The 72,089-nt window shown below is 44.2% G+C and overlaps 1 protein-coding gene across 3 annotated transcripts; it reads left to right on the forward strand.

Moving 5' to 3' along the window:
• The first annotated feature begins 544 nt into the window (after positions 1–544).
• serpine2 (serpin peptidase inhibitor, clade E (nexin, plasminogen activator inhibitor type 1), member 2) lies at positions 545–40,369 on the forward strand. Of its 3 annotated transcripts, none has more exons than XM_085990467.1 (9): positions 545–902; positions 21,448–21,733; positions 22,752–22,979; positions 23,551–23,745; positions 25,009–25,207; positions 25,520–25,620; positions 25,705–25,791; positions 36,511–36,600; positions 39,060–40,369. In XM_085990467.1, exons 2-9 carry the CDS (start codon positions 21,478–21,480, stop codon positions 39,095–39,097), a joined length of 1,194 nt encoding a protein of 397 aa, XP_085846593.1. In that variant the 5' UTR covers positions 545–902; positions 21,448–21,477; the 3' UTR covers positions 39,098–40,369. The 3 variants fall into 3 exon arrangements, with proteins under 3 accessions (XP_085846593.1, XP_085846591.1, XP_085846594.1); XM_085990465.1 differs by lacking the exon at positions 545–902 and adding an exon at positions 919–1,068; XM_085990468.1 differs by lacking the exon at positions 545–902 and adding an exon at positions 920–1,068 and having other exon boundaries at positions 21,620–21,733.
• The last annotated feature ends 31,720 nt before the right edge of the window (positions 40,370–72,089 follow it).

Here is a 72,089-nt window from a genome sequence, read left to right on the forward strand (position 1 = left end):
ACAAGGTTGCCTCTAAATCTGTGTAGCTACAAAACCTGGATGAAAATTAAATACCAAACCAAGATCTGTATTTAATAGTGTTTCAAGGGCATGTACACATAATACCATCTTCGAAGTAAGCACCTTTTTGCCTCCAAATTATTCAGCATCACATCAGCAAAGTGACCCACTATTATGTAGTTTGGTAAGATGCAACATTGGAATCCAATTTGTGAAATACGATTCTGTAGAATTTAGATTATTAACACGCAGCTAAAATAAACAATATTACAAATATAAATTTCCATGCAAACAAGTATTGTTAGGCATGACGAATTCCGAGTTTCAATTAATATTTTATTTCAACAAAACGTATATTTCTTGGAAGAGTGAAATTATTTCAAGTCCCAATTCTTTCCCATGAATGTTATAACTTCGATGGTTGGAGCTGGTGCCATTTGTGAAGTCAGCGGTCGGATATGACGCTGGCCAAAGTTTGCAGCACATACGTGGGATGTTTCAACGGAAGAGCCAGATGAGCTGGGGCTGTTTATATTGGCGATGATCCATAAACACTCTTTCTGTGGGTCACCACACAACAGCTAACACATAAAATAGACCATAGAGCGCTACGTGTGTGTGCGACTTACGAGACATTTCCTCCCCACTTTGGATGATGAGGACCGTCTGACTGGAGGTTTCACGGCTCGCAGTCACAGACCTGCCACTCAAGCCAAGGCTGGCCAGCTGTTCGCAGCCTTGCCGGAGGGACACTGCTGACAGATTAAAATCCGGAGTGGAGTTCCAAACAGATTGGGATTGCGGCCGGAACTGTGCCGCTGGGATTCGGGCTGTGGAGCAGTTCCAGGTCTTGCGGAGCCGCCCACCTCTGCCAGTCACCGCCAGGAGGGAGGAGGCAAGCGGTAAGTCTATTAAAGTGCGATGACACGCTCAAACTGGCTAGTTGGAGAGTTAACTGCGTTTGAATGAGGGTAGTTTGTGTATATGTGAGCTGGTCTTCAAAAAACAGTTCTATTTAGTGTAACTGAACGCTTCGTGTTATCGAGAGATTTCAATCTTTGCCTCTAGGTAAGTTGATGTAGTTTTGAAAAGTTGGGCGGTGTATTAGTGACTTATCGCGTATTTGCAAGCGATATATGGGCGGGTGGGGGGTTGATAACTGGTTACTTATTTGTATTCGTTTTTTCTATATAAGTAACACCGAGTTGGAATTGGATCTGCGGGTTTGCCCTTTTTTTTTCCAAAATTGAAAAAGGAGACTCGCTGTGAAAGGTAGTTTTGTTTTGTGGAAACAAGGAGTCCTTGAAAAACGTAATTCCTTCCTGTTTACGGGATTATTCGTGGTCTTTAAAAAATCTACAAAGCATACATTGCATTTAACGAGCACTATCTACTTGTTATCACAGTAGTTAATATAAATGGTTTTCCTCTTTAGTCCAATGCAGTGGCATATCTTGCTACTGATGCTTGAAGTTTATTCATATCCGCGGCACCGTTAAACTGTTAAATTGTAAGTGGTAAACCAAATTAATTTTTATAGATGTTAGTTTTTAGAATTTTTGATGTAAATTGAAAGATAAATGTTTTTAACGCAGAGGCTGTTGCATTGTGTAGTCACTTATGGTAAGTGGCTGGTATGAGTGGAAGCAAAACTTAGTTGCTACATGTTAGTGCAATATTTGGTCTGGAGTGCATCAATATATAGAATTTGCAGATGCTATAACAATTCTGCTATCTAGTGGCATTTTAAAATGCACCTATATAAGCTTTCTTGATTATGCTTCTGTGAAGTGCTTTGTGACATTTTTCTGCGTTAAAGGTGTTGTATAAATGCAAGTTGTTATAGTTTAGCTTATTTCACTTTGTTGTGAAAAGTCATTGGTATTCGTTCCTTGGAACAATTCCAGCCTACCACAGAGATGGTCTGCACTTTGTTAATACAGAAAACTTTCATTTTGTTGCTTTGGTGAATTGGGAATGAACTTTATTTTTAAATGTCAGTTTACTAGGTCATCTAGCTTTTAACAGGTAAACTTAAAAATATGAATAAAAAACAACCAATTGCAAATGCTGAAAATCTGAAATAAAATAAATGTTGGAAATATGCAGCCGGTCAGTCCGCATCAGTGGATAAAAGATGGGTCATGGGTTCAGGCAAAGCCATTTTTCAGAATTGAAAACCGAAAGATAAACCTGCATTTTTAATACACAAGAAAGACAAGGAGTGGGAAAAACACATACTCCAAGCACAGGGAGAAAGTTGAGTGATATGTAACCTGCTTAAAAGAAAAGCAGGAGATTATATATGATATGAAAGATAATCTCTGTCAGGCAATTGAAAGAAGCAGTAAAGAAACAATGTGCCAATAGCAAAGACCATGAGAAACCCACCCAAAGAAAAAGATGAGGAAAATAGGGGAGTTGAAAGAAACACAAAGGATGTGAGTTGTCCCAATGATCTGCTCTAGCATCAATAGGAGAATCATGGAAACCCTAGAAAAATAACTTTAAAAAAGTTTATGCTGAGGTTGGTCTGAAATGAATGCAGAAAATACTGGCAAACACCAAGTTTGTCAGTTCTTACCCCCACAGACCCACTCCACACCACAACACCTTCTGCTGTAAATAAAATGGAGGGTATACCCAAGACCTGAAATTGCTAAAGTCTATGTTCAGACTAGAGGGCTGTAGAATCCCCAAGAGAATGTTCCTGAAGTTTACATTGAGTTTGGTTGGGACAATGTAGGAAGCCAAAGATAGAGTTGCAGACAGAGCAGAGGTGTTCAAAGTGATCGCCTAATCTGAGTTTGCTCTCTCCAATACACAGACCAAGAATTGTGAGCAACACACACTGCATATAGATTGGAGGAATTAGACATACATTGCTGACTTGCATGGAAGAGATTGTGGGGCCCTGGACAGTGGTGCAGCAGGGTTTGAAAGGATACATTTTGCATCTGACAGCTAGGGTGGTGGAGTGAAAACAAGGTTCTTGTGGAGAGAATGATCCCTCTGGAAAGTGGAGGGAGGAGGAAGTTGTTCTTGCAGGTGGCAGAAATGGTGGAAGATGGTCTGTTAAATGTGAAGGCTGATGAAACAAATTTGCTTTGGTTTCTCTATCCTCTGGTCAGATGTATGCTTATTGTTGAAATGTTAAAAAGTTGGTGGATGTTTGTAGAAAATAAAGCATAACTTGATTATTGAATGCACTGTATCTTGTAAAACACCACAGCTGGCTAAACATTCTATTACTAATGTATGAAATAGAATTTGCAGATTTATGTTCATCAAAATACTTTACTGGTGTAGTAAAAGATATTGCAATGTGGTGAGAAGTTTGGTCTTGCTATAATCTAAAGTAAATGTGAGTTTTATAAATGTTGCTTTTTAATGAAAATTGCTGCATATACTGGTTAATTAAAGATGAATTTGTTTGGAAACAACTAGAATGTGTTTATTAGCTTGAGATGACTAGTGCAATTCTCCCCTTTTTTATATCCAAATAAATATCATCTTCATGTGTTAGTCTGAGGTATTGCAGCTTTAAATGTTAGTGACCGGATTCCTTTCTGATCTTTTTAATCTTAAGTCAATGCTTTGAACTTATTAAAATGTAAACCAGTTACAATGGTGTATTCCAGTTGCTAAGTAGTATAAATGGATTGAACCTTAATGATCTTTGACATAATCACAATCTCTATAAGGGGGAGTTGCAGATTTGAATGCAAAATGGAAGATGAATAGTTTAAATTTAACTGCTGTACATGAGTGACTATATACAATAGATTCCCTGGGGAGGCAATGTGTGTAAGATTCTCTTCTGGCCCTGTATATTTCTATGATCCTACTAGCTCCCCAGATAACTCTGTGGATAAATGCACTGTTGTGTGTGCTACCGAGCCCCACAGAATAGGTAGGTTCTTTGTTTGATCTGTGTCAAGTTAGCTGGTTGGAACTGGGGTATTGGCAAGGATTCTGCAATTGGGCTACAGCGCTCCTGGATGGGAGTAGATGGAGAACATCAGTCTGGGTTGCTGCTCTCAATAGTTATCCAGTAACTTTTTGAAAAGTACATGTGAGGACATCGGATGAGAGAGGATTGGGATCCACTGAGATGCTAGTAATGGTCCTACAGTCTTCCAACACATTGTCATGGCTTGTGTGAAGCATGATCATTTGGGTGTGGCACTGGCAAGCAGTCAGCATCTTCAAGAGAACATTTAAAATATGTGAGTCAACAAATTGAGCTTTTAACTGAAATGTCAAACTGATTATCTGATGCTTGTGACTATACATCGTCCAAACTGGAGAAAAACAATAAAAGTAGAGATGGCTCTTTGGAAGAGAATCCTGGAGTTTAAGGTGTTGCAAATTGGTGTTGTGGGACCACTAATTTCACGGTATCGTTCACCTTATCTTAATTCATCCATCCATAAAGACACTACATTCTCACCATTCCTACATCCAATTGCTTGTTGAATAATTCCAGGGCTTTTTCCTCCACCCACACTCTGCCCCCATTATTCAGCATTGAACACTCCTATGTCAGCTATGGCCTGGATTAGAAACAGAGTAAAGTGCTTCCTGCTCCACAGTGCATCTTAACACCAGATTAGGAGGCCCACTCTTTTTAGCAATGCCTCTAACCTCGCATTTAATTTTCAACTGAAAGTGGAACCTAGTGCTAAATTCTGTGGCTATCTGAATTCCTTTCATGGAGGGTCTCTTCGGCTGTTGGAGTGAGGAAACCTTCATTTGGCTGATTCTAACTCAAATACAGAGCTAAATTTAAATAGAAATGCAGTTTTTTTTCCTGTGCCTCCAGTGCAGAAGGCGGAATAGCAGTGGCCTTTATTGCTAAAACACTCTGGCTTAATGACTATCCCTACTGAAATCAATTTTTCTCTGATATGCTTGCGTAAAGGCCCATGGATCCCAGGGATGCAGGCGGTTCGGAAGCTTCCCTGGGATCACGTGGGCTCCTCCAATCGGAAAGGAGGATTCTTCATATATGTTTATGGGAATTCCATTTACAAATGGAATCTGAACGGAATGCGCCAGCGAAAGTGATTTTTTTGGGTCAGTATGGATAATCTGTCAAGGCGAACCTTCACAGATCGCAAGTTCTGTGGTTTTGCGAATGCAGAACTTACGGAGCCTTTTGATGCTTATGACGGCGTTGTCAGCGAGAGCGCAAAATCCGGGCCATAGTGGTTGAAAATTCTCAGTTGTGTTTTCGAATGACGTCGCCAAGGGGCAGCATGTAGATGAGAAATAGGAGGGGGCTAAGGATAGATCCTTGGAGGACATCAGAGGTAGTGGTGCGGGAGCAGGAAGAGAAGCTGTTTAAGGTGATTCTCGCGCTACAATTAGATAGATAAAAATGGAACCAGGCGAGTGCAGTCCTACCCAGCTGGACGACGGTGGAGTGTCGTTGGAGGAGGATGGTGCGGTCAACCGTGTCAAAGGCTGCAGACAGGTGAAGAAAGATGAGGAGAGATAGTTTATCTTTGTCACAGAGGATGTCATTGGTGACTTTGAGAGCTGTTTTGGTACTATGCCAGGGGTGCAAACCTGATTGTAAGGATTCAAACAGAGTTCTGGAAACGATGAGCATAGATTTGGGAGGTGACGACACATTCAAGGACTTTGGCGAGGAAACAGAGATGGGGAATAAGTTTACAAGAACTGAGGGGTCAAGGGTTGGTTTTTTGAGGAGAGGGGTGTGATAGCAGATTTGAAGGAGAAGGGTACAGTACCTGAAGAGAGAATTAAGTGTCTAATGTATCTTAGTAATTATCTTTGGTAGATATGAAATGCTTCAGAAATATAAAAATACTTTGGAACCAACTTGGTGACTAATGGATAAATGCCTGCTTAAATCTTAGTTGGGATTAAAATTTTACAGTTCATCTACAAAGATGGAAAATATAAATTGGAAACTAGGCCATTTCTGTCTCCACTTCATTTTGAGTTGGAACTCAATCTAAAATCAGATGCTTTGTTAGCTGCATTTTGCATTAAAATCTTTAAGTCAGACCATAACCTCTGCACTTATTTGGTCACATGGCAGCTGTTGTTGATTCTGCATTTCCATTTACACCTCTTCTAGATCCATCTTGTTACTTTACTTGTCCCATTACCACCTCCTTTTGCCTTGCACCATCATCATACCGTTTGTCATTTCATCGCTCTGCTTTCCACCTGATCACAGAGCTTCCCTTTTTGTTCTTTACTCCCCTCCCCCTGCACTTGCTTAAAATCTGTTACATCTCTAACTTTTTCCAGTTCTGACAAAAGGTTATTGACTTGAAACGTTAACTGTTTCTCTCTCCACTGATGCTGCCTGACCTGCTGAGTATTTCCAGCATTTTCTATTTTTTTTACATATTTCCAGCATCCATAGTATTTTGCTTTAGTATTGGTGTTTAATTCACTGCCACTTCTCTTTTAGCAATGCACACCTTTTACAGGATTTCCATTGTCTCTTACTGTGTTCATCTTCATTGCTTTCTGTTTCCCTTCTCGTGTTTGATCAGGTATCTACCAAAACTCTGTCACAGCCGCAACTGTCTCCGGCTGCGACTTATTCCACCCTTCATGGTTTGGATCCACCCAAGATTACAGATATCTCCAAGATATTCAGCGTTCCTCAAACCGCTGCTCTTGCTGCATCCTGAGATCCACGCTTCATTCCATACACTGCCACATGCACGCTCTTGACCCCTCTCTTCAGCAGCACCAACTCATACATGGGATATACAACAACTTGTATTTAAATAGCACCGTTAACATAGAACCTTTTTGCTAAGGTGCTGCACAGGAGTATTTTAAGACAAATAATTCGACACCGATCCACATGAGGGTAAATTAGGGCAGGTGACCAAAGGCTTGGTCAAAGAGGTAGGTTTTAAGGAGTGTCTTAAAGGAGGAAAGAGAGGTAGTGAGGCGGACAGGTTTAGGCAGGGAATTCCAGAGCTTGGGGCCAAGGCAACAGAAGGCACGGCCACCAAAGGTTGAGCGATTTTTATAATTGGGGATGTTCGAGGGCAGAATTAGCAGAGCGCAGATATCTCTGGAGGGTTGGGGGCCTGGGCTGTGGGGCTGAAGGAGATTAGAGATAGGAAGGGGCGAGGCCATGGAGGGATTTGAAAACCAGGATGAGCATTTTGAAATCGAGGCGCTGCTTAACCAGGAGCTAATGTAGGTCAGCCAGCACAGAGGGGAATGGGATTTGGTGCGAGTTAGGACACAGGCAGCTCCGTTTTGGATGACCTCAAGTTTATGTAGGGATGTGGGAGGCCAGCCAGGAGTGTGTTGGAATAGTCAAGTCTAGAAGTAACAAAGGCATGGATGAGGGTTTCGGCAGCGGATGAGCTGAGGCAAGGGCGGAGACGGGCGATATTAGAGGTGGAAGTAGGCAGTCTTTGTTATGGTGCGGATATGTGGTCGGAAGCTCATTTCAGGGTCAACTATGACACCAAGGTTGCGAACAGTGTGGTTCAGCCTCAGACAGATGTTGGGGAGAGGGATGGAGTTAGTGGCTAGGGAACGAAGTTTGTGGCGGGGACTGAAAACAATGGCTTCGATCTTCCCAATATTTAATTGGAGAAAATTTTTGCTCATCCAGAACTGTGTGTCGGACAAGCAGTCTGACAATTAAGCGCCGTGGAGGGGTCGAGCGAAGAGGTAGAGCTGGGTGTCATCAGCATACATGTGAATACTGACTGCCTGACTGTTTTCGGATGATATCGCCAAGGGGCAACATGTAGATGAGAAATAGGAGGGGGCCAAGGATAGATCCTTTGGGGACACCAGAGGTAATGGTGCGGGAGCAGGAAGAGAAGCCGTTGCAGGTGATTCTCTGCTTACGATTAGATAGATAAGAATGGAACCAGGTGAGTGCAGTCCCACCCTGCTGGACGACGGTGGAGAGGCTTTTGAGAAGGATGGAGTGGTCAACCATGTCAAAGGCTGCAGACAAGTCGAGAAGGGATAGTTTACTTTTGTCACAAAGGATGTCATTTTGAGAGCCGTTTTGGTACTGTGGCAAGGACGGAAACCTGATTGGAGGGATTCAAACATGGAATTGTGGGGAAGATGGGCACGGATTTGAGAGGCGACAACACGTTTAAGGACTTTGGAGAGGAAAGGGAGGTTAGAGATGGGGCGGCAGTTTGCAAGGACAGAGGGATCAAGGTTTGGTTTTTTTGAGGAGAGGTGATGATGGCAGATTTGAGGGAGAGGGGGACAGTACCTGAGGAGAGAGAACCGTTGGTATCAGCTAACATGGGAATCCAAAAAGGAAGTTTGGTGGGAATAGGTTTGAGGGAGCAGGAGGTGAGTCTCCTAGACAAGATGAGCACAGAGAGGTCATGAGGGGAGATCGGAGAGAAACTGGAGAAAGATGTGAGTTCAGGGCTAGGGCAGGGGGGAACCTTAGAGGAAGTTTGGCCCCGTGGGCTAGGGGAAGGCAGGGAAGTGGCAGAGGCAGCTGAACGGATGGTCTCAATCTTAGAGACAAAAGTCCATGAGCTCCTCACACTTGTTATCGAAGGTGAGGGTGGAGGGGACAGGGGACAGGGGAGAGGGGTTTAAGAAGACGGTTGGCAGTAGAGAATAGGAGCCAGGGTTTATCTTTGCATTCCAGAATGATTCTGGAATAGTGAGCAATTTTGGCAGATGAGAGCAGGACCTGATAGTGCTTTGTGGTCTAGCCAGATCTGGCGGTGAATGGCTAAACCAGTTGTCCGCCATATCCGTTCAAGTCTGCGTCCCTTGGACTTAAGGGAGTGAAGATGAGAACCATACCCAGGGGAACGGCCAAGGGATGAGAAGGCAATTGTTTTAGTAGGGACTAGGACATCAAAGATAGTAGTGAGGGTGTGGTTGAGCAGATTGGTAGCTGCAGAAATGTTATGGTGAATGGAGGGCCAGAGGCTGGACAGTTGGGATTTCATAAGTGCAGTTCACAGAATCACAAACCCCACAGTGCAGATAGAGGCCATTTCGGCCCATCGAGCCTGCACCGACACATATCCCACCCGATCACTGTAACCCCACGTATTTAATCCCCCTAACACTAATGGTCAATTTATCATAGCCAATCAACCTAACCCACACATCTTTGGACTGTGGGAGGAAACCGGAGCACCCAGAGGAAACCCACGCAAACACTGGGAGAATGTGTGTGGAGTTTGCACAGTCACCTGAGGCTGGATTCGAACCCGGGTCCCTGGTGCTGTGAGGCAACAGTGCTAACCACTATGCCACTGTGCTGCCCCTTGTTGTAAGAGAGTTTTTTCCAGAAGGAAGCAGAGTTGGAGTGGGTGGGTGGAAGGGGGATGTGGGTGGAGAGCAATATGAGGATATGGTCAGAGATGGCCTTATCTGCAATTGACACCATGGGAGTAGCGAGGCCACGAGAGATGGCAAGGTCGAGGGGGTGGCTGTGAATATGGGTTGGGGAGTTTACATGGAGGGAGAGATTAAGGGAGGATAGGAGGCTAGTGAACTCAGGAGAGAGAGCATGATAAATTGAGATGGAGGTTGAAATCACCGAGGATGAGAAGTCGTTTGGTGCAGAGGCTGAGGGAGGAGAACAGTGACGATATCTCGGTAATAACATTTTTATGTTACTTGGGTGGGCGGTAGAAAACACATTTTAAAATGAAGTGAGGGTTTGAACAAGGTGAGATGCTCAAAGGAGGAAAAACTGCCAGAGGAATAGGGGGACAGACCAAGGTGTGATTTGGTGATGAGAGCCACACTGCCACCACGGTGGTCTGAGCAGGGCAAGTGGTGGAAGGTATAGCTGGGTGTGGAGGCTTCATTTAAGGGTAAGGTGTCATCACCCCTCAACAAAGTTTCCGTCGGGGCCATGATATCAATGCAGTCATCCACGATAAGTTTATGGATGGCAAGGGCCTTCTTCGCAGGTGAATGGACATTCTGGAGGGAGATGCGGAGGGTCGTGATGGCTGCCCCACTGCCAGCGTCCACAGGGTCAGTGCTGGGGGGTGTGAGTTGGTTGGGGAGGAGATTGGCAAGATTTGCCCACAGTGGGTGCGCTGGGCGGGAAAGTTGGCGAGAGAGTAGGATGGGACAGTTGGGGTTGCTGCTCGTAAGGCAGCAGCGATGAGTGCCTCGATGGGCCCTTTGTAGGATGCCAAGAGAGGCACAGAAGGAAGCTGTGGGCTTATCGAAGAGGGAGTCAAGCCTGGGACAGCAGCAGGAGAGTAGGAAGGTCGAAGAGTAATGAAGGATTGGGGTAGGGATTTGGAAGGGCAGTGGAGAGGAGAGATGAAAGGAGGCATGATAACAGGAGAGTGTGGTCAAGGAGGGATAGGGAGAGAAGGAAACTGGGGGGAAAAAGTGAAATGGCTCGGGTCCAGAGCGGCAGCCAAAGTGCGCACGTGTATGGACATGGGAAAAGCTCAGAAAAGCTCATACGGCACAGAAACAGGCCATTTGGCCGAACCAGTCCATGCTGGCATTTATACTCCACTCTAGCCTCCTCCTGCCTTTCCTCATCTAACTCTGTCAGCATAACCCTCTATTCCTTTCTCCCTCATATATGCTTGTCTAGCCTCCCCTTAAATGCATCTATACTATTTGCCTCAACCACTCCCTGTGGTAGTGAGTTCCACATTCTCCCCACTCTCTGGGTAAAGAAGTTTCTTCTGAAGTCCCTACTGGATTTCTTGGTGACTATCTTATATTGATGGCCTCTAGTTATGCTTGTCCCCACAAGTGCAAACATTCTCTCTCTCTATCAAAACCTTTCATAATTTTAAAGACCTCTATTAGGTCACCCCTTAGCCACCTTCTTTCAAGAGAAGAGACCCAACCTGTTCATCCTTTCCTGATATGTATATCCTCGCATTTCTGTTATCATCCTTGTAAATCTTCTCTGCACACTCTCCAGTGCCTCTCTATCCTTTTTATAATATGGCAACCAGAACTGTATGCAGTACTGAAAGTGTGGTCTAACCAAGGTTCAATACAAGTTTAGCATAACTTCCCTACTTTTCAATTCTCTCCTTCTAGAAATAAACTCGTGCTTAGTTTGCTTTTTTTTAATGGCTTTGCTAACCTGTGTCGCAACTTTGTGATTTGTGTATTTGTACTCTGAGATCCCTTTGTTCCTCTACCGCACCTAGACTTGCACCCTCCAAGTGATAAGTGACCTTCCTATTCTTCCTAGCAAAATGTAATACCTCACATATTTGTGTTGAACTTCATTTGCCAATTATATGCCCATTCTGCAATTTATTAATGCCCTCCTGTAATTTGTTGTAGTCCTCCTCCGTATTGACTATTAACCCCTTTTCCCCCCCCCCCCAATTTGATGTCATCTGCAAATTTAGAGTGTGCTTTGATTCCAAAGTCTAAATCACTAATGTAAATTGTGAACAGTGGTCCCAGCACTGATCCTTGTGGAACACTACTATCCACCTTCTGCCACTGAACAGCTACCCTTTACCCCTACTCTCTGCTTTCTGTCTTGAAGCCAGCTAGCTATCCATTCTGCTACTTGTCCCCTGACTCTGCATTCTCTGACCTTGTTCATTAGTCTATTATGGGGTACCTTTATCGAAGGCCTTTTGAAAATTTAGATACATTTCATCCACTGCATTACCATTGTCTACTCTGTTACCTCTTCAAAAATGTAAATGAGGTTGGTCAAGCAAGATTTCCCTTTTGAAATCCATGCTGACTATTCCTTTATATTTTTGGTTTCTAGATGTTCTTCTATTTTCTCCTTTAGTAGGGATTCCATTATTTTTCCTACCACCGATGTTAAACTGACTGGTCTATAATTCCCTGAACATGTTCTATCCCTCTTCTTGAATATAGGTATTACATTAGCTATCCGCCAGTCTGGCACTACACCTTTCCCCTTTTTTCTAATGAATTATTAAATAGGCCCAGAAATTCGGGTCGGGGGCTTCCCGCGGGTGCAAGCCCCCAACCTGCACTTACCTTGCGCGCTGGCAGTTGAGCTGTAAGGCCCCGTGGAATTCCGCTTCGGGGCCTGGCCCAGCTGCTGGCGCGCTGTGCTTGCGTGTCCCAGGGGCGTAGTTAGTGTGATGCGTCCCCCGGGATCACGTGGGCCATGGGCAGCCAATCGGTGCAGGGAAAAGCCCATTCATAAGTAGTGACGGGAAGACCTGTCAAAACTTATAAATACTACGGCCCCAAAATAGTAGTAAACATTCAAATACATTTTTAAAAATCATCACACTTTTTAAATAAACTATAAATTACTTTAAATAAACTATAAATTACATTAAATAACTATTTTAAACAATTTAAATTTGAGAAAAATAATTTTATATTCTAATAGGGCTAAAAATAAACTTGCCTTGCTTTAAAGTATTTAAAAATAATAAACCTGTAGAAAAAATGTTTTTAATTTTAATGAATTGACCACTTACCTTTTAATATGCGGGCCTTACGCCTGGTTTTTACATTTCTAAAATCTAAAGACTTACTTTTTTTTTAAAACAGGTTTTTCCGTGAGGGTAAGTTCAAAGCGCACGCGCAGACTCCCATGCGCACACGTTCAACCTCTGAACCCCTTTGTACAGAGTAACAGAAGTGCCGCTTTCCCACGCATGCGCAGTGCATGCAAGAAACCGGCACTTCCATCGGGCCCACGCGTGAGCATCCCGTGCGTACTCACCCGTGGAGACCCGAATTTCTGGGCCATTAAATGTGTACTAATGCCTCTGCTATCTCTTCCCTAGATTCTTTTAAAATGCGTGGATACAATCCATCCAGACCAGGGGTTTTATTGTACCTCTTCTGTCCAATTAATACCGGGGTAGTTGAAATCCCCCACAATTATTATTCTATGTTTTTTACTCACTTCCTTAATTTGTCTACATATTTCTTCAGACCACCAAATAGTGGAAGGAGGTGGAGGTAGATTATGCATATTAGTGTGATTGATCCTTTGTTATCTTTTATCTCTATCCATATGGATTCTATTTTTGTCATGCTGATGGTTCACTTTTTTCTACTGCCATTGTTACCCCTAATAAGTACAGCTACTCCACCTCCCCTTTTTTCCCCCCCTCTATCTTTTCTAAATATGTTATACCCTGCAATGTTTAATTCCCAGTCCTGATTTTTCTGTAGCCATGTCTCAGTAATCCTTACTATGTCTGGTTCCTCGCAACGCATGATTGACTTCCCCTCCAAGTCACACACCATCCTGACTTAGAAGTATATTGCCAATCCTTCATCATTGCTGGGTCAAAATCATCAAACTCCCTACCTAACTGCACTGTGGGAGTACCTTCACCACACTGACTGTAGCAGTTCAAGAAGGCAGCTCACCACCACCTTCTCGAGGACAATTGGGAATGGGCAATAAGTCCTGGCTGTGCCAGTGACTCCCACATCCCATAAACTCTTTTTTTAATTAGTTACTGCATTGCTGTACAGACAATTTAACTAATTTTTTATAGGATTTCCTCTCACTTTATGTTTAACCATCTTTTTAGACTCCTGTTCTATAACTATTTATTCCCTTGCCATCAAGGTCCTCCTTACTTTATTTCCTATTCTCTCTCTCCCTGTTGTTTATAATTAGGCTGGTTATGTTTCTTGTAGATCCCCTCCCCATTTTACTAGTTTAAAGCCTTTGCCACCTCCCTATTTACCCTTTCTGCTAGGACACGGGTCCCATCCCGGTTCAGGTGGAACCCGTCCCATCGGTACAGCTCCTTCCTGTCCCAGAACTGGTGCCAATGTCCCATGAAAAAGAACCCCTCTTTCCCACACAGCCTGTAGGGTGTGGTACATGCGCCCAGTCAGTTATGCCCCTGACTGTTTGTGAGCGGTTCGAATCGCTCCCATGCCCCTGGGTTCTAGACACCGGACTTGGGTACAGGCAGCGATATAGAAAACTCAGGTAGACAAGTGGTTTGGATGCAAACAAAACCAAGATTTTATTGAACAAGAAAATTTAATATAGTCTTAAAATAAATTACCACTACAACATTATATGCAAATACACTTATACAGGGAATGGGGAACACACGGCACATCGAGGGAAAACAACAATCTTAACAATCCCCTTATCCTTATCCCACCCCTATACCTAACTACATTAAGCTATGAGGGGCTGGAATTTATGCTCACCAGTCATAGTTCAAAATCAACTGTTGGAAAAGAAAACGGGTTTTGAGGTTTTGCCCTCTGTCCTGAGGTACCCCGTCGCCATGTGGTCTTCAGAGGCGCAGTACTGGAGCTGCTGCCGTGACGCACCCTCTTCTCGGCTACTGTCGTCGTCACGTCCCGATGGGTTCTTCTCCCTCGGGCGGTCATCGGCGGTAACGTTATATTTATCGGACGGTCACCAGTTGTTACCGTTTAGGCCTTACCGGCCATGCACCAAACGCCTGTGTATTCGTTATGGTGTGGAGACCTGCATCAATGCTGTGTTCAAGATGCTTGCCGTCGTCCCCACTTCCTTTCAACAAGATGCTTGCTATTGTCTTCCTCAGGGACTTCCTCCCTCCCCTCAGGCGTCAGCTTATAACTAGGCACTTGGGGGTTTTAAAATTACCGATACGGTTCTCTCTGCTCTGCTCTGCCCTTATCGAGGTATTATCATCTTCGTCTCGTCTGACTACACTACAAGTCCTGGGCTACCTGCTCCACTTCGTCTCGTCTCCAACAGTTGGTATGGTGTCCTTAGCTACTGAAGATCTACTCCGGAGAGCGAACCCGCCACGAGGCTGGGGCACGAGTACGAGCAGCAGCCCAAGAGGCCGGAGCCACGAGAGCCAGGCAAAAGCAGGAGCGAGAGCGCGGGCCAGAGCAATGACTGCTACCTGGGGCCTTCAGTTATACTTTTCTGAAAACTCCTTATCTACACGCCGGATCTGGTTGGCTCTATATTGTCTTAATTCTGGCGGGCTAGTTTTCAATAAGGGTAGCAATCCATGTTAACTGTTTAGATGGCCGGTAATTGCATTTACCGGCCTGAAATTGACCTGTATTGTCCTGTGACTTCTTGATGGGCTTGTCCGGCCTCGGTGGCTGTGTTTAATCTGTTTTCGATTATGTATGCAGACTGTTTGATGGTATTAAACTATGAGCCTCACTGAAACTTAAATCTGACTCCGATTCGTCTGATACATTATTCAAAGTTCTGTCTGGTAGAGTTCTCTTCACAGAAAACCTGCAGCCTTAGTTTCGATTACGCCCAAGCTGTCTGCTCTGCAGAATCCACATTTGAATCCCACAGGCTTTCTGTCACGAGGCTCGGAAGCCACCTTGGGTACCCTTTAATTTAAAATGTCCATTGCAGGGCCCCTTTTTATTAATAATAACCTCCTGGGAGATGTAGAAATGTTGCAATCTTACAAGCCCTTTAGCCACATGTTAATTCTCCTGATCTGTCTGCTTCTATGCCATTTGCATGTGGCTTGGGCAGTAATCCAGAGAATATTACCCTTGAGGTCCTGCTTTTTAATTTAGAACCTAACTCCTGATACTCTTTCAGCAGGACCTCCTCCTTGTTCCTACCTATGTCGTTTGTTCCAACATGGACCACGACAACTGGATTTACCCCCTCCCTTTCCAAGTTCCCCTCCAGTTGCCATGAGATATCCCTTACCCTGGCACCGGGTATGCAACACACCCTTCGGGATACTTGTTCCTGGCTGCAGGGGACGCTATCTATCCCCCTAATTATAGAGTCCCCTATCACTACCACATTTCTACTCTATTCTATATAAGGGGTAGGCCATTTAGGACTGAGATGAGGAGGAATTTCTTCACTGAGAGTGGTGAACCTGTGGAATTCTCCACCACAGAAGGCAGTTGAGGCCAATTCATTAAATATATTCAAGAAGGAGTTGGATATATTTCTAAGGCTAAAGGGATCAAGGGATATGGAGCAAAAGCAGGGACAGGGTACTGAATTTGGATGATCAGCCATGATCTGATTAAATGGCGGAGCAGGCTCGAGGGGCCGAATGGTCTACTCCTATCTTCTATGTTTCTACATTCTGCTTCCCCCCCCCCCCCAAAAAGACAGCCTTCTGAGCCACAGTGCATTGTGGCTGTCGTCCTCGCAGTCTTTCTCCTTGTCCTCACAGGTAGCGAGTACATTGTACCTGTAGGACAGAACCCGTGTCAGTCGGACCCCCTTCTCAACCTCTCCTAAATCCCTGCTACCCGGCTCCCTACCAGTCACATCCTCCCTTTCCTCTGGGGTGTGACTGTATTCTGGATAAAACTGTCCAGAAATTCCTCCCCCTCCCTTATGTGTCAGTGTCTCCAACTCTCACTCCAGCTCAATGACTCTGAGCTGGAGAGATTCAAGATGGAGACATCTCCTGCAGACGTGTTTGCTCAGGACAGTCTTGCTGTCCACAAATTCCCACATACTGCAGTCCAGACACACAACCTGCCCCTCCATATCTTAGTCTAGCCTTATTTTATTTAATTAGTTAAAGTCTTTATTCAACAATTATTTAGTTACAAACTATAATGCAGTATAGTTGTTATAGTTTCCTGGTCCTAGTTTAAACCTCTGTCCTAGGTTAGAGAGGATAAAAAAGTTAATACCAACCAATCACCTACCTGCTGTCCTGTGACATCACTCCTTGATTTTGCTTTTGCTCTCCCCTTCGTTCCTGCTCCTTTTATCCTCGCTGGTCCTGCTCTCGCTCTGACCTCGGGTCACCGCTCCTTTTTTCCCCGCTGCTCTCGCTGGTCCCACTCTCGCTCTGGCCTCGATTTGCTGGTCCCGCTCTCGCTCTGACCTCTGGTCGCTGCTCCTTTTATCCCTGCTGGTCCTGCTCTCGCTCTGGCCTCTGGTCACTGCTCCTTTCATTCCTGTCGCTGGCCTCTGGTCGCCGCTCCTTTTATCCCCGCTGGTGTCGCTCTCCTCTCAAAGCTGTCCTGCTCCGCAGTTCTATTTCATCCTTCGCCTCATCCGGTGCTTTAATCGTTTTTTCTTCCTTTCAGATGTAAAGGATTGTAAGCTTCAACAACACTTGAACACCAACGCCCTTCTGGAACCTTCTTCCCCCTTCACTTTCCTCTGATCCCCCCCAATCCCATCTTCCAATCTCACTACCTGCGTGTTTTCATTATCCCCTCTGACCTCCCCCCCCCCCCCCCCCCCCCCCCCCCTCCCCTAACCCCGAATGATCAGTCCTCCGCAAAGGCCTGAGCTTCATCCCTTTACGCCCCTAACTCAATGAATTTCGAGCTTGGCGTGACGCAGCTCTTTTCCTGTCGCATTTGTCATCCCACTTCTTTGGCCGGGGTCTTCCACGCCCCCTGCCCCCAATGGCACAGCTGACCCTTTCTCCCGTGTTCAGCATTCTTGTTCTACCTGAGCCCCCTCCCTCTGGCCTCTTTTACACTCTCTAGATCTTTTCATTGCGAACTGCCAGCATGACATCGGCTGTCTCAATTTCTCTGCTCCCCTCACGCACTCCAACTTACCTCACTCAGATCCAACCCCAACATTGTCATTAAACCTGGCAAACCGGCCTCTACCTTGCGGAGGCTGAATGCCAACTCTCTGACACCTCCTCCTACTTCCCCGGACCATGACCCCACTACTGAACATCAAGCCATCGTTTCCAAGACTTGCTGACCGCAACTCTTCTGGGGATCTTCCCTCCTAGTTCCCCAACCCCGCACAGCCCGCTTCTACCTCAAACAGGACTGCCCTGGTAACCCATTGTTTCAGCCTGTTCTTGCTCCACAGGACTGATTTCTTCCTGTCTTGACTTTTTTTCTCCCCTTGTCCAGTCTCTTCCCACCTACATCTGCAATTCTTCCAACGCCCTCTGCCACTAACAGTTTCCAGTTTCCTGGCCCCAATTGTCTCCTTTTCACTACGGATGTCCAACCCCTCTGCACATCCATCCCCCACCAGGGTGGCCTGAGGGCACACTGCTTCTTCCTTAAACAGAGGCCCAACTAGTCCCCGTCCACCACCATCTTCCTCTGGCTGGCTGAACTTGGTCTCACATTGAACAATTTCTCCTTTGACTTCCTCCAAATTAAAGGTGTTGCTCTGGGAACCCACATGGTTCCTTGCTATGCCTGCCTTTTCATGGGATATGTGGAACATTCTTTGTTCCAGTCCTACTCTGATCCCCTCCCTCACCTCTTTCCAGTACATTGATGACTGCATCAGTGCTGTTTCTTGCTCTCACCCTGAACTAAAAAAATTCATTCACTTTGCTTCCAATTTCCACCCTTCCCTCACCTTCACACAGTCCATCTCCGACTCTTCCCTTCCTCGACTTCTGTCTCCATTTCTGGGGATAGGCTATCGACAAACATCCACTATAAAAACACTGACTCCCACAGCTACCTAGACTACACTTCCTCCCACCCCGCTTCCTGTAAGGACGCTCTTCCATTCTCCCAGTTTCTTTGTCTCAGTCGCATCTGCTCTGATGATGCCACCTTCCATATTGGTGCTTCTGATATGTCTTCCTTTTTCCTCAACCGAGGATTCCGCTCTACCATGGCTGACATGGCCCTCGATTGTGTCAGTTCTATTTCCTGCACTTCTGCTCTCGCCCCTTCCCCTCCCTCCTTGTCCTCACCTTTCATCCCACCAGTCTCCACATTTAACGGATCATCCTTTGCCATTCCCACCACCTGCAGCATGATCCCACCAGTAAACACATCTTTCCCTCCCCTTTCAGCATTCTGAAGGGACCGCTCCCTCTGACACCCTGGTCCACTCCTCAATCACCCCCTCTGCTTCCCATGGCACCTTCCTGTGCAAGCACAGGAGATGCAACACCTGCCCTTTTACCTCCTCCCATCCCACTGTCCAGGGACCCAAGCACTCCTTCCAGGTGAAACAGCGATTTACTTGTATATGCAATTTAGTATACTGTATTCGCTGCTCACAATGCAGTCTCCTACATTGGGGAGACCAAACGCAGATTGGGTGATCGCTTTGCGGAACACCTCCATTCAGTCTGTAAGCGTGATCCTGAGGTTATCGTCACCTGTCGCTTTAATTCTCCGCTCCACTCCTACTGTGACCTCTCCGTCCTCGACCTCTTACATTGAGCTTCACTAGAACAGTGCAAGCTCGAGGAACAGCACCTCATCTTTCGAATAGGCACTTTACAGCCTTCTGGACTCTATATTGAATTCAACAATTTCAGACCATAACCTCTGCCCCTATTTTTTTTACCAAATGGCAGCTGTTGTTGATTCTGCCATTCCCATTTACACCTCATCTAGATCCATCTTTTGTTACTTGTCCCATTACCATCTCCTTTTGCCTTGTACCATCTTCCCTTTTGTCATTTAATCACTCCTGCCTTCCACTCTGATAGACCTTCCCTTTGGTTCTTTCTTCCCCCTCCCACCCCCACACTTGCTTAAAATCTGGTACATCTCTAACTTTTTCCAGTTCTGACGGAAGGTCATTGACCTGAAACATTAACTCTGTTTTTCTCTCCACAGAAGTTGTTTGACCTGCTGAGTATTTCCAGCATTTTCTGTTTTTATTTCAGATATCTGAAGCTGTCTGAATAATCCAGGGAAGGCTTGCAGATCATAGAATAGGATGTCCCTTATATATATATAATATGAAAATTCAGGTGGAGGATCAGAAAGGCAGATAATTGGAGTACAGCTAATGAACACTTAGCTGCATCTGTGAACTTAGTCAAAGTCCCTCTTCCAACAGCTATTCCATGTGCTGGAACCTTGTGATGATTGGAATCTTAAAATGTTCATGTGCACAAAGGATGCGGGGATGTGGTGTGCAAGATGTCTGAGACCAAACTCTCTTTTTGACTGTGTTGATGACCTGAGTGTTGAATTCAATACAACAATATATTATCCCAGCTGACAGTCCAGTTATAGTTTTGATGTTTGCCATCTACTGTAATGTTGAGGTTCACAGCAGGGACTTGGCATCTAACACTTGCATTCAATCCTGAAGCATTGATTGGCATGGTACTCTCTAAGTGTAGAAAGATGCCAATAACAGCATGTATTCTGACATTTAAAGGCATTGATTGGGAACATTCTCATTTACAGGATGTAACCTCTTTTAATCTAAGGAAATAATATTGATTGAGTTTAAATTTGCAAATGTGCTTTTGCCTTCTGTAGAGTATGTTATTAGCAAGTCAGCTGTAGTATAGCAAATAATGGAAGAACACAAGCATTTGCCATGTCAACTTTATTAAAAAACAGGTCATTAGTGCGTAGGCCATTAGATTTTCATACTAATTTTATTGCAGGATTGCTTGTAGAAAATAGCAAACAATGTGGGGCATGAAAACATTGCTTCCAAGTCTTTGATGTTTGGTTTTAATGTTGATGGGTTTTTTTCCAATTGAAATACTTGGCTGCAATGGTGCTGGAACTTTTTCATGCCTGTACTCCTGACTCTAGCCAATTTTCCAGGGGAAGGTTCATTTGAATAGTTTAGATGTGTTCGGTGGTATTTCTGGCACCATCAGGTCTTCTCATGGGTGGAGGGAAATGTGGTACCTTCCCCATTGCAGCATCGCATTTCCATGCTATATGAAGAATTTAACTTTTCCCTCTTCCACCCCCCTCCCCACCCCCAGTTTGTCCATTTTTCCTGCCTTGCTTTGAGATCAGTTGCACTTTAATCATAGTGTTCCTTGTGGCCAGTGTTTTTTTTTGTTTATGGGATGTGGGTGTCGCTGGCAAGGCCAGCATTTATTGCCCAACCAATTGTTGATGTGCATATGTTGAGAAATATTCTTGTAATTTCTGACTAATTATAATATACACATTCATATTTGGGTGGTTATATTGTACATTTGACATCACTTCTGCTGAAAAACCCCAGAAATGGTGATGGTGACTTAGAGCTGACAGAAAAGCTCCTTGCCTGATTTTGCTGCAAGTAGTTTACCAATCTGGCCCCTTTGTGTCTTGTAAAGTAAGTTTTTTTTTTAAAGCTGTTGCATGAGGTAGATTGGACAATAGATTGAAATTGCAACTCACTGGATATATTTTGACTTTTGAAAAGCTTTTCAGTCTAAGTTACAAGGATGCTGACATTGGGCACAGAAAAGAGTTCAAGGGCAATAATGGACTGTGTGTTAGTTTGAGGCCACCTACCCCAATTACGATCATATAAATTGTATAGACTCTTCCATGGTGCTTTTACTAATTGGACCAATTTTTTTTAATGGTCTTGATTGTTCCGGCTTTAGGGAAATCAGATGCTAGCTGAATGAGGAATACATAGAGATGTATTTTGATGGACGACTTAAAAACTGAAATAGTAAATGGTGTGGGATACCAAGGTTCCTATCCATTTATCCAATAAAAGCTGAATTCCATTCCAATAGTAAAGCTTTGAAGACTTAAAAATTTACTATTTTGATTATTTTTCAATGTGTGGTTATGCAGACTATATCTGTTCTTTTCCTCTTGCAGATACCTATTTGGCTTAGTATTGGAATCACAATGGGAAAAGTAGGCATCTTGATCCTCCTCAGTGTGGTCATGAAGTCTGTTCACTGTCAATGGAAAAATACTCAAGTATCAGAACTTGGGTCAGACCTGGGGATGAAGATTTTCAATCATGTTGTTAATTCTAAACCAACAGAGAACATTATCATGTCTCCACATGGAATTGCATCTGTACTTGGGATGCTGCAGCTAGGAGCAGGTGCAAGAACAAAACAGCAGTTGAACATTGCTCTGAAATACAGCTCATATGGTTTGTTTTAACTTATAACTTTTCATAACTGTAAAATTCCTTCCCCCTAGTTCAAGATTTTTAATGAGATTTTGCAACTTTGGACCATTGTGGCTAAAAAATGCTAAGTTTGTTCTCGATTTTGGGCAATCAGTTCTTACTGCCATAGCCACTTCAGTGCATTTCATTATATGTAGTTGTTGCTGATTTTGCAAGCCATCCACAAGCGCTAACATTTTTCAGGTACTGCCCTGAAATTATGATTTAGGCGAAGGTTCTTTGTAGTCGTATCTACAGTACTTGTGTTTTATTATGTGAAAGGTGCTATATAAATTATTTTTGTTGGAACCCCAACACCAGAATCTGATCTGGAACTCCAAACAATGAAGCACATATAGTTGCATGCTATGTAGCAGACACTGGCTGCAGTTGCACTCCAATAAGAAAGTAAGTGGCTTTTGAGTTTCATCCACTCACCAAGTGCTTCACTGCACATCTATGGGTCTCTGGACATATTGTTTCAAAACTCAAATGTTGCACTTAGCTTTTCTTAAAATATGACTTTTTTTAATGCAACTTCAATCTCTCCAAGCACAAACATCAGCTGGTTTTTTTCAATGTCTTGGTAAAAGGGATCCTGACTGACTAACTTAATTCTTCACCAACTAATACATCAAGTTGTAGAAACCTTCTGAATTACCGAGACAAATTACTTCCTTTTTTAGTGTTGAATGATTCTAGAAGCTATTACCTGTTACCATAACCTATTGATTGCACAGCAATATTAATACCATATAAATTTTAAGTCAGATCACATACTGGTTACACCATTTTGAATTGTAGATGTTTTTACCATATATAATTCAAGTAATGGTGTATTTTGGATATTTACATTAGATTTGTGTTGGTGAGTTCATCTTTTACATCCAAGTACTTCTGATGTTATGACTTGTAGTATGTGATTAGAATGAAGTACATAGAACAGAAGTCTGCATTTTCTAAGTTAAGCTACTTTCTGTATTGATTAATTCCTTACTAGGTATTTACAGAAAGCTCAAAAGGATACAGAAGTCTTTAACTGAGAGCAGAAATCAGGATATAGTAACTATTGCCAATGGAATATTTGCACCTAGTGATTTTGCAATGGAACAGCCCTTTATTAGAAAAACTAGAGATGTGTATCAAGCTGCATTGAGAAGTTTGAATTATGAAGATCCTGTGGCAGCTGCATCAGCAATCAACCAATGGACTAAGAATCAAACCAGAGGTACATATTCCATAAATCTGAATATATAACCAAAGGGGAGGGAACAGCATCTGTATTCTGCAGCAGCTTAATCTGCTAATGTGCCTTTGGGGAGGGGGACAAGAGAAGTGAGAAAGTAAATGATTTTCCTGGATGCTTTTCATTTATTAAAAAAAAGTTACTAAACCGCAATAGCAGTATAAGATTTTAAACATTTTCCACATTGATGATAATGCATTTTAGCTTTAACAAATTGTGTTCAATTCTTACTTGTGTGCATGTAGGATAGTAAAATTTATAGATTTTTGTTTGTGATTACAATATAATAAACTCTGCCCATCTTTCATACAACATTTTCCAAACTGTTTTGCACTCAGTTGTGGTAGATTTGAATTTAAACAAATAAAATACTGGATTTTTTCCAGATAATGTGCAAATCTCACTTCATACTTGCATCTTGACATGCTTTTTGTAATTTCTGTCATCAAAGCGTGATATTTGAGATCATTTCACCTGACTAAAGGGAAGGCAAGATGTTGATTTTCAACTGCCTGTTTTACTGAAGTATTACAATTTGGTCTGTCTTTCTTAGGTATGATTACAAATCTAATTTCCCCTGCCAGTCTCAGTGAAGCTACCAGGCTTGTGGTGGTCAATGCTATTTTTTTCAAGGGTTTGTGGAAGTCGCGGTTTCAACCAGAAAATACTCGTAACAGGGACTTCTATGCAGCTGATGGAAATGTGTATCAAGTTCCTATGATGTCCCAAAGATCAACGTTCAATTTTGGTAAGTCCAACGTCAATAGTGTCTGTAGCTTAGTTACTTGGGCACTGGATTGGTGAAAACAATTGGAAATGCTATAAACCAGGCAATACTTTGAAGCAGCAACATGTGCCAGAGTGATGGGTTAATTCTTGCATTCTGCTGTATTTCTGATCTAAGCTGCATTGTATTAAATTAGCTGCTGCAACTGCTAATTGTGTGTGTATATATAAATTGGAGAGTTAGACAATGTTATAAAATGAAGACTGACTGACTAAAAATAACCATTTGCAAAAACCGACTGATTAAAATGTACATGTGTGAATTTTAATTTTCCCAAGTCTGAATAAGAATGCATTTTTGTTGAACTAAATTTGTGTTTTGTATCTTGGAATACCTGATATTTTAAAAAGTGTGCTGTTCAGTAAGAAACTGGTAAGTAGGGGTCATATCTTCTGGAAACACCAATTCCAAATGTTACTTTATTCCTCAATACTAACATTACTGTTAACCATCAAGAGCACTGGTTCCTGGCTGAAGTACTGAGCAGATGAAAAATGGAGTCAAGGAATTGATGTCTGAAACCTTGGGTGTAAGGTGAATGTTTGAAGCCTGTAGCTTAGCATATTGGTGTTGTGAAACATTGGTGTTATTCCTCTCTCTAATTCTGGAATTCTAAGGCCACTTGTAGTGCTCTTGCTGCCAACAGAGAGCAGCTGGCTCAGCCCAGACCAGCAATTGAACCTGGGGCCTTCCTAATCTGTGAATCCTTGACAATGTCTTAACTAGCTGAGCAAGAGGACTCTGGATTTAAACTTTAATGCATGTGTTGATATTTTACAAATGATCAATTTTTCATCCCTAAATTTGAGTAGCTTAATTTTTTGCTGCAAATACTGTTTTAGTTTAACATGGAAGGTAGTGACTGGTATCTGAGATAATGACAGTGATTTGCAAAAAGGTATAAAATCATCTCCATGAACATCACCGTATTTATTTATTTTTTTTAAATACCAAGGCGTACTCATTTATTATTATTTGAGCCTTGCTTTGGTAGTTTCAATGCTGCTGATTATTGCTTTATAATCACTGTTGTGCATCTCTGTATATACCGCCAACTATGAAATGAATGGGGTTAATGACCGGTATTTAATTTGACCTGTTTTCCTAACGTGCAAGATTATAGTACCTGCTAGCCTTGATAAACCAGGTTTTGAACATAAGTCTCTTGTACTCGGATTCTAAACGGGTCCAGTGGTTTAGAGATATGTTGCTTTTGTTTCACAGGTATGGCCATCACACCAACCAATGTGAAATACTATATCCTTGAGCTGCCATATCACGGAGGCACTATCAGCATGTTTGTTGCTGTTCCAGAGGAAATCGATATCCCACTCTCTGCAATAACTCCTCACATGAATGTACAATCTATAAACAGCTGGAAAGGAATCATGAGAGAAAAGAAACTGGATATTGCCTTACCCAGGTAAGCAGGAGGTATTTGCTTTGAAACGTGTACAGCAGAAAGCAAGTAGTCACGTTCTAGTTTTAATACTTCAGTGTTTGAAGTTTGCTATACATTGAGGTATAATATTGGTTTACTTAACAGGTGAGTACTTTTTTGTGTACTGGGAAGTTGCATGTAGGTTAGATTAGATTATAGGTTAGATGTCTGTTTTAAAGATTATTCTAGCTGCCCCTTCCCTTTTTCTACAACAGATTGACTTACTTTAATGTTGAACTAATTTACTGGCATGTGTGTTTGTGGACTGTTGCCTGAAAGCTCTATATGTTGTAGATTCACTGCTGAGGCAGAGACTAACTTGGAGAAGCCCCTTTCAGCTCTTGGAATTACTGATATGTTTGATCAAACTAAAGCAAATTTTGGAAAGATTTGCAGTAAGTAACTTAATCTTTTGTCAAGAGAACTTTCAAAACATTTTTTGAAGTGTACATTTTTAACTCATCAACAATCTGTTGCAGGATCTGGTCAACTGTATGTTTCACAGGTTCTACAAAAGGCTAAAATTGAAGTAAATGAAGATGGAACTAAAGCCTCTGCAGCAACAGGCAAGTCTGTCAGCATTGTAAATTTGGACTGTGGGAAGTAAAGTGCTTTCCATGCATTGAATATACTTTGCAGTGTTAAAATTATATACTTGAACTGAACATTACTCAACTACAGTGAACTGGATATTTGACTTATTTGTTCCTGGTGAGGCTTACAGTGCATGTATAGTACAAATATGAAGTATCCATTTAGTCTCCCAACACATCATTTGTTGCTAGAATAGACTGTTTGGGGTAGAGTTTCTGCTTTGGGTGCAGTTGGCGATCCGGGCACAAATTGGGCCCAAAAATGCATTGTTTTGAGGCTTTTTCAAGTTTCTGCTCAAGCTCATTGGCATATCGCCAAATGCAAAATCTGCCATGAAACCTTGCAATCGGACAGCGTTTTAGAACTTAATTTTTTTTAAATTTTGCTTTAAAAATGATTCCATACTGTTGTGTATGTACCTTTTTTTAAGAGAAGAACTGATTCTATACTGCAGGACCGGCAGTGACCACCCCTGTATATAAAGCCATAGCAGGCTTCTGTACTTCAGTCTTAGGTTACCCTCTGTTCAGTAAATACCTGTTATTATTGTTCTCCTGCAGTCCGTGTATTATTTATACTCGGACACTACACTGGCGATGAACAGGTTCGAACTCACCTACAGTACTGCATCACTTCACGGGGATCTTTCCCTGTGAAGAAGCTTCTTGGAGGTCGAAGTCAGAACAACGGGCGTCAACCGCGGGCAACCGCCCAAGGATCCATCGGAGTTCGGAGAGTTGCAGGAGAGGCTGTGGAGAGCTGGGCTTGGCTCCCCAGTCAAGGTGTTCCAGCAAATCGTGCTGGTACCAGGTAGTGCGCTGACCCTTCCGGACTGCAGCGGGCTCGAGCTCGATCGAGCAGCTCTGCAAAGGGGCCGTGCAGCGTCGTCGGGAGGAAAAGGGGGCGAGAGAGAGAGGGTGGAGCGCACAGGGCGCAGTCGGTGCTCAAGAACCGGGCAGCGTAGCAAAAATAAAACGAGGGGAAGGAAAAGTGAGACGCGCCGAAGCCGCAGGTCACCACCATTACCCTGCAGAATGCTAGGAGCAGCGTGGCAGCAAGGGGAAGAAGGAAAAGCGTGGGAGGCGCCATTTTAAATCACCCAAGATGCCGAAAAGTGGCAGTATCACTGCTTTCGACAATGAGGTAGAAGACTGGACCACGTATGTGGAAAGAATTGAAGTGTATTGCAAGGCAAATGAGGTGGCCGATGGAAAGAAGGCATCGGTATTATTAAATTTGATGGGCGCGAGAACGTACGGCCTATTGCGGAATTTAATTACCCCAGCTAAACCAATGGAGAAAAGTTTTGAAGAGATTGTTAATATCTTACAGGAACACCTAAACCCTACACCGCTGCTGATAGCAGAAAGATTCAAGTTCCATAAAAGAAACCAGCACAAAGATGAGAGCAATGCTGACTCTCTTACGGAACTACGCAAGTTATCGAAGCACTGCCAGTTTGGAGCAGGACTGGCAGACACCTTACGGGATAAGTTTGTCTGCGGGCTCCAGAGTGAAGGAACCCAGAAACGACTACTTTCGGAAAAGGACCTGATGCTAGAACAGGCGTTCAGCATGGCAGTATCCTACGAAGCAGCAGCACGGGGAGCTGCGGAAATACAACAGAAACCACAGGAATACAGCGCTAACGAAATGGCGTATGGAGCAGAAAAGTGCTATCGCTGCGGCAGAACAACCCATGATCAGAAGGACTGCTGGTTTAAGGACAATGTATGCAGGCAATGTGGGAAAATGGGACACATAGCAAGAGTCTGCAGGTCGGGAAAGAAAACCAACACTACAAGAACTACTAAGGGAAAGTAAAGAAATTGACAGACAGTAGTTCGGAAGATCAGGAGAGTGATCAGGACTCCGGGAGCAGGAGGCTAAGTTGTCTAAAGTTACACAACGTGATCGCAAAGGAGGATCACTGAACCATTTGGGTCACCCTCATGATAGCAGGGTCCCCAGTAAAGATGGAATTGGACACTGGATCAGCCCTAACTGTCATGAATCGATGAGACGCTATTCTCACACATACCCTTGAAGGACACGTCCATTGTATTGAAGACATACACGGGGCAAAAAGTCTACCCCAGAGGAAAAATAAGGGTGCCAGTTGAATACAACGGCAAGGAAACACAAACTATATATGTATATACTACAAGATGGAGGACCACCATTATTGGGACGTGAATGGATCCGAAAAATACAATTGGATTGGCATTCCATTCAGGCGCTAACTGTGACTGACAAAAAGGATGATGACGTCACACCTGGACGACTGTCAAAAATTCTAACTGACGCGAAAGAGGTGTTCCAACAAGGACTTGGGACTCTAAAAGGAGTAACGGCAATGATAAAAATCGAAGATAACGCAAACCCAAAATTTTTTAAGGCCAGACCGCTACCTTACGCGATCTGCCCAGCCATTGAAGCAGAGCTGGAGCGTCTGGAGCATTCGGGTGTGCTGTCCAAGGTGGACTGGAGCGAGTGGGCCACACCCATCGTTCCTGTAATGAAGAAATCATTGAGCAGCATGCCTGGGGAACCGAAGAAGGTTCACATCTGTGGGGACTTCAAGGTAACTGTGAACCCAGTCCTGCACACAGTACAATATCCACTTCCACGGATAGAAGATATTTTCGCCTCACTATCTGGAGGGAAACGCTTTACAAAGATTGATCTGGCCCAAGTGTATCTACAAATGGAGGTGGAAGAAGCATCTAGGAAATACCTCACAATAAACACTCAAAGGCCTTTACCAGTACAATCGACTGGTATTCGGGGTAGCATCAGCCCCGGCTATTGGCAGAGGGCGATGGAACAAGTCCTGCAAGGGATCCCAGGGACCCAGTGTTATTTGGACGACATCCTGGTTACGGGCGAAAATGACAGTGAACACCTTGCCAACCTGGAGCAGGTGCTCACGAGATTACAGGAATATGGGCTACGAGCCAACTGCCCCAAATGAGAGTTCTTCAGGAGACAAATCTCGTATTGTGGCCACATGATTGATGAGGAAGGGTTGCATAAGTCGCCGGACAAGATTGAGGCTGTAGTCAAGGCTCCAGCACTGGAAAATGTGTCGCAACTGAGGTTGTTCCTCTGGTTGGTGAACTACTACCATAAGTTCTTGCCGAATTTATCTACAATTCTGCACCCACTGAACGCCCTACTGCAAACTGGAGTAACATGGAAATGGAGTGATGAGTGTAAGCGTGCCTTTCAGAAATGTAAATGCCTAATCTCTTCAAAAGAAGTATTGGCCCACTACAATCCAACACTACCGATTCGGTTAGCATGTGATGCGTCTCCCTACAGCATTGGAGTGGTGCTGTCACACAAATTCCTTGACGGTTCAGAGAGGCCAATAGCCTTTGCGTCGCGCTCGTTAACCTCAGCCGAGCGTAACTACGCCCAGATTGACAGGGAGGCCCTCAGCCTGGTGTGGGGGGGTGAAGAAGTTCAATCACTATCTGCATGGGCCGAAATTCACCCTACTGACTGACCATCAGCCCCTGGTCTCCATTTTTAACCCAAAGAAGGGCGTTCCGGTGATGGCGCAACGGCTGCAAAGATGGTCACTTTTTTAGGGGCACATCAGTACGACAGAGTACAAGGGTACGAAACAGCATGGAAACACTGATGGGCTGTTGCGCCTATCGTTGCCTACGGTAGAGTAAGCACCTGCAGTGGACCTGGTTGAGATATTCCATGCGACCATAGTCGAATGTCTACCTGTTACAAACTCAAGTATAGAGAAGGAAACCTGAAATGACCCGACACACACACTGGTCTATGATTTGATGGTGAAGGGATGGCCAGCACATGGCGACTCACTGTTGCCAGCATTCTCGCCAAGAAGAGAACAGCTGTCAGTGTGCCGGGGGACCTTGATGTGTGGATCCCGAGTGGTAATTCCACCCAAGTTGAGGGATAGAGTGCTCAATGAGCTTCATGAGGGTCATCTGGGAGGGGTAAAAATGAAGAGCCTAGCCAGGGCGTATGTGTGGTGGCCGGGAATTGATAAAGAAATCGAGGATATGACCAAGAGATGCACAGGATGCCAGAAGATGCAAAACGCTCCACTACATCCATGGGAGTGGCCCTCCTCTCCATGGCAACGGGCACACATTGATTTTGCTGGTCCATTATGGACTCAATGTTCCTAATCGCTATGGATGCCCATTCGAAATGGCCAGAGGTCATCAAAATGTCCTCCACCACCACGGAGAAAACTATTGCAGTCCTACGGACCATCTTCGCCAGGAATGGCTTGCCAGAACAGATTTGCTCCGACAATGGGCCACAGTTTGTGTCCGAGGATTTCCGGAGGTTTCTGAGGAATAATGGGGTGAAACATTACACATCTGCCCCATATCATCCAGCCACAAATGGATTGGCTGAGAGGTTTGTTCAGACCTTTAAAAAGGCAATGCATAATGACGACATACCACTACAACACAAGGTGGATAATTTCTTGTTTGCTTACCGGAATGCGACACATGCAGTCACCAACCAAGCTCCAGCCATAATGTTCTTCAACCGAAGGCTAAGATGTCGCCTGGATTTGCTCAAACCAAACATAAGACGAGATGTTGAGGATAAGCAATTCCAGCACATCAACGAGAAGCCAACCAGGAGCTTCAAGATAGGGCAACCAGTCTTGGCCCGCGACTACCGAACAGAAAAATGGCAGCCAGGAACGATATGCACACAGCAGGGACCACTAATGTACACAGTGGACGTTGGAGAGAGCATCGTGAGTCGCCATGCTGACCAGATTCTAGAGTCACAGGAACAAGCCAAACCCATACCACGAGCAGGTGCACCTGGTAATCAACCCGAAATACAGATTGCGTCTACCTCAGAAGCAGTGGTATTGGAAGCTGACGAACCAACCAATGACTGAGCCAGAATCAACTCCGCCGTAAGAACAGGATACTCAAAGGCGCTATCCAGTCAGGATCAGGAAGCCTCCTCAAAGACTGAACTTATAAATGATTATTTCAGTTGATGTATATAGTACAGAGAAAATTGTAATTGTAATTAGTTATTTAGTTGCTAAATGAATGTTATGTACTATTTATCTAAAAGGGGAGGAATTGTTGTGTATGTACCTTTTTTAAGAGAAGAACTGATTCTATACTGCAGTACTGGCAGTGACCACCCCTGTATATAAAGCCATAGCAGGCTTCTGTACTTCAGTCTTAGGTTACCCTCTGTTCAGTAAATACCTGTTATTATTGTTCTCCTGCAGTCCGTGTATTATTTATACTCGGACACTACACATAGTGGTAACTTGGTGTAGTTTGATTAATGTAGCTGAAAATGGGTTTATCACACAAAATAAGCATTTTAATCAGTGTCTAGGCCACCACCTGTGAGTAACCCGATTTTTAAATAAGTGAATTACTAAAAAAAATTTACAGAACCATTTGCTAGTTATATTGGAGTACAGTAGGCAGTTTCTTGGTAATAAAAAATTACATTTAAAAGCTTTTAAAAACTTGTCTATTCGTGCCCTTGCGTTTAAAAAGAAACTTAAAGGCCCACAAACAAGCGGAATTAGTGGAAACTTGCAATAGTGATTGATTTGATCGGGGGCGTGGTCAGTTTTTTTGGCACAGCCAACTTTTAGCACTTTTTTAAAAACTACTGCAGAAGCTCGATTTACACTGAACATAATTTGCGCTTGAATTTCCGTAATCTCTTTTGCGCCGGTTTCACAGATTTTTCCAGGTGAATTGTACCCAAAAAAAACCAGCACAACCAACCAGGTCTATGTTTCCTCTTTTCCCTTTGCATGCTCAGTTTGTTGATCAACAGTTTGCAAAAACTACCCCAAAGTGTTGAGAAGCTATAAGTTGGGTGACTTTTGTATCATATCCACTAATGTAGCACCAAAGGTTTGAGGGTGACTTGTTTAACTATCTATGTTACATAAAAACATAGAAGATAGGAGCAGGAGTAGGCCATTCGGCCCTTCGAGCCTGCTCCGCCATTCAACGAGATCATGGCTGATCATTCAAACCCTAGCACCCGGTCCCTACACAGACAGCCATCCCACCCAAGCCCTATCCCCATAACCCCACATATTTAATCCCCCCTAACACTAAAGGTCAATTTTTATCATGGCCAATCAACCTAACCCGCACATCTTTGGACTGTGGGAGGAAACCCACACAAACACGGGGAGAATGTGCAAACTCCACACACAGTCACCCGAGGCTGCATTTGAACCCGGGTCCCTGGCGCTGTGAGGCAACAGTGCTAACCACTATGCCACCGTGCTGTGGCATGTTAATGTGCATGTCAATGTTTGGGATGTTATTTGCACAGACTGTGGTGTAGTCTGCAATCTAATCTGGGCATCCATATTTAAAATGAGTTTTTGGATCACGAATGCCATGTGGAGTGATCCAAGAGGCCGATTTGCAGTTACAAGCTGTACTGAAACCTTTTGGGCATAAATTTGCATTTGTTCAGAATTGATAGAAATTCGAGGATATCATGTTTCCTGGTCTTTTGCATGAGGGCAGAGCTATATTAATGAGCTAAGTGGAGTTTCAGCAGACATAAAGTAGCACAAATGATTGAGGAAATACGCATGTAGCAGAGTTCTGGTGCAAAACCCGGGTAAATTTATTTTGAAAAACCGAACACAGTGCAACATATCTCTTGCGCCTTTTTACACTGAAAATTATATGGAAATTTCCTGCTATAGAGTTCATTAGTTTCAATCGAAACACCGAACAGCCATTAGTTTCAATCCATGGCCTGGAAAATAGCTATTGTCCAAACTTTGCCAATAGTTGGTGAATTACTAAGGAGGATCTAAGTAAAATACTACACTGATTTTTCAATTGGAAGCTGTAAAACCAGTACAATTTTTACATGTAGAACTATGGACTAACAGCTATCGACTAGCTTTAGTAACCTGTTGCAGTCCATGAGTGCATCATAAACGGAGTGTAAAAGGTGGGAATTTGCCGCAGAGGGGGAAAGAGGTGCTGGTTTTTGCCTCCAATACATGTAGTGGTTTGTGTAAGCTTGAGGCAGTATTTAAAATTTTGTCCACTGTTTGTGCTGTGTGTGCCTGCCCACCCCACCTGTCAGATAGACAGCCAGAGTGCTGAAAAATGTACCTTGGAGCAGGAGGCTGGCCAAAGAGAGGGGGAGGGAGCGTAATATGGTAGTTGTAGGACATTTAATAATTAGGGGGAACAGATAGCATCCTTTGTAAGCAGGATCAAGAGTCCCACATAGTATGTTGCCTACCTGGTGCCAGAGTGAAGGACATCTCTAACTGGCTTGAAAGGATATTGGAGAGTGAGTGGGTGGATCCAGTCGTTGTGGTCCATGTTGGGACCAACAGGATAGGGACGAGTAGGCAAGAGGTCCTGTTTCGAGAGTACCAAGAGCTAAATTAGAGAACCTCAATATAATTTCTAGATTATTACCTGAGCCATGTGCGAATTGGCATAGGGATAAGCAGATTAGCGAAGTGAATAAGTGGCTGAAGGAGCGGTGTGGGAAAGAGGGACTCCATTTCATGGGACACCGGCACCATTACAGGGATAGGAAGGAAATGTACCTAGCAGAAAGTATAAATAGGGTGGTCACAAGGACTTTAAACTAGTAAATTGGCAGGGGGAGGGAGAGGGGAAGGAAAGTGGGCTCAAGTGGAAAAGATAGTATAAATACTAGTTCTAAAACAAACAAAAAGGGAGTAGATTAATGGTCAGAAATTGTGCTTTTGGCACTACCGGTAAAGGGAAAACTAAAAGATGTAAATTAATTAAACCAGGAGAGAGCAATAAAACCGGAGTAAAACATTAGAGCATAAGGACCGGTTAGGGCACGTGGCCCAATTAAGCATTCTTTATACTAACACACTATAAAGAACAAATTGAATGACTTGCAGATGCAAATTCAACTTGGAGGTGACATGGTAGCCATTACTGAGACATGGCTGCAAGACGGTCAGGACTTTATGGGTAGAATTAATGCATAGAAAAGGATTTATGACTGTAGTGGGAGTTGTGTATAGGCCCCCTGGTAGCAGCTATGAAGTGGTAGAATGTATAAATGCAGAGATTGGTCAAGCATGTAGCAAAAGCAGTGTGGTTTTAATGGGGGATTTTAACTTTCATAGATTGGGATAAGCAGACTAGCTCATGTCAGAAAGGTAGTGAATTTCTAGTGTTCAGGATAGTTTTCTATACCATGTGCTAGAACCAACATGGGGCAGGCCATATTAGATTTAGTAATGAGCCAGATTTAGTTAACAGCCTAACGGTGTGTGATGGCGATCATAATAGGATAGAGTTCAACGTAATGTTTGAAAGGGAGAAACTCTAAACCGCTACTAAGATTCTAGATTTAGGTAAAGCTAACTTCAATGCGATGAGACAGAAACTGTCCACAGTAAACTGGGTAAATCTGTTAATGGGTGACATGACAGAAGAGATGTGGGAGATGTTCAAAAAAGAATTTTAATGTGTTCCAGGACCAAGGGTATATCTCTACTTGCCAAAAAAAGGCATGGACAACTAGAGGTAAGGGGGAAAAATAAGAGAGAGCATACAAAAATACAAAAATTAGCGCAGATCCTGTCAGCTGGGAGAGATACAAAGAATGACAAAAGGTGCCAAAATAGAGAGAGCTACAAAAAGGAGTACGAAAAGAAACTTGCAAGGGATATCAATCAAGTCAATTTTTACAATTTTATATATAGGAGGTGGGGGGGGGGGGGGGAAAGAGAGAAAAAAGGGTGGTGGGTGGTCAGGAGCAATGTGAACTGAACGGTGATATTGTAAATAGAAAATAAGGAAATTGTGGACATGTTGCATAATTACTTTGCACCAGTATTTACAGTAAAGGAAGAGGATAGCATACCAGACATCCCAAGGAAACTAATATTGAGTCAGGGTCAGGGATTCACCAAAATTTAAAGTAAGCAAAATAACAGTAATAATGGCACTAGTGTCAAATCCCCAGGACCAGATGGTTTCTATCCCAGGATTTTAAAGGAAGTAAGTGAGAATATTGCAGATGCCCTAACTAATCTTCCAAATATGTCTCCCTTTTTGGAACCGTTCTATTTAAGAAAGGCGAGCGGGAAACCAGGGGGTTATAGATCAGTTAGCCTAACATCTGTTGTCAGGACAGATACAGAAAATGATCAAAAAGGCTAATGGAATGCTGGCCTTTATATCTAGAGGTCTAGACTACAAGGGAGTAGAAGGTATGCTACAGCTATACAAAGCTGTGGTTAGACCACACCTAGAGTACTGTGAGCAGTTCTGGGCACCATACCTTAAGCATTGGCGGGAGTACAGTGTAGATTTATCCGAATGATACCTGAACTCCCAAGGGTTAAATTACAAAGAGATTATACAAACTAGGGTTGTATTCCCTGGAATTTAGAAGGTTATGGGGGTGATCTGATCAAAGTTTTCAGGATATTAAGGAGAACTGATAGAAACATAGAAGATAGGAGTAGGCCATTCGGCCCCTCGAGCCTGCTCTGCCATTCAATGAGATCATGGCTGATCATCCAAATTCAGTACCCTGTCCCTGCCTTCTCCCCATATCCCTTTAGCCTTAAGAAATATATCCAACTCTTTCTTGAATATATTTAATGAACTGGCCTCCACTGCCCTCTGTGGCAGAGAATTCCACAGGTTCACCACACTCTGGGTGAAGAAATTCCTCCTCATTTCAGTCCTAAATGGCTTACCCCTTATCCTTAGACTATGACCCCTGGTTCTGGACTCCCCGGCCATCATAAACATCCTTCCTGTATCTAGTCTGTCCAGGCCTGACAGAATTTTATAGGTTTCGATGAGATCCCCTCTCAACCTTCTAAACTCCAGTGAGTATAAGCCCAATCGACACAATCTCTCCCCTCATACGTCATTCCTGCCATCCCAGGTATCAGCCTGGTGAATCTTCGCTGCACTCCTTCCATGGCAAGAACGTCCTTCCTCAGGTAAGGCGACCAAAACTGCACACAGTACTCAAGGTGTGGTCTCACCAAGGCCCTGTACTCGAACCCTCTTGCTACGAAGGCCAACATACCATTTGCCGCCTTAACCGCCTGCTGCACCTGCATGCTTACCTTCAGCAACTGGTGCACAAGAACACCCAGGTCTCTGCACTTCCCCTTCTCCCAATCTATTGCCATTCAAATAATAATCTGCCTTCCTGTTTTTGCCACCAAAGTGGATAACCCACTGATGGGGTAGACAGAGAAACTATTTCGCTGGTTGGGGAATCTAGGACTAGGGGTCATAGTCTAAAGCCAGGTTTTTTTAGGAGTGAAGTTGGGAAATACTTCTACACACAAAGGGTGTTAGAAGTTTGGAACACTTCCACAAATGGCAATTGATGCTAGGTCAATTGTTAAGTCTGAGATTGATAGATTTTTGTTAACCAAAGGTATTCAGGGATATGGGGCAAATGTGGTTATATGGAGTTAGGTTGCAGATTAGCCATGATCTCGTTGAATGGCAGAACAGGTTCGAGGGGCTAAATGGCCTACTCCTGTTCCTATAATATGGCAAGATTTCAGAGCTCCACCTCCACCAAAACAATGTACTGCAAAACTGTTTAGAATGAACTATGTATGGCTGGAGGTGTGATCTGCTGTGATTCTACTAATAGTTTTGTTTCCATTACAGCTGCTGTTATTATGCTAAAATCATTCAGGATTACGCCTCCATTTGTAGTAAACAGACCATTTCTCTATATTGTATGGCACAATCCTACAGGTAAATCTTTTTTTAAAGATATGTTGACTTTGCTGCTATCATTGTTAACAATCTTTTAGTTGACTAATTAAACCCTTAAGTAAATGATATTAAATTGAAGGAGGTGAATGTTTGGGGGAAATCCCAATGGTCCATCGTCATACCTGATTGCACATTTTGTAGCAGAATCACCGTATTTTGAGTTGTACATTATAAGCTATTGGGTCTCCTTCAAAAATCGTGTCTTGACCTCTGTATTCAGTCGCACCAGCATTTCCAGAGCTACCTAAATTTAAAGTACAAATCCTTTTTTTTTTTTTAAGTGCTCTAAGAAAACCAGCTCTAAATTTCCATGGAATATCCACCTTTCTCTAGGATTAGTGTGCACTTCATAATATACTAGTGAATACCCTTAAATAAGTGGCCTTTTCTCCTGGAAATATTATGGGGTTCCTGTCCTACCTTGTGTAAGAGTGAGTTATCTAAAGGAAAATAGTGCTGTTGTAAAGTATTTTTATTGATGAACAGCAACAGAAGTAGCATGCTATTCAATCAAAATATACAAAACTCTAACTCCTGGAATTCCCTTGCACAGCCCCCATTATCTGGAGACCTCCACCGTCTGAACCTATGCCTCAAAGTAAACATGAAATAAAGATCATGGTAGCTTTGCAAGCGCCACATGTAAACTCCCTCTTCTGTGCAGTCTTTGTAATTCTGCCACAAAATCTCATTTAAAATGCATCAGCACATTGGTTAACTAGGACATCCAGTGACAGGAAAGAGGTACTGCACAAACACTGAGGGGATTTAAGAGTACATCTTCTACTTTCTTTTAAAAAGATATACAAAAAAAATCCCCCCCCCCCCCCAAAATTAGGGATGTTGTATTTGAGCTGAAACATTTGCTGAAGCACAGAACTGGTTTTGTGGCTTGCTAAATGCCATGTCATCCAATTTGGAATTGTAGAATGTTACAGCACTGAGACTGGTCATCAGGTCCATCAAGTTTGGCATTTTTTCCTTTTGCGCCACCTGGTCTAATTCCATTCCTGCTCTTGTAATCTTTTTAAAGCAATGATTTAATTCTCTTTTTTTAAAATAATGCTTCAACTGTTTCAGGCAGGCAATTCCACATTCTAGCAACCCTCTGTGGAAATTTGTTCCTTCCTGTTGTCTCACTGACGAATGGAAATAATCTGTCACTAATTACCTTGTATCATGACCCTTCATAGAGACCTCCATCATGTCATCCTTTAACTTTCTTGGCTTTAGTGGGGGTGGGAGTACAAACTTTTCAAGTTTGTGTAAATATTGTAAACTCACTTTCTCCCCCCCCCCCCCCCCCCTCTCTCTTTCTGGTAACATCCTAGTGAATCTGTTGCATTTTTTCTTTCCATATAATGGCTTGCCTAAAATTGCTTGCAATACTCAAACTGTGGCCTAATTGAGGATTTTTAAAAGGTGCTTAATATGATGTCTCATAAGCAGCTTGTTAAATTCACAATTTTGTTATCTGGGGGTGGGGCGGAGAATGTAGCAGCATGGCTAGAAAGTAGGTTATATGCATGTGTGCATATATAATCCTTAAACCATAAGCAATACAACATTTGAACTTGCTGATGTTGGGGGAAAATGCAGGGATTGGCAATAGCAAGGAACTGTATAGAATTTCAGGTGGGCATAGATTTAATGTGGAAATATATAAGATGCATTCTGGGATGAAAAACACCTGCAAGACACTGAAGGGTGTGGAAGAACTATGAGACCTAGGCATTCAAATATAATTCCCTGAACGTACAAGTCGACAAAGCCATAAAAAAGGCTAACCACATTTTGGGTTTTGTAACTAGGGTGTAACAGTAAAGGGGTAATATATACACGGCAATGGTTAGGTCAAAGTTCATGTACTATGTGCAGATATTGAAGGGTATAGCATACATTCAGTTACTGCTGTTGTCTTGAATTTCAAGTTTAATTGGCTATTCTAGCTCCAACTTTTTTCTTATACCTCCATTGATTTACATGCTAGTTTTGATCATCTTGGTTTAGCAATTTTTTCATTTTATTGTCTTCCCACATCCTGTTTTTGTAAATCATCTTGTCCTGTTTAACTTTAATAAAAAAATTTTAAAAACCCTAACCTTTCTACTTCCTTATTACTTGTGCACCTGGAGCTTGCTTTCCCTTCCAAACTGCCTACTCTATATATTCTCTTTCTCTTTCTTTCCCCCTCCCTCTGTTCCTCCTGGCCCCACTGAAATGAAAGGAAATAAAATTCTGCTTGTGGAGAGGCCAGCAGCGGTCCCTTTAAGAGCGGGGCATGCACAATGCACACCCCACCCATTGATCCACCAAAATAGTGTTGAGGTTTGGAAGGAGAATGTTAAATATTAAGCTACACATTTGAGGCCTATTTAACTAGTGATAACTTGGTATGATTTGTGCACTAACTGCTTTCTTCTGAATTGCTTATGCAGGTACAGTCCTTTTCATTGGACAAGTTTCAAAACCATAAGAAGCCAATGTCAATAGGATGAGTTTCAAAATGATTTTCCAATATCAATGGAGGAAACCTCATTGCTGTTTTCAAGTAGCTTGGCAATGAAAAGCAGTGCTATTATGTACAAACACTGACTTTTTAAAAGTGAAACTGATATATCCTTATAGTAATACATGCATACATTTTTGCCTTACATAGAATGTTTCATTGTAATGAGTATTTTCTAATAATCAGTATGCAATCATGCCTTTTTTATATGAATTCAGTATTGCACCTGACAAACAAAAAGTATTGCTATTGGAGTCAAAGCAAAATTCTGAAATTTTGCACAAAAATACTCAATTAAATAGCTGTTTGTTTGGAATGTGATTAAATTGGGGAAGAGGAAATATGCTCTACTTGAAGATAACATAATCCTAAATAATGTTTGACTCTTGGACCAGTATTGAAGCATAAAATACAGTACAAGCTAATATGGGAATATTCCCTTTTTATAGAACTACCCCCTTGTGTGATTTCTTGAAATGGGGAATATTACCCACCATCTCCATTCATGTCAGTGAGGGGAGTTCTACAGAGAATTACTTCGAATTTTTTTTCAAAAGCATGAAATGGGAAATAAACAATAAATGTGCAAACCTCTACTTTACAATTATACAACAATTCAGAATACTCTCTTCAGGTTAGATTCTTACCAAACTGGAGTTAAATGTTTTGGGGTGTAAATTCTAGAATTGGAGAGATTACCTTGCTGTACAAGTTGCTGCCATGTATCATGCACCCAAAGGAAATGTCTTTTCAATACTGAGCAGCTCTAACTTTGAGAAAAGCCATTCAAATTCCATGACACAATGCTGGAGTAATCATGTATTAATATTTATTGAAATGCAATGCAAGGAATTGAATATAGTTTGCTGAATAATTGTAGTAAAGATCTTTTCTTTCTCAATTTGAAGATCATGTTATGCAATTTGATTTGAAAGAATGCTTTGTACTAAATCAATATTTTTCATTTACATTAATAGGTTATTGATAAAGTAAACAGAACTGGTGCTTTACCTGAATGTTACTGCCTCATTGCTCACTTGTTAAAGCATATAAAGTGCAGGAGAATATATGTGAAGATGTTTAAATGCTTTTCCAAGATTTGATTGTTTAATAAAATGTAGGTTATTTTTGTGTGACCTATAATTTTGAAGGCTAAGTGTAGGACATTTACTATAAACAATGGAAACTTTTTAAATGGTTATTTTAAGTGTTTTAATAAAATGTGAATTTAGTCTACCATATCTATTTGACTGCCTTTTCTTGAGTCAGCCATAAACTTTAAAGAAGAAAAGCACTTTGAAGTTATTCATTGGAAATTTTAGTGGGATTTTGAATGGTTAAAGCCAATTTGTAATCTGATTTGACTCGTGTCCAAATTCCAATGCATAATGACTTCCAAATTTAAGCCACCTTCTCGGGCACTCCTCCATAGTTTGAGGATAATGTATACAGTATCAAAGATTACATTTAAAAGCTTGCTGCATACAGATGATCCAGACTTAAAGGGTTGCATACTACATTGTCTTTTTTTGTCATAACTTTGGAAAAGTAACTTTAGCATGAAGTGCTGCATTGTAGTGGTGCATTAGATTGCAAACTAGTGTACAATATTGCAATCCCAACTCCCTTTCTGGCATCTGCTCAGTGAGTTACAAATACTTTCTGAAATTGTTTTCTGGAGCAAAATATTAGGTGACGTGTGTCAAAGTAACTGTTGTGGATTTAGATTCTACGAAGCTTCTTGCTCATGCATACTCACACCAAAAGGTAAAATGCCTTTTATTGAGACCAGTTCTGAAATAGTCCAAAAACTGTTTGTAGTTTATTTATTTCATTTGCTATCCTTTGGTTTAATCTGCCAGTACTGTGATATAGGTTTAAGAAGTCACATTTTTATTGGAGATGGCGCAATGATACAATGGTATCTAATTATCTGCTGACATGTGGTTGTCTGTGTCTCGGCTGTATTTTTTGAACTTTTCTCTGTTTCGCCTACTCTAGTTAGACCACACTTGGAGTATTGTGTACAGTTCTGGTCTCCATATTACAAAAAGGATGTAGGCCCTAGTCTACCCTGCTGCAGAATATCGCTCTGCCTCATGATCCTGCAGCTGCCAAACAAAGATGGTGGACGTGCAGCGCTGCCATGAGGATGGTGTCGGGGATGCTCAAGTCCACTCCAACTGAGTGGCTCCTGGTGCTGTCTCTCATTGCCCCGCCTGTCACAACGCCATCATGCTCAGATGCAAAAAATCATGAACATAGTCAACCTTGCCATTCACAAAGACTTGAAAAATCCACCACGAAAGTGATTAAAATCACACCGTCCATTATGTGAAACAGCAGCTAATATTCATGCAGCAGGTATCGGCCCACTATCCAGATGGACAGAATTGTGGGACGTATGCAACATAAAGAACCAACACCACCTCCACTGACCGAATAGCAGAGGTCCCTGGCTTTGACTTCCCTCAAAGACAGTGGTCAGCAGTCAACCGAATCTGCACATGGATGATGCAGCCACCTGCTCCACAAGTGGAAGATGGGGAACGACCAAAGTGCAACTGTGGCCTTGAGTCCCAGACCATGGAACATCTCGCATCAACCTGCCCACTAGGATCTGTTGCGAGGCACCTCATTTCTCCACTCAGCATTTCAGGCAGCCATTGAATGGATAGCCAAACTAGACATTCTATTATAAGCTTTTCCTGTCCTATATAACACAACTACATAGAGCAGTTGAGACGAATAGCATAGATGCATTTAAGGGGAAGTTAGATAAGTACATGAGGGAGAATGGAATGGAAGGAAATGCTGAGAGGGTTAGTTGAGGGTGGGAGGAGGCTCGTGTGGAGCACAAACACAGGCATAGACTAGTTGGGCCGAATGGCCTGTTTCTGTGCTGTAAATACTATGTACTATGCATGCAATACTGTTTTGGCTACAAATCCATCAATGGATTACACCACTCTGTAACTAACCAATCATGCTGCTCTGAAAAGAGTTTTCATCATCTGCACCTACATTGGGTTTTCTCAAACATCCTGGAGAAATGTTGGAACAGGCACTGGGATTGACACTACTACATTCAGATGCTTACTTTCTGGCTGATCCTTGCCATGACTACCTGTCTAAATTCTACTTCAGGTAGTCCTTAAAGTTTGCTGTAAACACTAATACAGTTGCAGTTTATTTTCTATGTGCAAGCTAATGTCCAATTCAGCACTTGTTCTTCAATTCCTTGGTAAGTAAACTGTTTTACATATATGCAAGTTGTCCATTTATCTCTACATACAGAGAAATGTACCATTTCATATTAAAAAGCATTCTTTAGGCTTTGAAACTGTCCTGTATCCAGCACTTTCACTTGCTGCAATGTTCTGGCATGTGTTGCAATTTGGGCCCACAATTCCTTATTGTATTTGTGCAGAAAGTACATTGCCTTGTGTTAGTTAATTCATTAAACAATTGTTAAAGCATTAATAAAAATTGCACTGTATGCTTGAATAGCCCTGTTCACACATACCATGTCACATTACATTGAAAAGTAACCACAGCATATACAGTATTTTTCATGTGTTGTACAGTTCTATGAAATCTTTAGAAAATGATAGCATCACAACTTTAACACATTTCTAGAATTTAATGATTCCATGCAGGTTCATTTCTAGTGGACACATGGCAAGCTTCTGAGAAAATATGAAAAAACACTACAAAGCATTAAAATTAATTTCAAATTGAATAAATTGCTAAAAATAGAGTTCTGGTGTAATTTCATTTACTGTAGAGGTGGCAATTCAGTAACATTAGCTTCAAAATAATGGGGAAAACATCTAGTCTAGCAGGAGCAAAAAAATTAGCAATGGGGGGGGGAGAAAAACTAAAACCAGTTGAAAGCTCTTTCCTTCATAGTGCTTTGTCTTGATGTTTCAACTGCTTTACAAACAATGGGTTATTTTTGCCATGTATGCAATAGTACATTGTTACTGACAGCAATCATATGACAATTTTACCACAGATCTTAGGGAAGTTATTCAATATGCTGTGTAACTGTATACTTTGAAAAGGGGATTGCCTTTGTTTTCTCAGTTGCTTCCTGTCTCCCAACAGCTCATGAGACATTTGACTGCAATGCTTTCAGTGCCTCTAACTGTCACATGTCTTTTCAGAAAGGGTTTTGTTTTAATAAATGCTTTCTGGTTGTCCTTGAAAAGTCCACAGGCTTTTAAATACACCAAGGCTGCTTTGGTTTGTGGAAATAATTTGGCTTTAACAATTTCATTTAAAGTGCTCACGGGGTAGTTTTTTCACAGTACAACACACATGATGGTAACTATTGCTGTCCTTTGCTGCTCAAATAAATCCAAACTGAATGTATCCTGTGTAACTTTTGAGCTTGACCTTCATGTGGCCTCCCTTTATTCCAAGTTCAAAATGGGATATAGTATTACAATCTTTGTTGCTTTCACTGTGCCAAATTCCAAAAAATAAATAAGTTGTGAAGAGGTAATCACAGAGTTGGCTCCAGTCTGATGGTGTTGATAACAAAATCAGAGTCGCAACTTCAGTTAAGCTCCTCTTGACTGTTTGCAGAAGTGAATTAGAATTCTTTGTTATGTAATCAATGAAGGATTGTGTCTTTTTTGCAGTACATTACAATTTTATTCATAAGTGCTGTGTGTGTGTGTGTAATATATTACAATAAGGCCAAAAATATGAGCTCACGAGTGCTTGTTTGAAAAGAGAAGGCTGAGTGGGTGACCTAATAGAGGTCTTTAAAATTATGAAAGGTTTTGATAGAGTGGATACAGAGAAAGTGTTTCCACTTGTGGGGAAGAGCAAAACTAGAGGCCATCAATATAAGATAGTCACCAAGAAATCAAATGGGGAATTCAGAAGAAACTTCTTTACCGAGAGAGTGGTGAGAATGTGGAACTCGCTACCACAGAGTGGTTGAGGCGACTAGTATAGATGCATTTAAGGGGAGGCTAGATAAGCATATGAGGGAGAATGGAATAGAGGGTCATGCTGTTGAGTTAGATGAGGAAGGATGGGAGGAAATTAGAGTGGAGCATAAACGCCGGCATGGACTAGTTGGACCAAATGGCCTCTTTGTGACGTATCTCTGATGTAGTTGAGGAGGCTTTGAAGAATTTCAGAGTGCATAGGCTTGAAGGCTGAAGGCTTTGCCACTGAAAATGGAATGGATATAGTAAATGGCACACAGTAGACTCAAGTTGGAAGAGTGGAGAATGTGAGCTGGGATGTTGGGCTGGGAAAGATTGTGGAAGTGGGAGAGCCAGGTCACCAAGTAATTTGAAGATGAGAATGAGGATTTTAAAGTTGATACAGTGGGAGGCAGGAAGCTGGTAGAGGTTTCCAACTGCAGGAGTGGTGGGTGTACATGACTGTCAGGGACAGGGCTGCCAAGTTCTTGGTTAGTTGAAGTTAGCTAGAAAGCAGAGGATTGGAGAAATCCAAGCTTTAAGATGAGGAAGGGGGGGGGGGGGGAAATGAGGGTCTCAGCAGTAAAGAGGGGGAAGGTAGAGTTCAGGCAGTTGAAGTTACATAGAAAGATAGGAGCAGGAGTAGGCCATTCGGCCCTTCGAGCCTGCTCCGCCATTCAATGCGATCATGGCTGATCATCCAAATTCAGTACCCTGTCCCTGCCTTCTCCCCATATCCCTTGATCCCTTTAGCCTTAAGAAATATATCCAACTCCTTCTTGAATATATTTAATGAACTGGCCTCCACTGCCCTCTGTGGCAGAGAATTCCACAGGTTCACCACTTTCTGGGTGAAGAAATTCCTCCTCATTTCAGTCCTAAATGGCTTACCCCTTATCCTTAGACTATGACCCCTGGTTCTGGACTCCCCGGCCATCAGAAACATCCTGCATCGAGTCTGTCCAGGCCTGACAGAATTTGATAGGTTTCGATGAGATCCCCTCTCGCTCTTCTAAACTCCAGTGAGTATAAGCCCAATCGACCCAATCTCTCCTCGTACGTCATTCCTGCCATCCCAGGTATCAGCCTGGTGAATCTTCGCTGCACTCCCTCCATGGCAAGAACGTCCTTCCTCAGTTAAGGTGACCAAAACTGCACACAGTACTCAAGGTGTGGTCTCACCAAGGCCCTGTACTCGAACCCTCTTGCTACGAAGGCCAACATACCATTTGCCGCCTTAACCGCCTGCTGCACCTGCATGCTTACCTTCAGCGACTGGTGCACAAGAACACCCAGGTCTCTGCACTTCCCCTTCTCCCAATCTATTGCCATTCAAATAATAATCTGCCTTCCTGTTTTTGCCACCAAAGTGGATAACCTCACATTTATCCACATTATAGTGCATTTGCCATGTTTCTGTCCAAATTGTACTGGAGTTTCACGACATCCTCCTCGCAGCTTACCCTCCCACCCAGCTTTCTGTCATCTGCAAATTTGGAGATATTACATCCAATTCCCTCGTCCAGATCATTAATATATATTGTGAACAGCTGGGGTCCTAGGACTGATCCCTGCGGTACCCCACTAATCACTGCCCGCCACTCGGAAAACGACCCATTTATTCTAACTCTTTGCTTTCTGTCCACCAACCAGTTCTCTATCCAAGTCAATACCTTGCCCCCAATCCCATGTGCCTTAATTTTGCACGCTAATCTCTTACGTGGGACCTTATCAAGCCTTCTGAAAGTCCAAATACACCACATCCACTGGTTCTCCCTTATCTATTTTACCAGTTACATCTTCAAAAAATTCCAGTAGATTAGTCAAGCATGATTTACCTTTTGTAAATCCATGTTGACTTTGTCCGATCCTGTCACTGCTTTCCAAGTGCTCTGCTATTACATCTTTTATAATAGACTCCAGCATTTTCCCCACTACCGATGTCAGGCTTACCGGTCTATAATTCCCCACTTTTTCTTTACCACCTTTTTTGAATAGTGGGGTAACATTAGCTACCCTCCAATCCATGGGTACTGTTCCAGAGTCTATCGAGTTCTGGAAGATGACCAGCAATGCATCTACTATTTCTAGGGCCACTTCCTTAAGTACCCTGGGATGTAGATTATCAGGCCCTGGGGATTTATTGGCCTTCAGTCCCATCAATTTTCCTAACACCATTTCCCTACAAATACTGATTTCTTTCAGTTCCACCCTTTCATCAGACCCTATGTTCCCTGACATCTCTGGGAGGTTATTTGTGTCCTCCTTTGTGAAGACAGAACCAAAGTATGAATTTAGTTGGTCTGCCATTTCTCTTTCCCATTATAAATTCCCCTGATTCTGACTGCAAGGGACCTACGCTTGACTTCACCAATCTTTTTCTCTTCACATATCTATAAAAGCTTTTACAGTCAGTTTTTATGTTCCCTGATAGCTTACTCTCATATTCTATTTTCCCTTTCTTAATTAATCCCTTTGTCCTCCTTTTGTTGAATCCTAAACTGCTCCCAATCCTCAGGATTATTGCTTTTACTGGCCAATTTATATGTCCTCTTCTTGGATCTTATGCTATCCCTAATTTCCCTTGTTGGCCACGATTGAGTCACCTTTTTTGTTTTATTTTTATGCCAAACTGGGATGAACAAATTCTGTAGCTCATCCATTCGGTCTTTGAATGTTTGCCATTGCCTATCCACCGTCAACCCTTTGAGTGCCATTTCCCAATCAATCCTACCCAACTCGCTCCTCAGACCATTGTAGTTTCCTTTATTTAAATTGAGGGCCCTAGTTTCTGAGTCAACTACTTCATTCTCCATCTTAATGAAGAATTCGATCATATTATGATCGCTCCGACCCAAGGGGCCTCGTACAACAAGATTGCTAATTAATCCTTTCTCGTTACATAATACCCAGTCTAAGATGGCCTGATCTCTGGTTGGTTCCTCGACATATTGGTCCAGGAACCCATCCCGTAAACACTCCAGGAATTCCTCCTCCTCAGTATTGTTACTAATTTGGTTGGCCCAATCTATATGTCGATTAAAGTCACCCATGATGACTGCTGTGCCCTTATTGCACACTTCTTTAATTTCCCTTTTAAGTTGAAACTCTATGGTCAGCCAATGGATTGGATACGGGGTTTAAAGCTCAGCTGAGTTGAGCAGAACACCAGGGTTGCAGACATGTACGTTCAGTCTGAGCAAGTAGCTGGGAGGGAGATACAATTTGTGCTTGAGCATTAAGTTTCTGGGCGGTTTGTTGCTTACGGTAACTTGCTGATTTCGCTCATCCTTCAATTTCTTGTTATTAGTCCTATGCTAGTTCCTGTTGTACCACAACTTCTTGACCATAAGTTTTGCATTAATTGCTCTTGTCACAATGGCCCCAATATTAACTCCAAGGTGTGTTGGGAGCGCAGGGTGGGGGATCCAATAACGCGTGGGAAACCCAGCAGTAAGTTCAGCGCTTCAGGCAGTGGCATTTTACCGCAGGCACCTCATCATTTTACTTCCGGGTTTGGCATCAATTGCATGGCAGTGGGCATGGTGCAGTCCCGCATGATGCAATCTCAACTCCAATGTTTAAAGGGCCAATCCAAAGATGAAATTGGAGGAGTTGGAAGCAAGAGAGGAAGAACTTGTACAATGGGTTTAGGACAATCAAAGGTTGTGCCCCACTTTAATGACACATCTCTTGATGTACTGCTGGGGTACTGAGGAGCTGGACAGAGATACTCTTCCGCAGCAACAGGAGGAAGAAACGGGCTGGAGGTGGCCCAGGAGATTCGTAGCCGGAGAATTGTGCTTCAGTGCAGGAAGTGCTTTAATGACCTAAGCAGGTCTGGAGAGTACAGTTGCATATTCACTTACATCCTGCTGTATGCATCACACCCCACCCTGCACCCCACCCCACCCCACCCCCCCCTCACTCTGCCTTGTCAAGCCTACTCCACCACATCACTCCTCACAACCACTTGTCTTGCAAGCGCACACATCCTCTTTCTATGCACTTCCTCACACATCTCCATCTATCGATCCACCACTGCCACTCACCCGCATTCTTATGCAATATGATGCCTCTCCCTCACAGTCACCCTCACCAAATACACTCCATCCATCAGGTGACACATGCCATTAGTCACTCAGAGGTCTGCTATTTCTCCCATTGCTGGAGAAGAGTGCAAAACACTGGAGCGAGACAGAGAGAACTGGAGGTGGTCCTCCACAGATCTCGCAGCTGACAACTGCAGAGGAAGAAGCATTGGAGATCAGTGGCATCTCGGTGTGCCTGGCCATTAGAGATGGGGACTCCGCAGCTACCTGGTAACAATGAAATATAATGCGACACTCAATCATGTTGACTTGATTTTAGCAGCAAGTGAAATATGATCATTTTCATAATAAGTTGCAGAATTCTTATCTTGCCAGTACAAATTCAAACCTCCTCTCTCTGCCAGGGGCTTCATACGTGCCGCAGGAGTCCATGGACCTCGCAGACGATGAATACTCAGAGGAGCTGATTCCGTCTGAGGGTGCACCATCACAAGACTCCTGCTTATCATGCACCAGCTCAGATACTTGCACTTTGGTGGGGCCAGTTAGACAGATACTTGGGTTTTCACCTGGTGACTCACACTTCACAAGTGAGCAAGAGGAGGGATAGCAGTGAAGAGTTCTCGTCAGAGGGCACAGCCCTCTCCAAGCTCTGCTCAGCTGGACACAGATGCTGTGCCCTGGGGGCTGTCGATGGAAAGGATAATTATTGAGGAGCACTGGAAAATGTGTGATGTAGTGACAGCCCTTTCCAAGCACATTGTCCACAATTGCAGAGAGAATGGAGGCGTCTGCCTCAAGCATGAGTGGGATGATGTCGCAGGGCATTGCGACGATGTTTTCTTGCATGGATAGAGCAGCCAACTCCGTGGAACATCAATCGCAGCAATCAAATGAGTCCATGCATGCCTTGTCCAAGGCCGAGCACACTCTGAATGCCAAAATATCTGTTGCCTTAAATAGGATGACAAATAGCTTAGCCTTGGCTTTACAACGCCCCATTGATCTGCACCAAAGTGCTCTCCAGTAGAGTGGTAGCAGTGAAGTGCGACTGGCCCATAAGAGGGATGTTGGCAAAAGGGGAAAGTGGGGACTCCGCTCAAAGTGCTTCCACCTCTCACCCATTGCCCCCCACCCCCGCCCCCCCATCTCAGTCAGTACCCAATATGCTGCTCCTGTCCCGATGTCTGCTCCGTTCAGTTGGAGCAGTCTCGGGCGGGGCCCTCATGGGCTCCAAAACCTAGAGGTCATTGGCCAAGAGCACCTCAGCAGTCAAAGCAAGGATCTAAGCAGCCAGTCTCTACCTCTGCTGAAGCCACAGGGTTGCACCATATAGGAGCGGTAAGAAAAGATAGAGTAAAGCTTTGTAGTTCACCAAAGGTTTGCACATGGGTGATGAGAAATTGTTATGTTGTGAAGTTACCTTTCTTTAGTAGAATCACGTAAACTTTATTAGTTTGCACCACTTTCCCGTGTTGCCCATTCAAGGTTGCTGGGTGGTAACTCGCCTTTTCACTTGCTTGATAATAAATGGGAAGACATGAATTGACGGGGACCAATGGGGGGATGAGCAATGGGTGGTTGGTTGTTTGCAGAACTGCTTTTTGTCAGTGACGTTGGGTAGGGGGTGGGGAAAGAGTGGGCGTTGCATATGGTTTTGACATCAGTCCAGTGTTGGTAACTAACTGCCCTTGCATTAATAAGGGCATCCTGAGCACCAATGTGAGCAACTGGTGCTGCATTGGTGCCATCACCTTCCTCATATTTCTCCTCGGATTCATCTGCAGACGATGTGTGCTTGTTCCTCCTGCAGCTCCAATCCTCATTGCTGCACAATGTTGTGCAGAGCGCAGCACACCACAACCATTCTGGTTGGTGCGTACTGAAAGGCGCCTCCAGATCTGTTCGGGCACCTTAAGCGCACCTTGAGCGGGCCGCTCATTTGCTCAATGACACATCTGGTGGTCATAAGGCTTTCATTGTAGCGCTCTTGGGCTTCATTGGTCATGTTTCTCACAGGTGTCATCAGCCAAGTTTGAAGGGGGTATTTCTTGCCTCTAGCAGCCACCCCGTAAGTCTGCTTGCAGGTCCAAAGACATCAGGGAGCTTGGACTGCCGCAGGATGAAAGCATCATGGCAGCTCCCCAGGAATCTTGTGCACACCTGCAGAAATAACTTTTTGTGGTTGCACACCACTGCACATTGATGGAGTGGAAGTCCTTGCGATTCACAAATACTCTTGGTTGATCTGTGGCTGTGCGGTTGCCACGTGTGTGTAGTCGATGACATCCTTCGCCTGTGAGAGGCCATTCAGAGAAACATATTGCTATTCCTTCAGCATCGCTAGGTCAAAATCCTGGAACTCCCTACCTAACAGCACTGTGGGAGTACCTTCACTAGACGGACTACATTGGTTCAAGAAGGTGGCTCACCACCAACTTCAAAAGGGCAATTAGGGATGGGCAATAAATGCTGGCATTGCCAGCGATGCCCACATCCCGTTAATGAATTTTTAAAAAATTGCCAGCCCTGACAAACAACCCGCCAATCACCTGCCTTATGCATTTGTGTGCCACCGACTGGGAGATCCTGGATATGCCTCCAGCAGAGCCCTGGAAGGATCTGGAGGCAAAAAAGTAGAGGGTGGTGGTCACTTTGACAGCCACTAGTAATGCCGTGGCCATCGGGGAGCAGGTCTTCTAGGAGGCTGCAGAGGTCTGCCACCACTTGACAAGACAACCTGAGCCTCCAGAAACACTGCTGTTCGGACAGGCCAAGGAAGCTCAGTCTCTGCCTGTACACCCTGTTTCGTGGGTAGTGTCTCCTACAAGCTGCCCCCCTCTGCTGCTCCCCTCTCTGCGATGTCCAGCTACAGATCTATCAACCTGTCCGAGGTCCAATCTAAGGCAACCAAGTCGCCACCCCTCCTGATCTGATTCTGTAAACCTCCAAAGTGTATAATGTAAACCACCAGCAAAAGTACTGTGAACAAACCCTTTCCCACTAGTAGGTAAGAAACCACTGTGAGTACTGAGTATGGTGTGGAGATGCCGGAGTTGGACTGGGGTGGACAAATGTAAGAAGTCACACAACACCAGGTTATAGTCCAACAGCTTTATTTGAAATCACAAGCTTTCGGAGCGCTGCTCCTTCTTCAGGTGAAGTGGAGAAATGCATAAAGACACAGCTTATATAGTCAGAGAATCATGTCAGATGTTTACAGGTAACCTTTCCAACTGCCATTTATCACACCTCGGCAGAGAGATAATCACAGCAGTCAAAGGTGTGAATGGTGTCCAAACAGGTCAGTCAGGGAAACATTACATCAAAGAACAATGAGGTGGGGTCACAAGGGGTCAAATATTGCAGATGCTGGGGTCTGTATGAAAAACAAAAAAACAGACAAAAAACATTTTTTTTTGGCTGGAAATCACAGCAGGTCCGGCCGCATCTGTGTAGAGAGAACAAGCCAATGTCGACTCGAGTCTGGATGACCCTGCATCCGGTGGGGTTACATGTAGTGTGACATGAACCCAAGATCTCGGTTGAGGCCGTCCTCATGGGTGCGGAACTTGGCTATCAGTTTCTGCTCGACGATTTTGTGTTGTCGTGTGTCTCGAAGGCCACCTTGGAGAATGCTTACCCGAAGATCGGAGGCTGAACGTCCTTGACTGCTGAAGTGTTCCCCGACTGGGAGGGAACACTCCTGCCTGGTGATTGTTGCGCGGTGTCCGTTCATCCGTTGTCGCAGTGTCTGCATGGTCTCGCCGATGTACCATGCTCCGGGGCATCCTTTCCTGCAACGTATGAGGTAGACAACGTTGGCCGAGTCACATGAGTATGTACCATGTACCTACTGAGTATGTATTGGAGTATTTGCATGACTGTTAATCAGCCCCATGAATTGCCGTTGTGGTTTTGTCTTGGTTTCAATGGCAAGTTTCAGGAAGACCAGGAAACCCGTGGATGCAACGTTAAATTTGAAAGTGTGTTGAAACATTGGTATAATTGTGAGCTTAGTACATGTTAATGGCTAACCCACCTCTCCCGAGCGGGTTGCGTGCAACCAGCCCAACGTGTCCGAGTTAAACCCAGAAGTCAACGGGTTGGAGCCGGCTTTCGGGGACACTGACATTTTCAGCGAACCTAACCCCCCACTCGCACCCAAACCCGTATGATTCACCTTAAAATCCCCCCCCCTCCCAAAAATATTTCTGTTTGTTCCATGCTGATTACTTTAGCTGCAAAGATTTCTCATTCAAAGTGGCCCATTAATCAATTTCAAAATTCCAGGAGAGGAGCAGGAAGACTGTCTGATGGTGAGAAAGCACAAGATGAATGTACGGGAAGAGAGCATAACCCATAAAAAAAAAGCTACAGGACATACATCCAGAATTCAAAGGGCAGCAAGAAATTACAGGATGAGAGTCATCAGTGTGGAACTAGCAGCAAATAATTGCCAAATGAGATAAACATGAGAAAATTTGCAAAAATTAGGCAACAAAATGGCAAAACATTTAATTATCTAAATTTTGTTTACTGTAAAAAAAAATCAGCAATGCTCAATCGGTTTGTTACTGATCTCTCCTGTTTTGGTAATAACTGTACTACTGGGCCTTTTTTATTTTTTATTTATTCATTCATGGGATGTGGGCATCACTGGCAAGACCAGCATTTATTACCCATCTTTAGTTGCCCTTGAGAAAGTGGTGGTGAGCCATCTTCTTGAACCACTGCAAGCTGAACAAGCGGGCAGCTTTGTCTTGGATGGTGTTGAGCTTCTTGAGTGTTGTTGGAGCTGTACCCATCCAGGCAAAGGGAGAATATCCCATCACAGTCCTGACTTGTGCCTTGTAGATGGTGGAAAGGTTTGTGATTGACTCTTAAATAGCCTAGAAAGCCACAAAAAAGTACAATAAGAATAAAACCAGACAGATCACTTGGCATCGACCTAGGCATCGGATTCTGACACGACAGGGATCATACGGGAAAACTCTCTACTGGCTGGAGTCATAACTAGCACAAAGGAAGATGGGGAGGTGAGCCACCCGCTGCAGAATACCCTCTGACCTACTCTTGTAGCCACAGTATTTGTGTGGCTGGTCCAGTTAAGCTTTTTAAAAATTTGTTTATGGGATGTGGGCGTCGCTGGCAAGACCAGCATTTATTACCCATCCCTAATTGCCCTTGAGAAGATGGTGGTGAGCCGCCTTCATGAACTGCTGCAGTCCATGTGGTGAAGGTACTCCCACAGTGCTGTTAGGTAGGGTGTTCCAGGATTTTGACCCAGCGATGATGAAGGATCAGCGATATACTTCTAAGTCAGGATGGTGTGTGACTTGGAGGGGAACTTGGAGGTGGTTGTGTTCCCATGCACCTGCTGCCCTTGTCCTTCTAGGTGGAAGAGGTCAGGGGTTTGAGAGGTGCTGCCGAAGAAGCCTTGGCGAGTTGCTGCAGTGCATCTTCTAAATGGTACACACTGCAGCCACAGTACGCCGGTGGTGGAGGGAGTGAATCTTTAAGGTGGTGGATGGGGTGCCAATCAAGCGGGCTGCTTTGTCCTGGATGGTGTCGAGCTTCTTGAGTGTTGTTGGAGCTGTACTCATCCAGGCAAGTGGAGAGTATTCCATCACATTCCTTACTTGTGCCTTGTGGAAAGGCTTTGGAGAGTCAGGAGGTGAGACACTCGCAGGAGAATACCCAACCTCTGACCTGCTCTTGTTGCCACAGTATTTATGTGGCTGGTCCAGTTAAGTTTCTGGTCAATGGTGACCCCCAGGATGTTGATGGTGGGGGATTTGGCGATGGTAATGCCATTGAATGTCAAGGGGTGGTGGTTAGACTATTGCTTGTTGGAGATAGTCATTGCCTGGCACTTCTGTGGCGCAAATGATACCTGCCACTTATCAGCCCAAGCCTGAACGTTGTCCAGGTCTTGTTGCCTGTGGGCATGGACTGCTTCATTGTCTGAGGAGTTGTGAATGGCACCGAACACTATGCAGTCATCAGCGAACATCCCCATGTCTGACCTTATGTTGGAGGGAAGGTTATTGATGAAGCAGCTGAAGATGGTTGGGCCTAGGACACTGCCCTGAGGAACTCCTGCAGCAATGTCCTGGGGCTGTGATGATTTGACCTTCAACCACCACAACTATCTTTGTGCTAGGTATGACTCCAGCCAGTGGAGAGTTTTCCTCCCGATTCCCATTGACTTCAGTTTTACTAGGGCTCCTTGATGCCACACTCTGTCAAATGCTGCCTTGATGTCAGGGGAAGTCACTCTCACCTCACCTCTGGAATTCAGCTCCTTTGTCCATGTTTGGACCAAGGCTGTAATGAGGTTAGATGGGCATCAGTGAGCAGGATATTGGTGAGTAAGTGCCACTTGATAGCACTGTCGATGACACCTTCCATCACTTTGCTGATGATTGAGAGTAGACTGATGGGGTGGTAATTGACCAGATTGGATTTCTCCTGCTTTTTGTGGACAGGACATACCTGGGCAGTTTTCCACATTGTCAGATCGATGCTAGTGTTGTGGCTGCACTGCAACAGCTTGGCTAGAGGTGCAGCTAATTCTGGAGCACAAGTCTTCAGCACAATAGCCGGGATGTTGTCGGGGCCCATAGCCTTTGCAGTATCCAGTGCGCTCAGCCATTTCTTGATATCATGTGGAGTGAATCGAATTGGCTGAAGACTGGCTTCTGTGATAGTGGAGACCTCAGGAGAAGGCCGATATGGATCATCCACTCGGCCCTTCTGGCTGAAGATGGGTGCAAACACTTCAGCCTAGCCTTTGCACTCACGTGCTGGGCTCCACCATCATTGAGGATGGGGATATTCATGGAGCCTTCTCCTCCTGTTAGTTGTTTAATGGTCAACGGTGACCCCCAGGATGTTGATGGTGGGGGATTTGATGATGATACTGCCATCGAATGGAAGTGATTATACTCTCTTTTGTTGGAGACGGTCATTGCTTGGCACTTGTGTGGTGTGAATGTTACTTGCCACTTATCAGCCCAAGCCTAGATGTTGTCCAGGTCTGCATGGACTGCTTCATTATCTGAGGAATTGTGAACAGAAATGAACACTGTACAATCATCAGCGAATATTCCCACTTCTGACTTTATGATGGAGGGAAGGTCATTGGCAAAGCAGCTGAAGATGGTTGGGCCGAGGACACTGCCCTGAGGAACTCCTGCAGCAATGTCCTGGGGCTAAGATTATGACTCCAGCCAGTGGAGAGTTTTCGAGCATGATCTTGTCATGTCCAAATCCAATGCCTAGGTCGATGACAAATGGTCCACCTTGTTTTATTCTTAGTGCACTTTTTTGTGCTTTTCTAGAGTCAATCACATCACTGTGGGTCTGGTGTCACATATAGGCCAGACCACATAAGGATGGCAGGACATTAGTGAACCAGTTGGGTTTTTATGACATTATTGATATTAACTTTTTATTCCAGATTTATCAACTGAATTTAAATCGCAAACTGCCGTGGTGGGATTATGAACTCATGTCTCTGGCTCATTAGTCCAGGCCTCTGAATTACTAGTTCAGTAACATAACCACTATGCTACCTACCAGTTTACAAAATTTATTTAAGTTGCAAGTAATTTCATTTATCCTTCTCTCCCCAAACCCTCTTATTTTTAGTTATTTACATTACTCCCTGAGCCTATTGTGATAAATGCACGTGTTAAAAATTCTTTCATATTAAAGACTATTCTGGATCAACTTTTTTTTGTAACTATCTAACATTTTTTCTGGAATATTATGAAATGTGGCATATCAATTATCCTTTTATGTACAAAACTAAATGATCACATTAACCCGGGGAGAGATGTTTATCCAATGAACAGACCAGATGAATAATGAAGCAAAATTGAAGATGCAGTTGTGTTATGATGTCAGCCATGCCTGTTCACTGAATATTACTTTTTCCACATATTTTCTATTTTTAACCTGAGGGTTGATTTAAGGAATTCACATTCCCAGCATGAAGCCTCACATGCTGAGAGTACATATGGGGAATTTGAGTGTGAAAGTCAGAAGGCCCGATAGGATTTTCTGTCCATTTGTTTTTAACAACAGAAAAATCTCATCTTCACACCCAAATCCCCGTGTGCACTTCCAGCAGATGAAGCTCCATGTTAAGTGCAAATTCATAAAACCTACCCTCATGAGCACAAATGGAATTGAGTGCAAAGTAATACCCCCAGAACTAAGACTGTGGAGTAAATAGTGCTAAAAGGGAGGCAGACTTACTGCAGATTAAAGTGATGCACCATATAATTATATTATAGATGAGATGTTTTGTCAAAGCAACAAGTTGTCTAAAACTCATTGGTTCTGCTGCTGTTATTATTGCTATGACTGCAGAGATCATTTGGTCGATTACCTCCGATACCCTGCTAGTGTGGTTGCTGGAGGAACATTTGTTGCTTAGCGTGGGATCTTCTGCAGTACCAATGACAGGAAACACCTGTTAGAATTTAACGGCTCTGCACATTCTGAAATAGTTTTGTAAAAATTGCACCTCGTGGATGTTATCTCCATAGGTTGAACAACTAGCATAAATTGTGTCCATTATATTAGATCTCTCTCACTAGGCTTGGGAGGGTTTACAAAGAGGAAAACAGTGCAACACCTGATGTATTCAAAATATATTTTCTAGTAGTTTAAATATATTTCTGCATGTTTTCTTTATTATTAATATGCTTTTATACATTTATATATATAATGCTAAGAAATCAGATGATTACAGATATTGACTGAATAACATTCAGAAGATTTCACAAGTAAAATGTAGATAAACTTTCCTCACAAAACCCTATTTAAATAACAAAAAGTTCCTGTCACTGTGACTTATTGGATTATAAATATTCACTGTTTTAAGGGAGCTTCAATTCTTTGTAAATGTTCTATAATGTCTATGTTTATTGATTCAGTCCTGCTAAATGTGAGAAAAGTACTTTAAATACATGTACATGTTGTACAGCAAAATTCAGAACTATCTAAGCAAATACTATTGAATCCTATTGCATGCTGTAAATTACAGCTAAAACAAAATCTTACATTGTATATAGGAGTGTTAGATCACTGTAAAGTCAAGTGTGCTATTTATCATTTGGCACCATTTCTAGCACCAATAAACTTTCTTTCTGTTTCATGTGGTGGAAAATTGCCAGTCAAGCAGACTAGTCTTGTGCAACATCAAAGATGATTCATCTCACAGCACAGTTGAATTAGTGCAACCAGAACTAAAAAGTACCTGACATTATAATGGGACAAAAACATAATGGGGGTATTTTGACTTTGTGTGATAGTATTATTTCCTTTGACTTCAATGGAAATTAAAATCGAGAGAGATATAAAAGGGGCCGCCGATTCACTATTGCTCGTTTTACACTATCGCAAAAAGTCAAAATTACCCCCAGATTGCCCATAAGTAATGGATTCTGTAAATATTTTAAAACTGTCCATTAGAATTGTTCAGACAGTTGAGACTGCTAACAAAACTGTAACATGCTTCTGGAATTCAAAGTGCATTTACATATTTTTGAAGCTTGGTATTTTAAAAATAAATTCAAACTCCTTTCCTGTGTATCAAATATTTCCTTAGAAGAGTTTGTCTATATGTTTCAGTGCCAAGTAGGCAGCATCCAATACCTCATTACCGTTCCTTTAGTGAAGTTGATGTTTGGAATTACACCAACATTCCTCATATATAGCTGTAAAAATTCATACCAGATCTGCAACATATGATTATTCAGAAACAACATAACATTTTTCATAAAATATTTAGAGATTTAAAAACAATTGCAGTCAGACTTTGTGAAATGCTGCAGTTTTGTAAATGATGAATTCAGGAAATGGCTCAGTTTATTGCAGCATAATTAGGGTCAGTTTATGGACAACTGGATGAGGGAACTACCCAGTCAGGATGAGCAGTTGAACTTTGATGTACCAACAAACAGAAATCAGTTAACAATTGATTGCAGCATTTCAGACTAAAGTGGTAAAGAGATGTCTGTAGTCCACAGTAATGCAAACAGTTGCTGTGACAATACCTAGCTGTGTCTTAGCATAGACTCTTGAAATAATTAAATGATGAACAGTAACATCAGGTAACTGATTGTGGTTGATCACTAGTCTGTCTTAGACATGTACCAAAACATTGACTTCAATTGAGCATAAAATCAGGCAAAGTGTAAAACAGGCATTTGACCCGAGCCCACCTTGTTCCTGCCAGACAGGTTGGGTTAAAATTGGGGCCTAAGAAACAAAAGAATGTACAAATAGCTTGGACAGTGAAAATCCATAGGAAACAGGCAGGAAACTGAGGGACATTTTGCAGCTGTGAAATGAACACCGCAAATGCTTGAAAATTACTGTAGGAAATAATAGAGTATATCGATAAAGGAAATTCAGTGGACATCACATATATGGATTTTCAAATAAGATGGCACATAGGAGGCTTGTTAATATGATTAAAGGACACTGTATTGAAGGCAAAATGGAAGCCTGGATAAGAAGTTGGCTAAAGAACAGAAAACAGAGAGTAGTGGTTTGGACACTTTGTGTGACCGATCCTGAACTGAATACTGTAAATCCATCCCTTTTCCATTTATGTTTGTTGTAAATACCTCATTGAACTTCTGGAATTAACCAAACATTTTAGACACAGATTATTGTCATCTGGGATGAATTTAACAGCATATCTGATTCTTATATATGAAAGAAACCTGGAATATAACCTCCATGAGGGGGTCATTAGGAAACTGGGTGAAAACTGCTACTTGCTTGCTAACATAATGTGAAGTGAAAGGTAAGTAAATGAAATAAGCAGCTGTTGCTTGTTGTGTAGGAATGAAGACATGCTGAAACCTATTATTTTTATATGAAATTAATGTTTGTTATAAACAGCATAAAGAAAGAACATTTCGCTCATTAATGGACAGGACTGTCAACTATCCAGACTTCAGTGATGAGGAAAGATGAGAAAAATAATAACAAAATTAAAGTCCCTTCCATGACTAGAGAGAAAGAATTGTCTAAACAATAGAATCTGTGAATGTATTAACCATTCTCTGGAAATATGAAAACCTGGGAAAAGTAAAGATTGTGTTCTCTCACTAGCAGACCGCCTACAAAGCTAATGTAACTTCCTAGCTCAAACTAGGAAGGCATATCTATAGATAAAGAAGTTCTTCAGAATGTCTATATGTATGAGTAGGATATGATATTCCCAATGGCCCTGGTGTACGCTCAGAGTATGGTGTCGTATTCCCTTTGAAATCCTTCGCAAGTTCGGGATTTCCGCATGTGTGAAATCTGGAACTTGCGGCCTGTCAACGTACGTGGGGATTCCCTTCGTAAATGATTAAAATAGAATTCTGCTTTGTGATTGGAGGACTGGGCCCATGTGATCCCAGGTACGCTTCCGCACCGCCTGCATCCCTGGGATCCATGGGCCATTGCGCTGCCCTCTGCCTCAAGACCTGAGACCACAAGATTTCGCAGCCTTGCTGCCAGCAGGCAGTTTCGTAATTCTTTCGCGGGTCGGAGGCGTACTTTAGAGGTATGCCTCCGACTGCAATTTCTAGCCCAATATTATTTTCTGAACCAGGAAGGTGACAGCACAAACAAAATTAACATGAGCTTTACACATAAAAACCTTCCTATCCAACTTCTCAATGACAGGAAAGGCAGAACAACTCCTGTGAGTAGTGAGTGTTGTTGCCAATTTTTCACAGATAAATATAACCTTTTGAAATAGTTCACAATGGCACAAAACCTATGCTAACACAAAGCAATATAACTCTAGAAGATCTATAGGCACTTCATCCTGATAGCAAAAGGAGGATCCTGTGATTAGATATTCTGGAACCAACTCCCATAAAAATAAATCTCCTGAATCTATTAAAGCTGCTTAGCAAACTCTGTGCATGCCTCAGAATTCTCAGACAAATTATAGAAGAGCCTTTATCATCTATTGTGAGAATACAGTGCTCCACATCATTATTTAATTCCACATGTGGGTAAACATGCCCACATGGAGTTCAACCTATCATCAAATTACATGAAAAATACTTCAAGTGGCGCACTATAATTTCATAGTCATACTTCTATTATATACACTTCACACATGTAATATTGAATGTCATACTGTGAATAGATATAAAGAACCTACCTCTTATGTGATTGCATAGAAATACAAGTGTAGGGTTATTTAAATACTTACACTAATATCTTGCACTTAGTGAGTCCTCGGCTCTGGTAGTTTATTTCTATGTATAAAGTTTCTAAAAGGTGTAGGCATACCTAAATTTGTCCTTTCTCATTACAACCTCCAGGATATTTTCTTTGCCTTTTAATCTAATGATCTGAAGCTGCAGTTACATTGCGCCACTGATCTGAGAGTGATAGCTGCAGAGTGCAAAGCACAGGCCACAACACACGAGTTATATTGACCGGAATCTTTACCTAATCGTTGGGGCGGGTGCATGCGGGCCGCGTAGCGGATTGCCATCCTGAACTTTACAACAGCGCGTTCTGCACTGCGCAGTTAACTCAATTGCATCAATTAAAAGAGTCATGCGGGTTTCCCGGCCCAATTAAATGGAGCAGGTCTGATGACATCATTGATGACTTGTTTTCAGAGTGGATATTTAAAGTAGCCATGCGGACATCTCATTTGAAGGTTGCTGTAGGAGAGATCAAGGTGTTTGGAAGAGCTACAAATTGCTGCAATAATCTTGAGATTTCTGTGGGTCATGGAGACACACAGACAAAAGGCAGCCCCAAGATTCTCAGATGCATCCCTGGAAGTGCTGGTCCAGGGAGTCAGAGCATGCAGGGTGGTCCTCTTCCCTGTAGATGGCTGAAAAAGACCAGCCAGAGACACTAAGGGGACATGGCTAGAGATCACAGAGGAGGTCAGCAGCAGGGATGTGGTGAGTAGGACGTGGATCCAGTGCCACAAAAGATTCAATGATCTCATGAGGTCAGGAAAGGTGAGTGCAATGCCACACTCACCTACATCCTGATGTGCGTGTCACCTCAACCCCATCACTCTGCCTTCCCAAACCTACTCCTGCACATCACTCCTCACACCAATCTATCTTGCAGGTCCACCCTTCCCTCTCTGTCTATGCACCTACTCACATCCCCATCTGACTAACCACCACTGACACTCACCCTCATCCTAATACAATCATAGCAAGTAACACCACAGAAGGAGGCCATTTGGTAACGTAACTCCACTCCCTCATAGTCACCCTCTACAGATGTAGTCCTTACTCATTCCATCACTCTCACTCAAGCTTCAAGCTGTGCTGAGCTGTATGCAGATCCTGAACCTCAGGGGCCAGCAAGAAAGAGGGTGATCTTGGAGGAGCAGCAACAATTGCGTGAGGCTCTGGCAGCTTTTGCAGCTGCGATGTGTGCAACTGTACAGTGAAAGGAAGAGTCCATCTCCAACATGAGCACCACCATCTCACAGGCAATGGGGACGATGGACCATGGAAAGGATGGCCACCTGCATGGAGCAGCAAATGTGAGAACATGCTTACTGTGAACAACAAATTGCAGACACTCATTGACCTCGTCTCGAGGAGAGATACCAACATAGACTTGGGCCTTCATCATCCCACTGATGTGCAGCAAGGTACTCTCCAGCTCCTTGCTGGCAAGGAAGTGTGGGTGGGCCATGAGAGGGATGATGGTGAGAGGGGACATGGAAGTGGGGGCTCACACTTCTCCCCCATTGCCTCCCCCTCAGTCAGAGCCCCACATGCTGCTTTGGATCCCAATGGCCAAGTCTGCCCCTGCACAGTTGCAGGAGGAGCAGTCTTCAGCGGGGCCCTGACAGGCTCCAAAGCCCAGAGGATGTCCGCCAAAAGTGTCTAAGCAGTCGCAGCAGGGAAGTGAGCAGCCTGCCTCTACCTCTGCTGAAGCCACGGGGGTTGCACCTCATAGAAGCATAGGTAAAAAATTTTTAAAGTCCTAGATCCACAAGGGTATGCACATGGGTGTATGAAAACATTTTAAGGTTAAGTTTCAGTTATATTTATGACGCACATAAATTTATTTCTCTGCACAACTTTCCTGTCTTGTCCATTTTTGCCTGCTACCTGGGAAGTGGCTTTGTCACTTGGAGTGAATGTTGAGACATTACTTAACCTCGAGCAATGGGGGTTTGGGTCACAGAAATGGCTTGGTTATTGTAGGACTGCTTTGTGGTGTTGTTGGGGGAGGGGGGAAAGTTAATACAGCATCTGGGAGACATATGGGTGCACTGGTGCAAGTTAAGTAAATCGGGCCATTATGAGGCCATCCTGGGCCTCCCAGGCAGCAATGTGCGCCACTGCTGGTGCCATCTCCACCTCAGGTTCATCCTCCTCCTCCTCATGTTCCACTTGTTCCTCCTTCTGCGCCTTGCTACTCCTGCAGCTCCAATCCTCGCTGCTGCGCTATGTTGTGTAGCGCGCAGCATACGATGATGATTCTGGAGACCCTGGCTGGTGCGTACTGAAGGGCTCCTCCAGATCTATCAAGGCACCTGAAGTGCATCTTCAGCATGCCGATTACTTGCTCTATGACACATCTGGTGGACATGTGGCTGTCATTATAATGCTCCTCGGCCTCATTGCTTGGCCTCCTCAAGGGTGTCATGAGACACGTCTTCAGTAAAAAGCCCTCATCTCCAAGCAGCCAGCTGGCAAGTCTGTTTGGAGGAGCGAAGAGCTAAGGGAGGGTAGACTGGGGCAGGATGAAAGAGTTGTGGCAGCTGCCAGGGAATCTGGCACACACATGCATGGTGATCTTTTTATGGTTACAGACAAGCTGTACATTGAGGGATTGGAAGCCCTTGCAGTTCACAAACACTCCTGGGTGATGTGGGGACACCTTGATGGCCACATGTGTGCAGTTGATGATGCCCTGCACCTGTGAGAAGCCAGCCAGAGCCACAAAACCGAGCGCCTGCTTAGTAACATTGGCTTCATCAGTGACAAAGTTTACATAATTGGCTGACTTGTGAAACATGGCATCGGTCACCTAGGTGATACATCTGTAGGCAGCCGACTGCAAGATCCTGCAAATGTCTGCTGCAAATCCCTGGAAGGAGCCTGAGGCGAAGAAGTTGAGGGCGGTGGTTACTTTGGCAGCCATTGGTAAGGCATGTCCACCAGGTCCTCTGGGCAGCAGGTCTTGTTCCAGCAAGCTACAAATGTCTGCGATGACCTGGCGCAATCGCCTGAGCCTCCTGAAGCACTGCTGTTCAGTCATGTTCAGGAAGCTCATCCTCTGCCTGTATATCCTGTGCTGGGGGTATTGCCTCCGGCATGGTGCACCCCTGTGCTGACCACATCTCTCCTGTGGAGCATCAAGTCATTGAGAAGAAGGCTGCTGTTGTGGTGGCTGTTGCTGCTGGTGTTCTGGCTGCTGCTGCTGGTGTGGCTGGTGTTTTGGTGCTGGGGCTCATCTTGGTCTAATTCTGAGGTCCAAGGTGAAGCAGCACCCATCCTGATCTAATAGATGGCATCCTTCAATGTACCGATAGTGATGAGCAATCTCAACCCCAGGACATCGCTGCAGGAGTTCCTCAGGGCTGTCCCAGGCCCAACCATCTTCAGCTGCTTCACCAATGACCTTCCCTCCATCATAAGGTCAGAAGTGGGGATGTTTAATGAAGACTGCACAGTGTTCAGTGCCATTCGCAACTCCTCAGATAATGAAGCAGTCCGTGCCTGCATGCAGCAAGACCTGGATGACATTCAGACTTGGGCTGATAAGTGGTGAGTGTCTAACCAACACCCCTTGACATTCAATGGCATTACCATCGCCGAATCACCCACCATCAATATCCTGGGAGGTCACCATTGACCAGAAACTTAACTGGTCCAGCCACATAAATACTGTGGCAACAAGAGCGAGTCAGAGGCTAGGTATTCTGCGGCGAGCGACTCACCTCCTGACTCCCCAAAGCCTTTCCACAATCTACAAGGCACAAGTAAGTAGTGTGATGGAATACTCTCCACTAGCCTGGATAAAAGCAGCTCCAACAACACTCAAGAAGCTCAACACCATCCAAGACAAAGCAGCCTGCTTGATTGGCACCCCATCCACCACCTTAAAGATTCACTCCCTCCACCACCGGCGTACTGTTGCTGCAGTGTGTACCATCTACAAGATGCACTGCAGCAACTCGCCAAGGCTTCTTCGGCAGCACCTCCCAAACCCGCAAACTCTACCACCTAGAAGGACAAGGGCAGCAGGCGCAAGGGAACACCACCACCTCCAAGTTCCCCTCCAAGTCACACACCATCCTGACTTGGAAGTATATCGCTGATGCTTCATCACTGCTGGGTCAAAATCCTGGAACTCCCTCCCTAACAGCACTGTGGGAGTACCATCACCACACGGACTGCAGCGGTTCAACAAGGCGGCTCACCACCACCTTCTCAAGGGCAACTAGGGATGGGCAATAAATGCTGGCCTTGTCAGCGACACCCACATCCCATGAACTAATAAAATGTGGTGAGAGTGGCTTCTGAGGTTGCAGAAATGACCTGCAAACTCCTGACAGCTAACTGGCTGCACAAAATGGAGTCAGCAAGAGCCTTTCCCTTAGGCAAGGAAGCAGGTGTAATGTGGGAGGATTTATGTGCTTTTTCCAGCTGTCACTTAATGGACTCACACAATGGACACTGAGCTTCCGCCTCCCCTTCAGAGGCAAGGTTCCTGAGGAGCGTGAATCCCGTGCTCAACAAGTTAAAGCCAAAACCTGAGGTTAAAAAGGCAGTTAAGGATCTCTGAACAAGCAGTTAACAACCTCAATGAGGTCGCCCGCCTCTCTGTGGCATGTCTGTGGCATGCCTCGAAATGCCCCTGTGTTAAATGTGGAAGTCATCAGGATGACGGTGGGTTCCTGATGCTGTCAATTTCTGTGCTTTTAACTGCCGACCTGCCCCCAAACCCGCAAGCTTGGCAATGGGAAAATTCTGGCCATTGTGTGCTGCAGCTGACTGTGAATCACACTGTGTCAGTCTCATGTATGAAATGAAACAAAGTAATTACAATGGGAATGCAGTGGGACATAACTTGTTACGACTAAATCTGAAACATACCCATTAGTTGTATTAGATAGGGGGAATTCAGGAAGTATACAAAAGTGTGCAGTGGTGGATACATATTTTTTCAAGGGGGAAATTGACCACTGATAATGCAACCTTTATTTTCTATGAGGGTCTGGGGGAATGCTCCTCTTAGGAAACTTTGACTTTCCTTTATACTTTTTGGTACATTTCCCAGCATTTTGAAGCATATTGTGACTCTGAATTCGAAGCTCATAATCATTTATTTTTGATTTTTTTAGTATTATAGTAAATGAAAGTAGTTGTATTGAGGGACGATTAAAACTTGATTTTGACTTACAGCATCAAAAAATGATTGAACCCGACAATAATGGAACATTTTGATATAAAAGCATTAATTTAAAAAGCATAACTTGTATTTCAATAAGCACATCTCAGTAGGATTCACAAAATTCCGGGACCCCCTACTCAGTGGACATGTGTCTGGAATTTAAAAAGGGACTGTGTTGGACCTTTTGGAGGAGAAATATGGACAGAAATATCTCACTATTAGGCGCCTTTTGGACTAAACTAGGGCCTACTGGATTGAGTTTGGACATTTTAAATTGTGTGCTGGGTCTGCACAGGGAAATGGGATCCTTATAAGGCTGCTAACCCACCTGGGAGGCAGGCCCCCAGGGAGACATTAGCAGTCTAACAAAAGCCCACTTACCAGGGACCCAGATACATACATATTTTAATAGTTCTTAAAACGGCTATACAGAAAAACCCTGGCATCAGCAAAACACACAATGGACAGTATCAAGACCCAATTACATTCTAACAGCACCATTCAAAAACCCCATCAACACCTTTGGGAATCTTGTATCATGCTAATGCTCAATCAGCCCACCAAAATTCTCACAAAGGGATCACATCAGAGTTGATCAGCCTGCCAAAATCGCACAAAAGGGAGTCATCGAAAATCAATTGTGCACCCGAGTTTTGGCGCAAAAGTTTAAGCAGCCACTCGGGTATAACTGGGGGCTTGCTAGTAGCTAAAGAGAACTCAACAGACGGGCTGAAGAGAGAGAGTGCCGGCGGGCAGCAGCAGCAGCAGCAGCACACCAGAGCAGAAGAAACGTACCCGAGAACACGCTGGAAAAGCACTTGGACTCTGGGCTCTTCGACTCTGGCTTTGAAACATCTAACTTGCCACACGAGGTTACAGCAACGCAACAAGAAAACCTAACAAGAAGCCTGGGAGTCACTGAAAGATCAACCATCATCCAGCGCTGACTCTAGGAAAAACTTGTTTACCATCAAAACATCGACCAGTGCTAATACCGAAGACACCACAACCAGCCAAGGAGTCCACAAGATTGAGGAGAGAGAAAGCAGTGTGCAACTGGTCTAAACTGTGGAGAAATCCTTTGCTGAGTATAGTCCCTGTAATTTCAGAGCCTAACTTAGTTAGTGTAGTGGTGGGAGGTGGTTTTATTTTGTTTTCTCTCACTGCATAACCTCTGTACCTGTTGCGTATATGTTTTTGTTTAGTTAATTCGTGTGGTGTGCGATTTCTAAATAAAATATTTGTTCTTGCACCAAACAGTTGTCTGCCTACATCTATCACATCCCCTAAATAATTCCAAGCCCCAGAACCAGGGAGTGGGACGATTCGAACCGTCAAGGTCAATTTTAAAAGGCCGACAAACCCACCACCCCCTACATAATAGCGAGCCAGGTAGGAGCTTGGTACAAAGGACGTGAGGATGTAGACTCGGTTCTGGTGGAAAGAACAAAAATGGAGGAAAGAATCTCCAATTATGTACATAAGAAAGTAAATATTACCAAAAGGTGGGTCATAAGCCTGTTACGGGCTGAGCATCCAATGGACGTAGCTGCTAAGTGGACCGAGAGCAAGGACCACAAAAGGCCAATAGAGAAGGCTATTTGGTTGGTCTGCTACCAAAGACAGATCCAGTTGCTGGATAGGAAGGTCAAGAAATTAGTAGCAGAGCTCCGGGAATCCGAAGTGCACTCAGCCGTAAGGGCTATGGCAGGGGAGAAAATGTTTGAGGAATTAACTAAACAAAAGCATATCAGATTACAGCTAGAAGAGACCCACAGGAATAAGCAGGACTATTTCCAATGCCAAGTAACAGAGGCAAAGGGGAATGAGCTAGCGCTGCGGGGGGGGGAAATGTCCGCCTAACAAAAGTAATAAGAGAACAGGAGGAGAGGATACAGGATGTGCAGGCAGCCTATAAAGTAGCCAGTAGCAAGGGCTTCGGGGTGGAGGATCACGGGCCCTGTGAAGCCAAGATAAAAGGTTTAACCCAGGCCCTATCTAATGCTAAGGGGATGGTATGCCTGATAAGCCCAAGCGCTCCCAAGGGAGGCATGCAGGAGCAAGGGGGAGTAGAGGGGGATAGAGTGGCAGAAAGGGACGTCCAACCACCACCTGTAGCCCTACCGAGGTTAAGCCTGGCAGTACAGAGAGAGCACGGCACCGAGGAAATACAAGGGTTGTCAGGACCGGGGCCGATGTGCCCGATCCGACAACAAAAGTATGGTGCCGGCAACGGTGGTCAGGGACAAGGGGCCCTGGAGAGCCAATTTGTAATTCCCCATGGAACCCAGCAGCGCCGGGCAATGGTAGCTCATTTAGAAAAGTTAACCCCTCAAGGGGACCCCTTGGTCCATTTTATGGACATAGAGCAGGCAGCCGGTATAAACGGCTGCGATGAGGCCGAACAGGCTAAAATGCTGCTTTTCTCCTTGGATCGCAAGGTATACCAGGCCCTCTCTGCAGGTAGCAAGAGTGGGCAGAGCACATATGCAGCGATCCAAGAAGAGGTGTTAGAGGTTCTAGGCCAAAATGATGGAAGTCCGTTTTCCCGGGTGGAGAAGACCCTGTAACAGGCAGGTGAAACCCCACAGGCTTTCGCAGACAGGCTGTGGCCCGTCTACGAGAGAGCATGTGGAGGAGATCTCGACCAGGAACACCTGGACCGGGAACCAACAGCTCACTGGCTTCACAGCCTAGTGGCCAACTGCCTGCCACAAGTAAAGGCTAAAGCCGAGCTGTGGTTCGACCCCAGAGACCCCACCGCTACTGAGGAGTCAGTGGTTAGACAGTTAACCCTGGTTTACCGGAATGGCAGAGGGGCAGTTGAGGCCCCACAAAAAGGAAAGGTCCATGAGCTCTGGCCCAGTAATTCCAGGAGAGAATAGTACCAGGAAGGGGGGAGCCCTTCCGATTCAAAGAGTACGTGCTATGGGTGCGGAAACAGTGGACACTGGTGGAAGAATTGCCGAAATCCTTGGAAAGATAGGGCAGAAAATGAATCCTCACCCTAAAGGATTCCCCTGCCACAAAAGGTTTAACAGCCCCGGCTCAAAGAGCCAGGCCTGTGGCACACAATCTCTCTGGCAGTTTCGATGAGATCATGGCCACGCTCCGCACTATGATAATAGGCACAGGGAAGGTAGCTGTAGCCACCGGCACAACCCCATCTGCCCCACCTAATCCTGATCCATGACTAGAGCCAGCACAGCCTGTATACCTGTGCCCTTTATACTATGATGAGTGGAAACGGCCTTGTGTGAAGATGGAGGTGGAGAGGGTTAAAGGGACCTATGTGCTAGACACTGGTGCTTCCAGCACCATCGTCTATGCTGATAACCCAACCACCTCACCTCTGTCGAACAGAGTCCCGTATTCCTTGGTAGGGTTCACAGGTAACGAGCAGGCTGGCTCGTTCTCTATTCCACTATCAATTGACTTAGGAGCACTCCACACCAAGTGGAAGTGTGTCCTAATGAAGTGGGAGAAAGAGGGAACAGGGATCCTAGGCGCAGATTTCATTATTGGCCACAAGATCCTAGTGGACCTCAGAAATCATTGTCTATGGGGAGCGGTGTGCACGGGGGAAGAGAAAGAAGTTGTAGTGATCCCAGGGATACAAGGCAAAGGGACCCTATGCACGGTAAAGCCAAAAGAAGGCTATGACCTCGAGTTACTGGTAAGCAGTACCCCCAGAGAGTATCAGGCGTTTGTGCGGGCAAATCTCGGTGCATTCGCCACCCACAAGCATGATTGTGGAAGGGTAACAGGGGTCGAGGTTAGCGTAGATGGGGATCCCATGGCCAGGCCCCAAAAACAGTAAGTTCCCTAGGGAGGCGGAGACAGACCTGGAGATTGCCCTGGGTTCCCTAGTCACACAGGGAGTGTTAAGGCCGATAGCCATCCATGTGAACTCACCACTTTGGCCGGTTAGGAAACCGGACAATTCGTGGAGAGCCACTGTGGACTACCGGGTCCTCAACCGCAATATCCCAGCCTACGCGCCCACGGTCGCTGCCGTCGCCGGCCTAATTGGAAGCATACCGGCATCCGCGTGCACCTTCATGGTGCTGGATATCTCAAACGGTTTTTGGTCCATCCCGTTAAAGAGAGGGGACCAGTACAAATTTGCTTTTACCTTCAAGGGCCAGCAATACACGTGGAACTGCCTTCCCCAGGGGTTTCATAACAGCCCCAGTATATTCCACCAATGCATGGCCAATTGTCTAAAACACTTCAGCAAGCCCGAGCAGTTGGTACAGTATGTGGATGACCTGCTCCTATTCACCAACAAGGGTGAGTAGCACGGCCCACTGCTGGCTGAACTGCTGGAACTGCTAAAGGAAGAGGGTTTTAAAGTCAACCCAAAGAAGGTGCAGATCAACCAGCTAGAAGTAAAATTCCTGGGGCTGACTGTGCGCGCAGGCGAGAGGGCAATAGATAAGGCCAGGAGAAAAGCAGTGCAGGAATTGCCAGCCCCTCGTTCTGTTACTGGAGTAAGATCTTTCCTAGGGCTTACTGGTTACTGCAGGGATTTCATTGAGGACTACGCAGCCACAGCAGCCCCCCTACTCCGACTCCTTCACAAAGGAATGGAGTGGGACTGGGATAAAAGCTGCGGAGAGGCATTCACTCAATTAAAAAAAAAATCTGCAAACTGCGCCAGCTTTAGGGGCTATTGATGGGGATGAGGAGTTTTTCCTGGAGGTAGCAGCCAGTGGGGATAGCCTGAGCGCAGTGCTGCTTCAGGAGCGACATGGCCAGCTCAGACCGGTGGTCTACTCCTCCAGGGCCCTCACAGATGTGGAGAAGGCATACTCCAACTGTGAGATACACCTCCTCGCCACTCATTGGGCGGTAAAAAGATCCCTTATTTTTACAGGGGGGTCTCCAATTACGCTCCTCACCTATCACACGCCCACCCAAATGCTCCAAGATGGGAGAATTAAGACGGGACAGTGAGCAGTGCCCACATTGCTCGCTGGACCCTACTTCTCTCCCAAATGGACTTAAAGCTGAAAGGTCTTTGTGAGCCTAAACTAGCGGCCAACATGATCTGCTCAGGGGTGGCCCATAGGTGTTCCATAGAAGGGGTATGGGACGTCGATGTAGGATTTCAGGACGGGATACATCCCACAGGCTGCGAAATCTACGTTGATGGCTCCAGCACAGTGTCGGCAGGCGAGCGACTCACGGGTTGCGGGATCTATGACCCACGGGCAGGCATTGCCCTGGCGATTAAGCTCCCGAGCACCATGAGCGCCCAGCATGCCGAACTGTCAGCAGTGGTGTACGTTGTGACCCACCCCGAGGAGTTCCCTACCCCGTACATGATTTGTTCAGATAGCATGTTTACCTGCAATTCGTGTACAGAATACCTAGCCATCTGGTCCTGTCGCGGGTATACATCTGTGGACGGGAAACCCCTAGCAACCAAACCGTTGCTGGAGAGAATCATGCGGGCTATAGGCAGTGAAGGGCAGGTGTATATACATAAGGTAAAGGCCCACTCAAAGGCCGAACCCTGTGGGGAGGTTAACCAGCGGGCAGACACCCTAGCTAAAGAGGGTGCTCGTACGGGCAGTTTCTGGGACCCGTACAATTTAGGACCCATGGCAGCAATTAGGGGCAGAGACAGGTTACAAGGGAGTGCAGGGGTAGCATTGGCCCTGGACCTGAAAACGGTTCAGGCGCAGGACTCCACTCTGAGATCTGTTTTGAGTTTGCTCGCCAAGGGGGAGAAGGTAGAGGGTCCATACGGCGCGACTAAAGTGGCCATAAAGGAAGGCATGTTGTTCCATGGGGATCAGTGGATTGTTCTGCAGCAGCACCAAAGGGAATTCCTCCAACTGGCCCACGAGGGTCCAGGAGCCGGACACGCCGGACCTGAGACTACCTGGCAATGGGCGGAACAGGCAGGGTGGTGGCCGGGACTCAGGGAGGATGTCTGGTAGTTTTGCTCGGAGTGTTTGGTGTGTGCAGCCAACAACCCTGCCCCCCAGAAAAGGAAGGTGTCCATGGGGCATATCAGAAGGGTAGAGGGACCATGGCAGTCAATTCAGATCGACTACATCGGGCCCCTACCCACCGTCCAGGGAGGATACAAATACTGCCTGGTTTTGGTAGATGTTTTCTCCAAGTGGGTGGAAGCCTTCCCATGCCGCACAGTGACCGCACTAGGCACAGCTAGAATTTTAGTTAGGGAAGTGTTCTCCCAGTGGGGACTTCCACAGTATGTGGAGTCCGACCAGGGAAGTCATTTTACCGGGAAGGTGATGCAGGCCACCCTTAAGGTGCTTGGCATTGAGGGGAAATGGCATGTTGCCCACAACCCGCAGTCATCGGGCCCTGTGGAGTGACTGAATCGGATTATAAAGGAGAGGCTGCGAAAGGGGACGGGAGACTCACCCAAGGCATGGGTGGAGGTCTTGCCGTTGGTCCTAATGGGGATCCTGGCTAGCCCGTGAAAAAGCACGGGGTATTCCCCGCACGAGCTTATGACTGGCCGGACCATGCGAACTCCCACCCATG

This window comes from Somniosus microcephalus, chromosome 6 (assembly GCF_052327205.1).
Source record: "Somniosus microcephalus isolate GS21.2 chromosome 6, FLI_Smic_1.0, whole genome shotgun sequence".
NCBI lineage: Eukaryota > Metazoa > Chordata > Chondrichthyes > Squaliformes > Somniosidae > Somniosus > Somniosus microcephalus.

Coding starts and splice junctions, on each gene's coding strand:
- serpine2 (XM_085990467.1), top strand. CDS start 21,478: ATGGGAAAAGTAGGCATCTTGATCCTCCTCAGTGTGGTCATGAAGTCT. Junction 23,746..25,008: donor AAGATCAACGTTCAATTTTG/GTAAGTCCAACG, acceptor TTTGTTTCACAG/GTATGGCCATCACACCAACC. Junction 25,208..25,519: donor CTGGATATTGCCTTACCCAG/GTAAGCAGGAGG, acceptor TATATGTTGTAG/ATTCACTGCTGAGGCAGAGA.